Genomic DNA, 54,122 nt, shown 5'->3' with positions numbered 1-54,122 from the left:
AGCTAGCGCCACCACCCTCGACCACGCGAATGATGACGACCTAGAACAACACTCTGCCATCGCCGGCTTCAATCCCAGCGACACAGCAACACAAGAACATGTCCAAACAAACAACAAAGGGGATCAAAGACATCCCCCATTTGCAACACCCATACAAAAGCATACCACGATAACCAACCATCCGACGAGTGCGTTGCTGGCCAGTGCTCCGACGCGTCCGCCTTCTTGCTGGCCTTGGTCGTCACGGCGGCACGAGACCAGGGGAAGGCGGCAACCGTGGCAAGGAGCGCCTCCAAGTCCATCTTCAAGGCCGCGGTGCGCCGGAGCCGACGCCTCGCATGAATAGCACGGCGGCAGAGAGCGGCGGGCACGCGCACCGCGGCGAGGACGACGAGCACGACGACGACACACGGGAAGCAGCACACAACAGCGCACTATTGAAAACGATGCAGGACCACATAATTGATATGTACCGTAAAAGAGCTCTCTCGTCGGGACTGGTCACCTCATTGTCTTCTTCTTCTGCGACCTCTTATATATTATTCTCCAGCGAGCTCATTTTCTTCTTTTCAGTTGACATGGCACACCTGTCTCCATGCTCTCCTTCCTCCCCTCGTCACCATGCTACTTGTCCGCATGTCATTGCCATTCAGCCATTCCAATTTGGACAAGGGTGAATTTAAAAGATATTATAGTAAAGATTGTCTAAGTTGAAAATATTATCAATGTCTCTATGACATAGGATCTTACTCACATGTCATCCTCACCTATGATATTATTTTTTAATATATGCATCTTTGTAATAGTATCTACCTAATTTTTCTTTTGGGCAAATATGGTTAACTTGCAAGTGTGACATCCTAGCCTGGCGGAATTGAGCCCAAGTGAGTATATGTGGGCATTGCATTGGAGTGTGGGATAAAATAAATCTACTCCTGTGAACAAGCTAAGCTTCGAAGAAATTTGACAGATATGTTCGTATGTTTACCAATCCAAAATCTGGATGCGACGTCGTCTCCTCGCTGCCTCGATCTGACAAATGTTACGTCTGAAAAATATCTCGTACACTTCTTGAACACAAACGAAAGTTCCAACATATTGCTGTTGGTCGGCTTAATTTCGAGAGAAACAAGGCGTAATATATTGGTGTTGGTGAGCTTGGTGATAAACTGATGGTTCAGTTGATTTGTACATGTTTGAAGCAAAATCGATAGTGCAGATTAGCAGAACATTGTCCCTGTAAGTTAAACTGAAGTACGAGCTTGCAACCTTGTTCAGAGTTCAGTCTTCGCTATGGAAACAGAGTGTATGCTGTCACTCTCGAGTGTTTAGCACTGTTCATTTATCCGGCAGGATCAGATTTTTTTTAGACCCTGTAATTTTTCACTAGAATTGTGAAGCAAATAAACAGCTCCTAAACTGAAGAATGACCAGCATATGCTCTTCTCTCACTTCTGAATATTTTGGAGTACTAACGCATTTACCGTATAATTAGCAATCTTGATGATACGTTCCGGTAAGTCCACGCTCGTAGTCAGAGATCGTACGAGTGTAAAAGGAAGCGACAGCCGTTGACGCAAAGTTCATGGCCCTGCCAGGATCATCGATGAGCAAGACTGGCCTTCATGTCGAGCAGATCCCAGCACCAGCCTCTCTCCGCCAGTCCATTGCTACGGTCGACTCGCCGCCTCCACGGTTGAGCGTCCTTGTAGAATGCTTGAAATGTGATGCCTCCCAGGCTGCCACTGGCGATTCTTGGCGGCGGGACGTCGACCGCCCCAGGCCTCCGCGAAAAGAAGCAGACGATACTTTCCGGCCGGATCTAATGGACACCGGCGTGTGGAAGAATCGGGAGCTCGCCGGAGGGCGGACGGTGGCTGCCTGATGTTATAACTTTGCGGTGGGGCCGTTCGGCGGTGCGCCGTGCGCCAGGTCGGCCTGCGGGCGGCCAGCGAGCCAACGACCACGTGGTCCCCTCGCACAGAGAGTATGCTCCGAGTAGCGCGCGTCACGCGGGAACATGGAGCGCCGGCGTCGCCGCGGTGGATGGAGAAGTCGAAGTCGAGGGTGGTGACCGTTCGAGGAGCGGGCGGGCGGGACGGTGGCTGCCTGCTGGTGTTGCTTGGGAGGGAGGCAGTGGGCTCGGTCGTCTCTGAGCGCGTAGACGCGGTGAGGAGCTAGGACGTGGTGCAAAGAGCGGCGATGGCTGCCACGGTTGAGAGAGGCGACACCTAGTGGAAGTGTCATGCATGAGGTGAAGTGAGCTGGTTGCCATGGATGTTCAGCAATTGCTAGCAGGATTAAAAAACCAACAGCAAGCAGAGATTCAGTTAAAACATTCCTTGGTTTGTATTGTGCAATACTAAAAAAGCTGCCCAATTAGGCATGGGAGTTCAGATGTGCACAATGTCGTATAAATTGATGATTTGTCGCTGAAAAGATTAACATTCTGATTATAGTGTCACTCATGTAATGAAATGTGATACTATCTGAGTCAATGACTATAAGCTAGAGTGATAAATTAGCAAAACCACTTCTTGACGGTGGCAAAAATCAATTGGCACGTAAGTTAAACTGAAGGTAGCAGAAGGTAAGCTCCTGAGCTTCGCAATAACCTAGCTGGTTCAGAGTTCAGAGAATTGACACGGAGACAGAGTGATGCCAAAGTAGACATAGCGCCTAGTTCACATGTGCAGAACATTGTCTTCCAGAACCTGCAAATTCAGGCCATCAGCCAGCACACAATAGAGACATTGTTCTCATTTGCAGCTGGTTCAGCTTTTTCTACAGACTAATTACTGCCTGATTTAAGGACGTTCCATGAATTAATGCAGCTGAAGAAAACATGAAGTGGCTGGTTTTAGGCCAATAATTGGACTCAAGTGTTACAGAAACAAAACTGAAAATGGACTGCAAAATGTTACTAAACACCAATTGCAACCAAAATAAGCCTTGAGCAATGGAGTTGGTGATTCAAGATTGGTAGGAGACATGGTCTCAACAACACGACCACGCAAAGGCAGATATATGTCCGTCCAATGACAGCAGCAAGATGTTTGACAAGCGACGAGCCAGAGCCAGAGTCATCCCCTGTCGATGACAGTGGCTGCACACCGACCGATCGATGGACCAAGGGATTCTCCATATCGACGGAGCCTTGATCATGGCCGGGGAATAGGATAAAGTAGCCCTGATTCCGAAGGGATATCCATGGTACAAACCCTCGCCCAAAGTCGCAGTGCATCTCAGTATCGATCTCTTGGTCTCATCGTCCCACGGCATATGCCGCCGCTGCCTGAGCTTCGATCCGTGGACGCGAGAGCTAGCAGGCTATAAGAGGAGCACGGATGCCGCAAAGACGAAGGCGATCGAGGAAGTGGTGTTCCGAGCGGAGAGCGAGCAAAGAGGAAGAGAGATCCATGCCGCCGACGATATATAATAGCTGAAGACAGTAGTTGGCAGCTCTCCTCCGGCAGGTGATCATCGCTGGGTGATCGATCGATCGGGTAGGACCGAGCTATATATCCATCCATGCATGCAATATTGATGCCAGGACTTCTCACCTTCGTGGGTTGCCAAAGTATATATGGGTGATTGGGCTACCCGTATGAATGTATCTTGCCTCGACAGATGCGATAATTTTATAGAGAAATGTATTTGTTTATTCATATATACTATTTCAATATAATCTGATGGATGTAAATATACGCTCATAGTCTAGCCTGGTGGATACAGGTTGTTGCATCCACTTATACAAGCGGGCTCACTTGTCAGTGTCATAAAATTAGTTTTATGTGAGTAACTAATTAAAATCTCAGCTCTTGTATTCACTCATACGATCTCAGGTTTAATTAACCAAATAAAAACCTCACTCAACCTATTCAAACAGATACAACTAACCAAATATTTTATTTTTTAATAAATATAACTCTACTCAACCTACATATAAATAACCAATCACGCCTGTAGCTACCAGCACCGTGCATGCAGCATGCAGTTTTTAATTTATCTCCATCTAGTACATGGACACGTATAAATGCGTGGATGTAGTCATGTTGTATACGCTAACGACGAATTGGCTATGTTATCCAAAGCATATTACCACACTACCACTCGATCGATGGTGTTGACATTTCACTACGTCCGGCAATGTCCGTTCACATATTCAATCTTGTTTCATTGTGGCTAACGCCTTTGAGGACAGGATATTTTGCATTTACAGCAGTTAGAATCGGATATTCGAACTGCATGATTTGAATGTGACTGCTGTTGCGTCACTCAGTCTGCCACTTGCCGTTGCCGACAGACAGCCGTACAGATATATACAGTACAGTGATGGCGCTTACTGTTTAAATCATTTACAACTATTTTTCTTTCAATTCGTTCTTTTTTCATTTGCTTTCCGTTGTTATTTTCTTTATTTTCTTTTATTTTTAACCATTTTTTTAAGAGATTTGTGAAGAAAAAGGAGATCTAATTTTATTGAATGAACTTAAAAATCTTTTTGATGAGAATTGTGAAAAAAAAACCCGTTAAAATGCTAAGATGATGAAAATCCTTCTGTAAAAAAAATTGATTCAGAATCCTTGGAGATGGTCTTAAACATTCCTTAGCCTAGATCTAGGCTTGGCTAATGGGCAAATCTAAGCAAGCGATGGCCGGGATTAGCATGGCCCGACCAGCCAGCCTGTGGCCCAAAGGGTATACCACGGGCCTTAGGGAAAAGCAAAAACTCGGCGGTGGATAGCACCTGAGCGTGGTCGATGCAAGATAAATATGGACGCTGCTGTTGCCCAGGCAAGATTCGAGGAGCTGTTGGGGTCAGACGCCAAGTGATCAAGGAGAGTTTGTTGTCGCCAAATATAATTGAGCCTGAAACGTTAGAAGCGCTGGCTTGCTTGGAAGCGCCAGCTCTTGCTGAAGATTGTGGCATCCGAAGAATGAAAGTGGCCTTAGATTGTCTAAGTGTTATAAAAAATATTAAAGAGATGTCTAGGTGTTCTTTTACGATGGTTCTCTAGATATTCATGAGATATCAAAATCTTTTGATATTATGTAGTTTGCACACAAAGATAGAAAATATAATAGAAGGCTCATTATTTTGCTAAGTACGCTTGTACTTTTAGTGTGGCAAAAATCTAAAAATAAACAACATATCCGACCGTATTTACTGAAATAGACAATATATCACCGTATTTACAAATTTAGCATATGTATTCGACACCTTTTTTCGGTACACCGTACTCCAAAAACGCGTCACTCCTACTCTTTTTTTGCACCTTAGGTGCCAAATATCAATTAATAGTGCCATATTCAGCACTGAAATGCTGAATACAGCCTCACCATCCGTCAGCTCTAGTTTGCATAAATAGTACCCATAGTTAAATTTCGCTTTCACTCTTCTTTAAAACAACGGTCTTCTGTTACTCTAAAAATCTTACTCTAAAAATCTTAGAACTTTTTGTACATGAATCCTTTGTATACTTTAAATTAAAATTCTCCAAAAAAATGCTACTTTTATAACTTCTAACAATTGTTAGTGACTCAAATAAATTCTTAAAAATATTGGAACATTCACTAATATTCTTCTTATGTGATGGACTAATTTCTAAAATTATTTTCAGCTCTAAGTTATATGGTGAAAAAAAGTGAGTTCCATTGTAATACTCCATTTATATATATTTTTATCATTTAATGTTATATTCTCTTTTTAATTCAATTTGAATAAAAATAAATTTAAATATGCATAAAACCTACAATCAGGGCTAAGTTCACAAAAAATCATCATAAATTTAAATGTTTTATGCATATTTAAATTTATTTTTATTCAAATTGAATTGAAAAGAGAATATCACATGAAATGATAAAAACACATATAAATGGAGCATTACAAAGGAACTCACTTTTTCACATATAACTTAGGGATGAAAATAATTTTAGAAATTAGTCCATCATATAAGAAGAATATTAGTGAATTTTTCTAGATTTTTGAGAATTTATTTGAGACACTAACAATTGTTACAAGTTATAAAAGTAGTATTTTTTGAGAATTTTAATTTAAAGTATGCAAAGGATTTTTGGATGAATCCAATTAAAATGGGTTGCATATGGATTATTCAACACATACAAAAAGTTTTAAAATTTTTAGAGTAATAGAAGATCTTGTTTTGAAGAAGAGTGGAAGCGAAATTTAAATGTGGGTAATGTTTATGTGAAAGAGAGCTGACGGATATGAGCTGTATTCGGCACCTTAAATATCGAATATGTCTGTTTATTATATTTGGTATAATACCTTATGTATCGAATATTATGAACAGTATTATATTCAGCACCTGTGGTGCTGAAAAAGAGTGGGGCCAGCGTATGTTCGAAGTACGATGTACCGAAAACAAAAATAAGTTGTCGAATACTTATGCTAAATTTATAAATATGATGATATATTATTTATTTCAATAAATACGATTAAATATATTATCTACTCTTAGATTTTTTCTAATTTGTGGCTTGGCCGATATATGTGGCTTGGCTCCTCTGCTGTATTCTTGGATGTAAAGTTCCAAAGGAAATAAAATTCCTAATTTTCTCAATAAAATTCTGGTGAATCGAAGTAACATTTGGTGAAGGCGACAATGTTGGAGAAAAGGTGCGCCCATGATAAGAACAGGACCGGATGAATAAATTGACTGACGTTTTGCAGGTACAATTAATCGCTGTCAGGCTCGAACACGCAATCTCGAAGGCAAAGTAAAAGCAGCAGTACAACGTAACACTGGTAACCAGGGGAGGATATATATCTGGGATATTTGCTACAGCAACAACCAGGACAAGCACAGCGAGAGATTCTCTGTATATAATATATATCTCCCTAGTCACCCACTACGCTCAGAAGCAGCTTCCGAGGAGGTTCGCATGTTCAATTTGCTTTAGCACTGAGCCACACAGTGCTTGTTGCCTAGTTCTAGAATCACTATATGTTTATACCTGGGATCAATGTTTTTCAGACGACGAGCAGCGGAGGAGGAGGAGATCAGAGTTCTGACGAGCACCTCAAAACCTCCGTCTCCGGCCGTCTCGACCGCTCCATTTCCAACGCGACGCACGGAAAAGATGTCGTTCGAACTAACCATCTTTTTTTTCTTCTTTTTGAGATCGTTGGAACTGACCATCTAGCGCCCCGGCGGCCGGCGCATGCTGTCCCCCAGAAAATTAGCTCGGGAGAGCGGGATTTGGCGACGCCGAACGGCCGAAGGGCTCAATTCAACCGCCAGCACGTGGGCCGTCGCGTGGGCGCGTGGTGCCGCGTCTCCAGTCTTATCGTCGGCCGGGATCGCGATCACGCCGCGTGGTGCCGCGTCACCAGTGTCAAGTCTCATAGAAGAGAGGAGAAAACGATCTCGAGGCAGGATATTTGTGTACTGTAGCACGCCGCTGTAGAAGATAGAACCGCGACCTGGACTGGGACGCATCCACGGGTACTGTACGTCTACTAACGTGTAGAGTTTGGATCCGTATGTCAGCAGAAGTTGCAATACATCAGATAATCCCGTCCTCTGGACTGGCCGGCCACTCCGCTGTCCTATCCGATCAGTTACTGACGACCATGCGTGCATGAGATGAGATAACGCCCAAGTTCCAAGTTCCAACGCGTGTGTGTTGCCGCGTCAGGAGCGCGTGTGCGTGCCTATGTGGCTATGTGCTTGGGTGTTGTCAGGAAAGAGAAGGGGGAAAGGATCTCTAGGCGAGATCTTGCAGCTGGGGACCAGGCTCTGCATTGCAAAAGTTTCAGGCACTCAGCGGCAGAGCCACCGGGGGCTCAAGCCTCCTACCGGGGCACTTAGGAGCCCGTTAAGCTTCTTCAATTTTTGGGTTTGGAAGAGGAAAAAGAATAAAAAGAGAGGAGGAAAAGAAAAAAAAAAGAACCGGAACTCTCTATTTTATGGCTTAGATCTGTCACTGCAAGCACTAGTTAGGACTCACGCGATGCCACGGGCGTGACAAAAGTGATGATAGTCATGCGAAAAAACTCATAACACAAAATTAAACGTTCAAAAAACGGAAGTTTTCATGTAATTAAACTACCTGCATATTCTTTTCATGCTAACATTGTCGTTGACATCAATCTTTTTTACCTGACATAAGTTTAACAGCCAAAAGACATTTAGCTTTCTGAAACATTAAACATCCTAAGTTACTATAAAATCATTCTTGATGAACACACGTCTGAGCACATAAAAAGGAAGCATGGTAACATAGAGATAGGGGCGGAGCTTATTTGTGGCTAAAGGTGGCCATGGTCCCCCGCTCTCTGGCTATTCTGTCTAGTGCGGTGCTTGTCAGCTGGCCACATAACCAATATATGCATACTTGACCCCCTCTGCAACCTTCTTGCTTAGCTTTGCCTCTGCAATCCTCGTCAAGCTCTGCCATTGCATGGAGAGATCTGACTCTAATGATCAACAAAATTGAAAGGATAATCACAGCTACTTCTTCGCTTTTAGGCCTCGCTGGGAGGCTCACTCTAGTCAACTCGACACTCTACTCTCTATCAGCGTACTTTATGTGCACCTTCAAATTGACAAAGAAGGCTATGAACATCATTGACACAATCACGAGGAACTGTCTTTGGAGAGAAACTGATGGGTCTGCTAAAGGTAAAGCTCTAGTAGCTTGGTGGAAAATCTGTGCCCCCAAGACAAGGGTGGGTTGGAAGTTCTTAACTTAGCTCTGCAAAACGAAACACTTCTGATCAAACACTTGCACAAGTTCTACAACAAACTAGATATCCCGGTATGGTTGATTTGGAACACACGTTATAGGAATGGTAGAGTACCTTATGAGTCACCAGCTAAAGGATGTTTTGGTGGAAAAATATCATGAGTTTCAAAGACCATTACAGAGGAATTGTGTCTGCAAATCTGGGGATGGTTCTTCGGTTCTTCTATGGCACGATGTTTGGAAGGGCTGCCCCCTCAAAGAATAGTTACCGCATCTATACTCCTTCGCGAAGGACAAAAATACATCAATAGCAAAGTTCTTGGTGTTGCATATGTCAGATAGAAATTCCTACACGCCATTCTCTTCACAGGCTTTTGGAGAACTCCAAAGTCTCCAAGAGCTGCTCCTGGGGTTCAAAGTCAGTCGAACATAAAAGGACACCTAGACGTATTGCTAGGGAAATGGTCGTTATCGGTCCACCAACTTTTACAAGCTCCCATATAAGGCAATCTCGCCACCGACACCAATCCTCAACATCTGAACTAAAAGTATTCAAAGAAAATTAAAGTCTTTATGTGGTTATTATTCAAGGATAGGTTAAACACAGGAAATATCTAAAACGAAAAAAATCAGTGAATTGAAGGCAATGACTACAATTGCGTGCTCTGCAACTTTAGTGCTGAGGAGACGGCTTTTCATCTGTTCTTTAAATGCACTTTCAGCGTGGATTGCTGGTCGGAGATCGGGATTGCTTGAAATCGGTCTTCAGACTTCTTCCCAATGATTAAGCATGCGGCCTATGGTTTCCAACACCCTTTTTTCATGGAGATTTTTGCAATTTCTGGTGGGACATCTTGAAAATGATAAATGCCAAAATCTTCCACAAAGAAGGACCTCTGATTCATAAATGGAAAAAACAACTTATGTGACTGTGCATTTGCAGATACATAGAATTGTTGGAATATGTGTCGAATATGTGTACATGGTAGGTTACGGATAGACTTGAGTTGTAATTGGGTGGGACTAGGATTAGAGTTGTAGTCGAACTCTAATTCCGGGCCTTTAAATAGAAGGCACCACCGTTGTAACCATAGCAAGACGAAACAGTTGGGGAGGAGCGCCCGTAGTCATGCCCCGAGGATGTAGGCAACTTGGCCGAACCTCGTTAAAAAATATCGTGTCTTGTGCGTTGATCTTGTGCTTGGCTTGATGATCCTGGTGATGCTTCCGCTAATATCCTAACAAGTGGTATCAGAGCCATGAAGAAATATCAAGGAAAGGCACGAGGATATGTTCCATACCGCGCAAAGCTTGCACGGGTCTGTAGAAGGACGGCGCAAGGTGGAGCATGGCGGCGATCGACGACTCGATCGGTGGATTCGGACACTTCGAGCGTGTGCGGCTTGAACCGTCCGATAGGCTGCATCAATGGAGATCCGTCCAGACGTGGAGATCATGTTGATAGCGGCTGGGGGCTGCTGTTCGATAGGGGTCGGTCAGACGTGGACGGCCAGGTTCGACGGTGCGGCTGGAAGACGTTGCGATCAAGGTGGCGGCTTTGACTCACGGTCTGATTGACAAGCGCTCAATCCAGATCGGAGCGGCTGTTGTTTGCTCAAGGTGGAGCAGCGACAGCGGTGACGAAAGTCATGGTGGACTTCGGAGGTTGCAAAGGCGTTCGGGATTACGAAGCAGCGTGATCGACAGCGCGTGACGTGCGTGGCAGGATCGGGAGATCGCACGTGACGTGCTGCAAGGCCGGGCGCGTGGTGACGTGCGCGTTTGGGAGACTTGGAGTTGGTGTTCTGACCGGGGCGTGTTGGCTGCGGCAACTTGCGTGGTGGCATGTGACGGCCAGGAGATAGCGCACGCGTGCTGACGGAGCCGAGACGTGTGTTGACGGAGACGGCGCGTGGAGTCGAGTGCAGGCCTAAGCATGCAAGAGGTGGCTCGGTCTGGATTGGCTCGTGGCTTGCAGCTTGTGCGTGAGTTGCTATGGAGGTGCATGCATGCATGAGGCTGAATTAAAAAAAAAAGATGCTTGCAGTCATATGCAGTGGTCAAACATGCATAGGAATACTTGGATTAAAAAATTAAAGTATGTATGTTGCATGTCCATTGACATGACGTGCATGCATGTGATTATGGAATAGAAAAATACAGCTGCATGTTTGCAGATTGGATCGGCTGCGGGTTCGGTCTTGGTCCTGTGCGGCAAGCGGACAGGTCTGCGGAGCTCGGTTTCGGTGCTTTTGGCAGTGAGCGCAGGAGTCCTAGTCGGTCGGACGGCTGGTGGTCGAGCTGCTTTGCCAAATAAAAAAAAAAAGAAAGAGCTACGTTTGTTCAGGAGGCAGCAGCTTTGCCAAATAAAAAAAAAGGGCTGCTTTGATTGTCTGTCCTGTCCTGCATGCACAAGGTGACGGAAGAGTGTAGGAAGAGGCCAATAGTAGAGTGCTGAGGCGGCTGGCCAGGTGCGGGGCACTGGCGGACTCGACTAGGAGACGCGTGGAGGCGAGTGCGCCGGTCAGGAGACTGCGCGGGTTGGCTCGATTTATGAGGCTGTGTACGCGATGGAGTTGGATTCGGATCCAACTACTGTGAATAGGATCCGACTCGGTTTTTCTATGGCGACGGCTTGGGCAATAAATACGAGATCAAACCGAGGGACCGCAAAAAACAGAGCAGAACGCAAGGCAACCAGAGAAGGAAGTCCACGAGATTGCGAAAATTGCAATCAGACTGTTCGTGAACCGTTGCTTGTGGCGGTTGACGGCGAACGGCGGGCGGCGATCGAGCGGGTCGGCTTCGTCGTGTGCAAGCGGCGTGGTTGTCGACGGGGCTTGAGAGCGGCAGATCGTGCACGGGCGGTGTACGAGGCGGGCGTACGCACGGTTCGGCGTGTGCGTGGCGGGCGTCCAAGCGGGGTGCAGGTACGAGTGTGCAGAGACACGTTCAGCACACGTGAGGTACACGTGAGCGGGATTCGGCGGTCTGCGGCAACAGGCAGATGGCGTCGATGGCATCCAAATTCGAGGTGATGAGATTTGACGGGACTGGCAACTTCGGGCTTTGGCAAACAAGAGTGAAGGACTTGCTGGCGCAGCAGGGGATCCTGAAGGCTCTTAGCGACAAGAAGCCAGTCACGGTAGATGATGACAAGTGGGAAGAGATGCAAGCACAAGCAGCGGCGACAATAAGGTTGTGTCTCTCCGATCAGATCATGTACCATGTCATGGATGAAACATCACCTAAGAAGATTTGGGATAAACTAGATGATCAATTCATGTCCAAGACATTGACTCGGAAGCTGTATCTGAAGCAAAAACTGTATGGGCTGAAGATGCAGGAGGGGTCAGATCTTGCTGAGCACGTAAACGTCTTTAATCAAGTTGTCGCTGATCTTATGAAGGTGGAGGTGACAATTGATGATGAAGACAAGGCGATTATTCTTTTGTGTTCCTTGCCAAGGTCTTATGAGCACTTGGTCACAACATTGACATATGGTAAAGAGGCAGTCAAAGTGGATGATATTCTTGCGGCGTTGTTTGCTCATGAACAAAGGAGGAAGAACAATGCTGGTGAGAGTTCATCTGGAGATGCTTTTTTCGTCAAAGGTGATCGAGGCAGGGAGACTAACAAGAAAAAGAAGAAGAAGGGGCCACAGTGCTATAAATGCAAGGATTGGGGACATGTAAGGAAAGATTGTCCAGAACTAAAGAAGGGCGTGGCAAATATTGTGGTTTCTAAAAAAGATGACTCGGACAGCGATGGTGATCTTCTCGTACTATCAAGTGAAAAGTCTTATGGTGAAGCATGGCTGTTAGATTCGGCGAGTTCATATCATGCAACATCAAACAAGGAGTGGTTCTCTTCATACTCTGAAGGTGATTTTGGTCTTGCTCGCTTGGGAGATGACACGGGTTACCGTGTTATGGGAGTCGGCAATATCAAACTGAAGATGTATGATGGACAAGAAGTGCTACTTGAGGGTGTGCGGCATGTGCCGGGACTTACGAAGAATCTAATATCGCTTGGATTACTGCATGGAGAAGGTTGGCTATATCAGGCGATGTCAGATAAGAAGACCTTGAATGTGATGCAGGATGGCAAGACTGTGATGATAGGTGAGAAGATAGGAGGTCATCAATACAAGCTGAAAGGTGAAGTCATGGAGGTGGGAGCTGTAAATTTTGCGGAATACGTTCCTAACGGCGAGGCATCCTCGTCGGACTGTTCAGGATGAGCAGTAGAGATAAACGGCTCAAGTCTAGGTACACAGAGGTTCACACATGGCAGACTCAAGTTGGCGTGCATATTCGTCAAGGTGGAGTTTGTTGGAATATGTGTCGAATATGTGTACATGGTAGGTTACGGATAGACTTGAGTTGTAATTGGGTGAGACTAGGATTAGAGTTGTAGTCGAACTCTAATTCCGGGCCTTTAAATAGAAGGCACCACCGTTGTAACCATGGCAAGACGAAACAGTTGGGGAGGAGCGCCCGTAGTCATGCCCCGAGGATGTAGGCAACTTGGCCGAACCTCGTTAAAAAATATCGTGTCTTGTGCGTTGATCTTGTGCTTGGCTTGATGATCCTGGTGATGCTTCCGCTAATATCCTAACAAGAATGAAGAGCAATTTGCACTCTTCCCTCTCGTTATGGATTAGCTCGTTTGTATAGAGTCGGGCTTCTTTTCTGTGGCTTCCTCTTTGTTGTTCGAGTTTCTTGTGCAGCGCTTTTCTGGCTTGTTCTTTTTTAATAAACGTTCTTCACTGTAGGGCTCTTGCTCTACAGTAGTCGGGAAAAAAGCATAGAGAGAGAGACCCATAAAAGGAAGTATGGTGGCCAAATTGAAAACCTGGGATATGATGAATATTCATACCAATGCTGCAAAGCAATGCGAGTGTGGAATCAAAGCATCTAACGAATGGCGAGATTGTGAATTCGAAGCTGAATCTGATCATAGGAAGACACTACGCTGGAATTCTTGCTCGAAACGGGCTTGTCCCTATTGTTAACGAAAAACAGGCTTGGCCCAGTAGAAATTCATGTCCCAAAGGCCATTCTCTCACGGTGGCTCAGCGAGGGGCACAGGCGTACAGCACAATGGACCTGCATCTTGCATTAGTCGAGCAAGGACGGAGGAGCCAATGGAGCTGCATGCGAAAGTGGACCCGATTGGTAATCTGGATCTCCACCTGATCACTGCCTCGGAAATCCACAATGGTTCGTCCATCAAAATCCTCACCAAATCATTCATGCTTGCATGCATGCAGTTTCAGGAAAATGACTGAATCTGAGTTGCTCAGTGGGCCAAGAACTCAAACCCCAGACGTACACAGATCATTGCACTTGTGCCCCAACAAACAAACAGATCTGGTCATATACAAAAGCAACATTGCAAGTTCGCAACTACACTCTACCTGCACTGGTACACCTAACTGCTTTTTGGTGCCCTTTTAATCACCTTTTCTACCAGAAACAGCTGCACAGCAAGCTTATCTATTACATATATTAAAGGGCCGAGAATTAGAGACCAACCAGGGTCAAGTTCCTGTAGGTACTGTTCATATGAATCCGGCGTATGTATGCATATATATATATATATATATATATATATATATATATAAAAGTATATATATATGTATGTATAAGTATATATATATATATGTATGTATAAGTATATATATATGTATACAAATTTTGTTAGGTTCGTATTAGTGTCGTCTACATATTAAAATTATGTGCATGCATGAAAGTACTACTGTTTTTTTATAATTAAATGAATATGTTAAATATAAATATTGAGATGTCTAAAATTAGTAAACTTAATTTTTTCTGCCTTCTTTTGTCATGTGTGAAAAAAAAGAGCACAGTATAGACGCGCTAATCCGTCTAGTTGCATTCCAATGTCAGTGTGCAATGAGAGCTGTGCTTCCAGCGCCAGGGCAGCCAGTTTTATGTGTGTGTTAGGTCCAACAAACGCAGGTGTCTTGTAGTCAGTCCATAAGCATCCGATTAAATTTGACGCCATTGGCCAAGTACACTTAGGCTAAGACCTCCGGTTCAAAAGGTGGCGGGTTTTGGGTCAGTGGATGCACTGGATGGTAGAGAGTGTTTGGATCCAAACCCGGACTGGATCAGCTTTGTGATGTTGCTTTTGCATCAGATCTGCTGTCCCCCCATGCGGATTGTGGATCTCGTATTCGTTTTGCCTCTCTACACCCCGTTTGTGCAAGTGTTGTTTGGCATTTTTTTTTTTATCTCTGGCTTAGGCCTGCACCGGCAGATTTGGAAGTATGTAGTCTACGGCAAACTAAGCCTTTTGTTTTGTCTCCACCGGTTGCTTTTAAATTGTACGATTTTTGCTACCTGTTTTTCTCTGGTGTAAGCTGAATTAAGCTGTGTTTACTTGAAAATTACACTAACAACACTTTGCTTAAGCATGCCATTTTTGACTTGCCCGAGTTTTAGTTCGATTTTCCTAGCCGCTGAAATGAATTAGCTTTGAGATATGTACACATATGGTTTTGATTTTGTTTCAATAGTTAAAAGATCTGACATTTAAGGAAAAACCAGCCACCTTAGAAAATGACAACCTCTTAATAATGAAATATATGGATATGCATTTTAGTTCGGTATGAATAAAATGTTTTCCCTTTGGAATCTCGTGACTCAGTACCGGTGGACAGCATTGTGATCACTTCTTAAAATGTAACCTGTGATGACATGCAATTCAAATGAGAGTTACATATAGTTGATCAAACAATCTTGACGAGCACATAAAAAACAACATGGAGTAACACCCACTGCAAAATATTTTATGCAATGACTAATAATACAAGCTGGACCATGTTAACGGAAATCATCGTAGAGATTAGTTGCACACAACTAGAAGCCATGGTGGATTGGCACTATGATAACCGAGTGCATATTACTATATATTCCCGCCATATTTGAGCGTTGTAGTTAAGCATCTTACTAATATATTTTGATAGTTAACTCTCAACATTACTTACAATCCCTACATGGTATAATAACGTACCTCCAAGTATTACCAATCTTGAGGGAAACAATATATAAGTCAATGTACATATTATTTACTGTATACAAACAATTATACGGTGGAACGGCGCAGAGAAATACAACGGCACGGGCTATCTTTACTGTCCTACATTCTCACTTAATACTCATCTATTCTATAATTTTTTTCGCATAACCCTATAAAACATATCTCAATACAAATGATCGATCTTGATAAACCATATATCTATATACTATTATAAAAATTTTCCTTTTAAACAATCGATCTTGATAAACCATATATCTATATAATATTATAAAATTTTTCCTTCTAAACGGGACAGCTCACCATAATAGGCTCTCCCATCTCTCCTCATGCATCGTCAGCGGACTCCAACTCACTTAAAAACGGAACGGCTCCTCCAACGTTTCAGAGGAAAGTCACCGGAACACTGTTGTTGCTGCAGTAATCTGTGACTCGATGGGCAGTAATTCACAATGGATTACTATACACCGGAGCGCTGCAGTAAAAAATATTGTTTATGGCCTATTCACATACTGCAGTAGATGATTTGAGATCGAACGATTAATAAGAGAGCTAAAGTCATAGATACTGTTTACTCGTGACTTTCCTCTATTAGTTCTAAAAAAACCTTCCATTTCACGTTTCGGCAGGCACCGTGCGCCCCCAACAGACTTGGCTGGCCACGACTAAACACGACCCATCGCCAACCCACCAGCTCAGGCACCCAATCGGGCGCGCCCAGCTGGCCACCCCACCAGACCCTGACCCGAACCGACCGCCCGCCTTGCGCACGCACCCGCCAAATCAACCAACCCATCGTCCCCGTCCCGTCCCGGCAGGAAGCCGCTGGCGAAACGCAGGCACAGGCACCGTCCCCACCCCCAGCTCCCCTCTCCTCGCGCGCGGCATTTCCAGATCCCCCGCGTGGCGTCGCGGCGTTTGCATTGGCACCCCGTCGAGCGCCCCCCCCCCCCCCCCCGCGCGCAATGCGAGCCTTGTTGTAGCGTGAAAGAGATCGAGGCGAGGCATGCATCCCAAGCCCGAGGGCGGCGACGCGGATGGGGGCGCTGCGGAGGTGGGGTCCCCGCGGTCGGGCTACTTCCGGCAGCGGAGCATGCACGCCGCCGCCGCGGATCCTGAGGCGGCGCGCAGGGCGTTCGACGTCGAGAACCCCCCCGGCTCCGCCGGCGCCGGCGGAGGCGGGGGAGGGCTTCGGTCTAGCGAGTCCGTCACCAAGCTGGAGTCGTTGGAGCGTGCCGTGCTGGCGCCCGCCGTCGTGCTCAAGACCGGGTTCTACATCCTGGTGTGGTACGCGTTCAGCACCTGCCTCACGCTGTGAGTGGCCTGGATCTCTCGGACTTACCCCAACTCCACTCTCACGCCTCTCTCGCTGCGGAAATGGTGGTCTGATTGCTTCGTCGTTGGGTGGCAGATACAACAAGACGCTGCTGGGGGACAAGCTGGGCAAGTTCCCAGCGCCGTTGCTGATGAACACCGTGCACTTCGCGCTGCAGGCCGCGCTCTCCAAGGTCATACTCTTCTTCCAGTCTAAGGGGCCCGAGAATACCGTCGAGATGGGTTGGAAGGATTACTTCATGAGAGGTGTGGATCTTGGCTTTGAATTTATTAGCTTAGAAGCGATTGGCAATATGAATTCTGTGCTTGTTCATGGGGAATCGTGATTCTGACTAGCCGTTCTGCAGTCGTGCCAACTGCTCTGGGGACGGCACTGGACATAAACCTGAGCAACGCGTCTCTAGTGTTCATCTCGGTGACGTTTGCTACTATGGTGTGTTATCCACAGAAGGATTTCATTCATTTATGCCTCTTTAATTAGTTTCCTAGTTACGTTCACTTGGTTCAGTGCTTAACTAGATTTTCAAAAACTGATCTTCTGCAGTGTAAATCGGCCTCCCCAATATTTCTATTGCTATTCGCTTTTGCATTTAGGTGAGTGCTGATCTATAATAAAATTCACTTTTGCTTTTTGCTGCAGTGATTGTTTTTCTCCGACTTAGGAAGTTAGCTATAGAATTGATATAGTAGCAGATCAGAAAACTTATGTTTTCCACTAGTTTTTTTTTCTCTCAATGCGTGTCATTCCATTAAAGAAGAAGGATATGTTTTCCACTAGTTGTGACAAACTCGCTACATAATTGGCTGATAACCTGATACAGTTGTATGTTCATCCAATTTTTGAAGAGGAATATTTGAAGGAACCAATGCTGCAAACTGATGCATTATGGGTATCTAAGCTAGTAATAAGCTACCACCTTCATGCAATCATGCAAAAGCGAAGCTGTATCGACAAAATGTAAAGCAGTAAAAGAAGCCCTTTCTTTCCTTAAACCAGAAGACACTACTGCGGACATTAAATAGCCACATCCCTACTAATAAACCAGGTATCGGGGCATGCCAAGCAGTATAGTGTAATTTTTCTAGAAAAAATAAATTTCAGTAAAGTTAATTTGTATATTAATATAAATTTTCTCTTAAATTTCAAATAAGCATGCTTCTTTAATCAGGATTTTTTCTGGCATTGAAAATTAAATTACGCAAATATGAAGAATAGAAAAAATGTTCTCTGTGAAAAAGGAAGTGGGAGATTGGGAGCAATAATTGTGATTTTTTTTCTTAATAACATGTTACTCTTTTCTTCTTTAGTTGTGACTTGTGCAATATTCTTTTTAAAGTACCAGCAAGCGTTTTGAACACACTTCGGTGTTTCTTTTCTATAGAAAAGGGTTCCGTATGTTTTGCAACCTCATTGGATTACATAGGCCATTTTGATTCATTCACTTAGTTGATCCATAGTATCATTTTATCTTTTTCTTATGCCAGTTGATTACATAGTATTCATTTGTTTTCTCAAAGGTAGGGGGTCATCATCACTTCCTAAATATCATGCATATATTACTGTTTCTTTGAAGTCCGTTGTGTACAATAATGTACGCCTCTAAAGGTTCCATCCATTTTATAAGGTTGGAGAGTCCCAGCATCAAGCTTCTAGGAATCTTAGTTGTCATTTCTATCGGGGTTCTATTGACAGGTATGTAACATATGAGGGCTTAAAATGCATGGAGGAAAACTGTTGTGTTCCATCTGTGCAGTACTAGTTAGCTGACTATTAAGAGTGTTATTTTTTTATGGTTCTCCATCTTTGTCATTATTAGATTGTATATTGTCTGCACTACTTGAAACTTAAATCTGTTTGTATTTATCATCATGTCAAATTCACCAAAGTGCAATACACCGTTATTTTAAAGTAAATTCACCACCAAAAAGGTGCATAGTGTAATACACCGTAATTTGTAGTAAATTTTTGACCTCAGTATTAGAACGTTCTTCTGATCTAAGTCACCCTGATAATTGTAGCCTTCTAATGTGCAGCCCATTTGTCAATGCTACACATACTTCTTGGACTTGTATTTTCTGATTAGAACCATTTTTTTTTCAGTTGCCAAGGAGACTGAGTTTGACTTCTGGGGCTTCATTTTTGTGACACTTGCTGCTGTTATGTCGGGATTCCGCTGGTCCATGACTCAAATTCTGTTGCAAGTAAGTGTGCTAAATAAATGTACTCTTTTTTTGGAGCTGTCAGCAATCTCACGTATTCCCTCTTTTTGTTTCTTTGGTGCATTCTGTTATAATGATTTGTTTTGTTTGTGTGCATGTGGATCTTGATACTTCAAGAAAGATACCTATGGTATGTATTCTTTGCTTTACCCTTTTCTTTTTTTGAGGATTTTTGCTTTACCCTTGAGTATCACTCTAACAAAATAAGAGAGGAGTATTTGTTCATGAATTCTTCTAAATTTCTAATTGTTGGTTTGTTTTATGCATACCAATTAAACCATTTCTTTGATTGAATTAAAGCTTTGCTTGGTCTGGATCTAGCTCCTGTTTCTTAGTTCTTTTTATAATGGAAAAGTTTCCAAAAAAGTTAGATTCTTGCAAGTCTATCGCTACTAAACGAGAAGGTGGAGTTCCAAAGTTGGAACCTTGAAGCATTGGTTGAGAGCTCTATCCTCTCTTTTCCGAAGCCGTTGTTTGGCCATTTTAGAGTGGATCAAGTGATAGAACAGTTGATATAATTTGAACCTAGGGTGTACAGCATCTTATGCTGTTGATCTTTAGCTTCCGAAGTACCAGTAACATCACTCCTGCTTGACACAAATTAGCTCCAGTTTCTGCTGGAGCCATCCAATTTTGCCTAGAGCCTAGATGCTCCAACACCAGCTTTTCAACTGAGTCCTGAACTTGGATAGAAGTGGGGCCAGTGTTTAAATGCTATTTCATAAAATTAGCAATCCTGTTTTGACTACCAAGAGTTCATGAGCTATCTTTCTTTGGCAGGCCTGAAAAATCCAATTACCTTGATGAGCCATGTTACCCCAGTGATGGCCATAGCCACTCTGGTACTATCTCTATTACTGGATCCTTGGAACAATTTTCAGAAGAATGCATACTTTGATAACCCGTGGCATGTCATGCGCAGTTGCTTACTTATGCTAATCGGAGGAGCCCTAGCCTTTTTCATGGTAATGAGTGTTTATTTGATTAGAGAACAAAGCTTTCAGTAATTATCACAGATTTCATGATGTATTAATTCTAACTGCAGGTGTTAACAGAGTATATACTTGTTTCAGCAACCAGTGCCATAACCGTGACGATAGCTGGGGTAGTAAAAGAAGCCGTAACCATTTTGGTAATATTTGGAATATGATCATTTCTAAAATATTTACTGTTATATATTTTCTTGCATTTGTAGTGGAATCTAGATTTCATAAACCCCTGGCAAAGTATTATCTTCCTAGTTTATCTATTATTTATGCAAATACTGTTATCAACAATGTACTACACTTAATCTGAACGAAAATCAGGATGACACAGGTGGTTGAAAATTGATGACTCATGATAACAAAGCTATTAAGTCTGGAACCACAAAAGTGGAAGTGTTCCATTGTTTGTTCATACAAACCATCCAAAGAGAGAAAAAAGTAGTAGCTTCAATTTTTGGCATACACTGGTACAGGGAAGCTATCAAGTATCAACAGAGTTACATGCAGCTAAGCCCAAACACATTGCTTTTCTTCTAGCACTAGCATGAAACCTGATAACCCCAGAGATTGGGAAGTTGTTTATATGTTATTCCTAGACTACATATAATTCAGAACTAACATGCTCTCAGTTATCAATATGTGTTATAAGGATTTTTTTACCTTGATCTTTCAGGTTGCGGTATTTTATTTCCATGATGAATTTACTTGGTTGAAAGGGCTTGGTCTTGTCACCATTATGGTCGGTGTTAGCTTATTCAATTGGTACAAGTAAGTACTCCTTTCCTGGAGCATTTCCATGACCAACTATGGACAACACAAATATGATTGCGAAGTCCTTATTCCAACGGAAACAAGCTTTTGCACGCATTGGGATTATAGGGATGAATATGTGTTTGGTGACTCAAGCTGAAGTGCTAAACAAATAAATGAAACTTTTTCCATAGCATCTGGTCAAGTTATAACCTGAATTTTAGTCCCAGAAAGTAATGGCAGATGTTTTTTTGATCGGAATTAACATTGTAACCATTCAAAATAGCTTAGCACGGATGCACATGTGTTTGGTGACTCGAGCTAAAATGCTAAACAAATAAATTGAAACTCCTTCCATTACCATATGGTCAAGTTATAACCTACATTTTAGTCTCAGTAGGTAATGATAGATGGTTCTTATTATTTTTGTTTGTCAGAAATAATAATGTGTTCAGAGCAGTGTAGCATAGAGCATTGATATCCTAGTAGACAGTGGTTGTGTATGACGAAATAAGTCAGCTATAAAGTTAATTTATTAAGGCTAATTGAATTATATTAGATATCTACTTACCTAATTTGTTTTGTGTTGCTAAACCATTTACATTTGTTACTTAAGAGTTAATTAAGAATCAAGGATGTGGTTGTCTTCTGATTTTAATTATTTATCCATCAAATACTTGCATGTACACTAATTGATAGATATGTTTACATAATACATTTTCCTGTATAGTCCATGCCAAAAAAATGCACATATTCACATTCCATATCAAAAAAATTACTTTCTTGATATTGTTGTACTGATTGTTGTGCATTGAAGGAATTTTGAATGCGTCGTGGACGCGTTAACGTGTTAGTCAATAGTTAAGCACTCACTGTATGCCATACTGGAAGTTAGCTTTTCATCGTGTAACAATATCTGTTTCTAATCATAGGTATGAGAAATTCAAGAGGGGTCACACAAATGAGGATGACGTCAATTCACCTCCGTTTAATGATGATGCCAAATACATTATTCTAGATGACTTGGAATATCAGGATGAATTTGAGGAGGAAGATACATAATATTTTGTAATACGGCGGACAATTTTAACTTCCACTGGTAAGAATTTGCATCTCTTGTAAAGAAAAAGGACCCCCTTTTCATCATTGAGCACAAAACTGTAGATATGAATGTGATCCTGCATTTTATTAGTAAATTATGTCTGTGTGTCCAAGTAAAAGTAATTATTTGAAAATATTGAGTATGGTTCCATAATTTTTTTGGTTGTGCAATGCATGAACCTAAATACTTTCACTTCCTACCCTTCCTGCCTTTCTAGTGTGGAAGAGGTATAGTTGGAAGTGGCAGTGGGGGACAGAAAAGCTTTTTTAGTATCTAAAAGTACCCATATTCTGTAGTATAGCCATACCCTATCTTACTGTATAATATGGGAAATAGACTTACATGTATGACTAAGTAAAACATTTGCTTCATTTCCCCTATTTTATCCTGTCTGAAAGCCCCCGATCCTCTTTCAGTCTTTCTCCATTGTCTTGCTGGATATTTGGACTTGCGTTAAAATCTGAAATCATTTCCATGCCATGTTACGTTCCAGCTAGACCTGCATTGGACTTACTGTATCAACGCTGACATATGATAATGTTTTTCGTTAAGATTATTCAGTTCTCGCTATTCTCTCGGTACTATTCTTACATAACCAATGTAGTGATGAATTTAACTTATCTGATTTTGGCAGGTTTGCTCATGCCGGAAACCACTCATGCGTGCTTGAAATATTAAGTACTTCTGGAAGTTTCCGCTGAAAAACACACACGAACACAGCTAAGGCTAGACTCGCTTATGCTGGGCAAGCCAAAGTTTGAAGTGACCTGCTCTGTCCATCTCGGAATGAATGCTCAATTCTACTATTGATTGAACAGTCAGGCTAACTACACTGTAAGCTAAGAGCTAACTCCATCGAAATTCCCGTTTTGAGAAGATTGGCAGCAATTACGCTTCTAGTGGGAATTGCGTCTCTATATAGGTCAATTTGTAAGAGCGATCACAGATACAGATGTGCTGTTTTCCCTTGAAAGCTAGGGAGCGGCGTTCGATTATTTGTATTTTGTAAAACTCTTAAGCGAAAGAACCATTTTTTTTACCCCCATTGTATCATGGCCTTTCCTGTGTCTGCTGTAATATTACTATAGCTGGAAATGAGATATCCAACATTTGATGCTTTCTTGTAGGGAAAATGTACATGTACTACAAACATTTTCTGTTCTTGAAATTTGAGACGAGGGAGCCAAACATCATATGCCAATGGACGCATAATCACGATCAAACAGATGTATCTGCACCTATAAAATGACTGTTACACAAGTGTTCACATGATACTATGTTTTTTTCGATTACAAGATGACACGTGCGCACGCATGATACTTTGTTGTTGTTACAGTAAAAATCACTTGCGTAAACGTACATAGGGTATTTTAAAACACTCACTCACTCGCACTTATGCCACGCAAATAAAAATTACCTGGAGGGGCACGGGTTAATCCATTTTGCCTTTAGATCCTTGCCCCGACCTCTAGCCCCAAATGTTGTCGTGGGTCACATAGCCTGCTTGCTGCTGGACATACATGTACTAATGTACTTATGTACATCAACTTTTTCTCTCATCATGTAACTGCAGTTCAATGGCAAAACATTCACCAGACATACTAGTGCCATCTGATTGCATAAATGTACCAAAACCAGATCTTTTTTTCATAAGAGGGGTTTAACCCTCGGTTTTTATTATAAAAACCAGTTTTATAAGTCTTAGATAATATTTTGTAGAACTCACTCCCTATCAACCCTTACATGACAGAGGTATGGGCTGCCCCACCCGCCCTCATACCAGCAGCCATTTAATTCAGAAATGAACTCTTGCTCACACCACAAGCAGCTCACTACTTCCTACAGCAGCTACCATCGGGCAATAGGCATACAGAAATACTTGACAAGAACAAAACTGGTCTTCCTTTTAATCCCAAACCACAGAACAAATTCAGCTTCTTTTATCCGGCTTCCTAAAAAAGGCAGACTTCTGTTCATCGGTACCCAAGTCTACTCCAAATTGCAGAAGCTCCTTGGCAGCTTGTCCCTCTCCTTGTTTTTCTGCAATCCAGACCAATATTCCAACCGTTAGCACATCATAAACAAGATTACCGTATGATCATTTGGCAATCAATTCTGAACACAAGCTATATTTCTAGTTTTCCAGATAGTCCAACATAATGCGGCTATCCCTGCAATGAACAGCTTTTCATTTCTTAAACACCTGCCAACCAAACCCCAACTTCTCAAATGATCACTCCAAAGAAAACTATCACTGGAACTTTCCTCATACTGAAAGTTGAAACTATCACTCCAAAGAAAACGAGCTACAGGACATGATAAAAAAAATGAGTCGCCGTCTCTTTACTCCTACAAAAACAGCATTTGTCATTACCTTTTGAGGCCCTACTTCTCAAATTATCTTTAGAGTGATCAACCACAAGAAGACTTTGATTTTCAGGGGAAGCTTAACTTTCGAAATGATTTTTTTGTGGGAAGTTGATCTGTTGAATTTTCATAGCTAGATATGAGTGAACAGTAAATTTGACATTGGCATTTAGTTTCCAAACAGTCCTATCTCAGAACACAGCTCTTGAATCTGATTCCATTGTAGTAAAGTGTCACCCTACAAGGTTAATCTAAATCTCACTCTTTTCCACCCATCAGACAGAACTTTTGCAAGAGTAATGTCTTTATTAAAAGTCAAATTAAAGAGCCTAGGAAAAAGCTGTGCAATGGGAGAGTTACCAATCCAGTGATCTTTCCAAAATACGAAAGCCAGTTCTTTAGCTCAAATCCAATAATTAAACATGTAATGTGCACTAATCATATTAAGATTATTGAGGGAATGCATATACTCCATAGTAGAATACATGTACAGCTGGAGCTTCAACTATCAGGATTTCAATCACACAATGATATATGCACAGGTTTAGCAGAACATCATTACGAGCATTACTCGTGGGTTTTGGCAAAAACAAGTTCTCTGTATATATTATACTGAGCTCAAACTAGTTTTATGGCTGGAGCTTTTAACAGAGCATATATATCCTTCAGTTCCAACTAGTTTATGGCTGGAGAATCAAACATGACATCATAAAATGAACATAAGGCAAGTAAGCTGTTTTTTCTTAAAAAGAGAAAAAGGTAAATAACCAGATGCAGGGATGAGGGATCTGCTTGCAGTTAGGAAGCAACTAACCTGTCCTCCCAGATTTGATATGATTCAAATTAGTAAACAAAATAATGCCACAAGAATTATCAACATGCAAAAACTGAAGTGCAATCTACCATATCAATTCATGTTAAAGAAATACATCTGATTTGGACCTCCACCAAACACTTGGTCTAGCAAGAATACACAAGAAACAAATACGATAGGTCTGTTTAGATCAATAACAGTGGAAAAGTAAAAAATAGTGGCCCTTGCCAAATCTGCCAACTTATCTAATCTAATCACCGTCATAGTAACTGACCAGCACATAATCAAGAATCTAGAAAGAAAAACATAACAGAACTAGTGTCCCGGGAAAACAAGGGCTTCGGTGTGGATGCTCGCGACTGCATATTTCCACCTGCCAAGGGCGAGGCACAGGATGGCAACCTTGCTTGGATTGGATGGATCCAAGAAGGAGTTCCAAGACCAAAGGCAAATCGAGATTCCTATAACATGTTACATTTCTCGTCTTCCAGACTGGCCAAAACAGAGCAGCTACAGAAAGCACAACCAATTTCTGAGATTCCCCTCTGAAATTCCTGAATCATTTGGTTAGTTGGAAATCGAATTAGGAGTAGTCCAAAAGCCAACGACAAACTTAGTAAGCCCAAAGGGTAAGTAAAGAAAAGGTGGTCAATCGACTCATCAGATCCACAAAATTGAATCATTACCTTGCTAACCTCTAATCAGATTGTCTTTGGTTACAAACCTTTACCTAAGTATCAACCAAAGAAAGGCTCTTGATTCAGAATTAATTTAATGTTCCACAGAACTCTATGGCAACATTTCACAGACATGTTTTCCAAGAAACTATGTAAAGATTTTTTGATAAATTGACCTGAAGCAGACAAAGGTTAAAATTATCCTATCTGCATTAGCAGTTAGCACACACCATAGCACTCGGATTTAAGGACATTCCATAAATCCAACTTATTCCCCCACATAGTTCTTCTAAATCTGATGCTATCCAATCCTTTGAATTGCACCCGAGGCAGTTTTGAGAGCCGTAGAGAGTGAGGTTGAGAAAGGGGAAAGACAGGAAGTGGTAGGTGGTTCGCCTGTGAGACCATGACTTTGAGTTATCATGGCTATCGACTGAATAGGAGCTGCCAAAGAGATACAACCCCATCCTCATATAGATGGGATGACTTAACCCTTATGAAACCAATCTCTAAAATTACGGCAAAACAAAAAACTCAATCTAATATTGTCGCCAAAATAATAACCAACCAACCATGTAGCATATTGTAAGCACAGGCCTATCATTAAAATCAGACGAGAAGTACATAATACAAGAAACGATTGATGGAAGTAGATGACTCTTACCACTGAACTGTATCCTCAAGTAGATGAATTTTGTTGTGCTCCAAGTTCATTCAAATATTGTGCAAACCGGTCATCTCTCTTGTGATCAAAGTAAAGAAAATCTGATTCTAGCGCTACGTCAACATCGATAGCATATTGATCCATGTTGTTCAGGATAGGAAATGAATATGCTGAATCCTCGCCGTTGCTCGAGAGATATTTACCAGAAACGGGGTGTATAATCTTGCCAGCCATTCTTTCACAATGGCAACAACGACCTGATAGAGCATTAGAAATTAGTTAATAGATCTTCATACGAGTAGTTGCATGGTTTACTTATATGGACATGCTTTTGTTGATGCAAAGACCATATGACAAACTTAGTTGGCAGAGGAAAATTGAAAGCTCACCAAGATCGCATGACATGGACACTGGGCAACAAAAGAATGGCCTTAGCTTGTCACAGATATAATTTATTGTATTCTCGTCATTAAGAGTGCAAGATCCAAAGAACTCTGAGAAGAACAACATGCATCCACAGTCTGTTCTTGCCAAGAAATTGGCATGAAAGCATACCAAACCGGAGCATGAGCTACTTGCAGCCACACCACATACAGCATGCAATCTATATGTTGGATCCTGCAAAATATAATTAGCAATGACAGTAAACTCATCAGTTATTTAAGGCTTTTTCAGCAACTCAGAGAAGAAAAATCAAAAGATATAATGTTAGACCAAATAATAGAATAAAGTATACATAGAAGAAAGAACTGAAGAAATGAGGTCAAAGAGAAAAAATGATACGGCGGCATGCGATGAGTTGTACTCGCGCAACATTAGATCTATCATATTCCTGACGAAAGACTGCTCTACCCAAAAGTTGTTCTTCTTTTGGGCAAGGACCTTCCATGCATCTGATGACAAAGTCCTGACTGGCCATCTAGAAACTATTTTAGGTGTGAAGGTTTTGATCAAACCATAAAGTTGATGAAATTCATGATCAGAAATGCTACTTTGCTCAGATCTCAACAAGTGTTTACAATCACCAACAACTATGGGGTACAAAGACCCATGAAACTCTCCCAGGTGAGCGCACTGGGGATGCTTAGCAGCACCAGCAGCATAACCGAAGTTCCGTGTGCAGGTCTCTCGACTGGAAATCTTTGCTGCTTGATATAATTCATCAGACAAGTCACAATTTTTGCTGCAAAGGCACTCCAAAGCCTTTTGCTCAAAAGCATCAGATTCACTGCTGGAACAAACAAAGCTGGAATACAATATGATCAGGCCTTCCAAAGATCGACGCTCCATGCGGAGAAAGCATCGGTTGTCAAGAACATCTGTTTCTTCTTTTTCTTCACCATACTCGAGCGGGAAGGCCAGGTCATACCACATGGCATTAAGGATGATGTTAGACACAGGGTCCAATGGACCAAAACAGTATCCACCCATTAAGATGCCGCGAAGATGCTTGCGTAGGAACTCAGAGGGCAACCGGGCAAGAGCTTTCAAATAGAAAGCATGGATCGAGTCAAGCAACTCAAACTTAAGGCAACGGTGGTAATCACAAGAGGAGTGGTGACTGCTGAGGCTCCTTTTGGATTGACTTGTTCTTACTCTCAATCGCTTGCTGGGTGCTGACTCTAAGCAGTATGTCATCGCAGTTGCTATGTCTTCGGGGTGCCGCAAGACAGTGAGGTGTGCGAGATTGAAATCTTCCCCGTTGGGCACATTATTGGATCTCCATCGCATCAATTTGAGCATCTGGTCGATGTCAGAGCGGCTAAGCTTCTGTTTCTTCAACAACCTTGAGGTGGCCTTCTTGAGCAGATCGTGCGGGTAACATGAGGTGGCTAGCAGGATAAAGTCTTCACCCGGAGCCCAGAGCCTGGCCTCGTGCGCAGCCTACTTGAGAGCTGCCTTCATCTTGCAACTGCTTGGGTCAGGGACAAATAAAGGATCTGCAGCGAAGCGATCGTAATAGACCATCTTGATAGCTACCATGAGATCAAATCCTGCTAACTCAATGTACTGCACCGCCTGCTCCTTAGTGAGATAACGGAAGTAATGCTCAAGGAATACAGTAAGGCCCTTCTTAGACCTCCCGGCGGCGAACTTCAGTCCAATTCTTTCAACAAATTCATCGTCGACGTGGTCCATAATCCGGTTGTGGGATGCTTCACATTGTTGCTGCTGGATGCTCAGGTCATTGCGGCGGGCCAGCTCCTGTGGGGGAGGGCGTTCGAGGCGATCAAGGCAGGACACGGCGCCAAGGATGATGTTGGAGATCGGGTCGAGGAGACCAAAGCAGGCGCCGCCGCCGATGACGCATTTGAGGAGCTCAGGCATATCTTGGATCGGCAGCAGCGCGATTGCCTGGTCGAAGAGACGCGCCACCGCTTTGTTCTGCATCTCCTGCTCCGGCTCGACCCCATCCCAGTGGGAGCAGCCGACCTGCGGCCGAAGGGGCGTCGGATTGAGCTCGAGCACGGTATTCAGATTCCCAGTGGTGAATCTGTTGTACCAGACATTGAAATTGCATGTTCACAGAGGTGTTTTTGCCTGAGGCATGTGCCTGATCCTAACACAGAATATGTAGATCTGTAGGCACCGTTCCTTCTTCCAGGGAAAGGCTCACACTTCAAGCACTGCTGCAATGAAGATATTTAGAGTTTCTACTTTAGATCATATATGTTTACAACAAGCGCCACTGATAACCAGAACACAATTGCGAATGACATATTAACAAGCATGAAGCACCACTATTGCTTCACATATCATCTGAACTTGCATTACTTAATCCTTTCAACACAGTGGCGGTATCAAGATTCAAGACTCCAAGCAAAAATTCAAGAGAAAAATAGCACATCGTACATGAGCAATCTAAGTCTCAACTTCCAACTAAATGATGCAATGAACATTCTCACTTTCTAACTATCGTACATGCATACGCTCCACAGGTTTTTTTAGTGGTACGCTCCACAGTTTGAGAAGCAACCATCAATCTGCTTCTGTCCAGTAACCTCTTGTGAAATACAGTACCGTGGATGCTCCTCCCATCAGTTTGCCTTCCATATCGGTACACGGGAGTCGAAATCAGATTACATAGCAGCTGCAGCAAGCACAACACAGACCAGGGATCACATAGGCACGAATGTAAATGAAACCTCAAAGAAACATCTATATCGGTGGGTCAAGATAATAGTCACGTGAAGTTCCTCAGAAACATCAATAGAACACAAAGGTTACATAACATTGTGAGACAAACATGTCCAAGTTCATAATAAGGCGCTTCTACAATTCATGGTCTCTGGATACATGCGCCTCCACTCGGGTTTTCTTAACAGCGGGTTTAAGCAGTAGGCGCGTCGGCCATTTCTTGTTCAACGGGAGTTTTCTGAACTGGGTAGTAGTGGTAGTGCAGCTCCCCGACATCATCTCCAGAAAGCTTCGTCCAACCATCAGGGCCAACATGATAAACTGCAATTCAAACAAGTAATGTCAGACACAGTCCACCCAGCTAACAAAAAAGATGATCACAATGAATCTCATTTGACAAAAATCAACGAGCAATTAACATGCCAACAACACAGTCCCAGCAACATAGCAAGGAAATGCCAGAAAAGGGTAGTGAGAACAAAAAGTGCAGCATAACCTCACCAGGGAAACTTCAGGTTACCTAAGAACTACATATGATCATTTGTACAAGGACTGCACTTTCCATCCCAACAAGCCACAAACATATAAGGAGCTCAACACAATAGAAATTCCAAGGGAAACAAAGCTTCTAGTTCTGAGAAGCTAACAAGTTTTTCTACCCTAGAACCATAGCAAGAGAAGATGGAAATTGGTTCAAATCATAACCAGCATAACAATGTGGTAGATGCAACATAAACAGATTCGGGATTAATTCTAGATATGTTAAATGCAACATACCACATCACATGAGCTAATATCACAAGGACATCTTGGCTTAAAACTTTTACAATAACAATATGTTCGTATTCTACTCAAGAATGTTGTTTCTGTTACTGATAAAATAGCAAAAAGATATGGGTCCAATCAGTGGATAAATTAAGTAGTTAGTTACGTGATAACATAATAAATAATACCAGAAAATAAACACCCTGAAGTAGACTAAAACATACCACTGACACAACCACCGCTTGCTCCATCACGGAATGTTGCATGATAAATGGCCCGTCGTGCCAACTCACCAGCTTCCTCGACTGACATATTGAAACGGTAACTGAAAGGTGGAGGAGGTACACACATTATTTAACTCAGGTTAATAAGAGCACAAAACAAAGCAGCACATCAGATATTAAAAGGAGCCTACCCTTCGTCCAAGATACCATAGGCATAGAGGGAACCAGAGCCAACAGAGAACCTGTTTCCCACAAGCCTTGCGCCCTCACTATCAACATAGTACAAGCCAGGACCCTAGATCAAGAGAAGAACCAATAAGCATAGATCATACAACTTAAAGAACTGATGACATGACGAAAACCAACAATTCACCTTCTCGTCCCATCCAGCAATCATTGTACCAATTGACAGTCCCATCCCACGATATGAATAAAGGATATTGGCCAACAGCTTTGAAGCACCAGCAACAGAGATCCTTCGCTTATTTGCAAGCTCATGGAGACGGCACTGAAGAGAACCTATATTAGCCCCACTCTGCAAAGGTGTAGTGCAAGCAGTAACTAAAAGCAAGAGGAAATCTGACCTTGTTTCCTAGGTTCCTATGCCAAAATTGGCAATCAGCAGCGCCTCCAGCCATTGTCCCCAGCATGTAGGGATTTATTTCAATAATTTTCCTCACAGTTTGTGAAGCTGAGCAAAACAGAACCATGTAAAACACAATTACAATCTGCCATCACAGAACAAACATCAAAACGAAAACTTTCTGAACAAAAAGAACCCAACTCTATTGTCCTTCTCCAAACCACAACGAACACTAACCAGTATAAAATTGGAGCTTCAACAATGCATTCAGTACATCACAAATTGGTAAATCTAAGCAAAAGTAACATTTTCCCACCCAAATCCTAGTTTCTTTCTACATTATCTTGATTCAACCACTGTTATCATAAAACATCCTCACCGCTCCGTGTATACTATTCCGTTGAGAATACTTCCTACAACTAATTAGCGGCAGCAGTTCATCAGTATCTCTGCATATCAATAACCTCAAACCTCATCAATATGACCATTTTTTATAGTCGAACACGGCCATGAGCGACAGGGGTTGAGAGGTTCCGAGAAGAAGGCTAGGCGCTTACATATGTAGCCGCCCATACTGGCCCTGGAGTCGGCAGCGACGATGACGCCCTTGTCGAAGATGAAGGCGAGCGTGGTCGTCCCCCGCTTGTTCTTCACCATATCCTTGGTCGCCGCCTGGAACCCGTCGAACTGCTCGGGAGGAGGACAAGTGACAGCGCACCAAAAGGCTCAGAACAAACGAATCTGGCAGATCGAAAGAGAAAATCCTGTGGGCGGAGGGGGTCTAGTGGGGAGGGGAGTCGGTTGCTCACGTCGGCGCAGGTGGGGAGCACCATGGATGGCACGTCCGCGGTTCCGGCGGAGAAGCAGAGGCCGTCGCCGCCGTCGCCGGCGGGAAGGCCGAAGTGGGTCTCGAGGGCAGACATGTCCAGCTTCGGCATGGCCATGGCGTTGCGCGCTACGGTGAGGCGGAGGCGATGGATCGAGTGAGGCGGAGGCGATGGATCGAGCGAGGCTTTGTCTCTGTTGGTCCTCTCCCTTTCTTTCTTGCGATAGAAGAAGAAGAAGCCGAGCGAGCCGGGCCCGGGCGTCTGCGCCAGGATTTGCAGAGAGGGATGGGTTCGGCGGAAGGGCCTCTGGGCCTGTGCCCGTGTTGGATCCGAGCTCGAACTGCGTGTATCGGTCCGATTCGGATAGCAGGAATCGGCCTGGTTCGTTTTGGGCATAGATGTCAGTTAGACAATCCCTTATCTTTTTCTTGTTTCGTTTCCCTGTTTTCGGCATGGATCGAGGAACCTGCATCATTTATTTTATCAGAATTAGTGAACTATGTGATACTTATTTGATATCAATAAAGGTTCCATGATGGTTTTCCCTATAAAAAAGTTTGCTTATCTTTTTCTTCTGTTTTTCGTTTCCCCGGGACAACAAGTACGATAATTCCATGAAAGGCTATTTTTGCAATTTTTTATAAAAATAAATTAATTTTGTCCTAGTACATGAAATAAACTCGAAGATGTAAAATTCAAAGCCTAAGATCGAATGGTGTCACGGAAAAATAATCGAGAAGTCACATTTGGAACCGTGTCCTCGACGAAGCACATGGAGAAAGGAACTACACGCCTCCCGCTCAGACTTCAGAGCAAGAGGAAATGGCAGTTTGCAAGTCATGCCCGTGTCCCGTTTTTACTGGAGCCGAGGAAGTAGTCACGGCTCTATGTTCCGAAGCAGGCGTCTCGTTTTCGTTTTTATTTTGTTCCTCCTTTTTTACATGATAAGAACTGTCCGCAAATTCTTTTTTCAACACCAAGAACTACGATTCTGGTATATCTTAAGGTCGAAGAAATATTCAATTCATGCTTCTTGGACAGAACGCACATATGCTTCAGGATTGAAACGCCGTACAGACGACAAAAGAAAGTCTATCACTCTAATACACAGTCTAAAAATGTAAATCATAAGTTGACCCTTTGCATTTATTCTTCTTTCCTTTGTTTCTTTCTTTAGGAAAATGCTGCTTCTTTTCTCACAGAGGTGATTGGTGTGCGCATCTCTTCCACCTCCCAAGTTTCTCGCAGCCCTAGAACGGGGGGTTTAAGATCAAATAAACGAATAATGTCCTAAGATTACAAGTAAAGAGGCCGATTGAATGGCTGTTCATGCATTAAGATTTAAGAATGTGATGCTTTGGCCAAGCCATGACGACAAAAACTGTAGGCAACATGAAGTGTCTTTTTATAAGACAAATTAATGAGAAAACAATGTGTACCTTCCGTGGTTTGATAGCTAGCTCATTGTCTTCCATAAGGACAGCCTTGAAACCCAACGGTTCCAGTACCTTCTGATAGCTGAAGTTTCAGGGACGGCAGTTATCATCACAACAGTGAAGGATGTTATGATTTTTGTACAACAACAGAAAAGAAAGTTATGATTTTGTCCAAAGTAAAACAGTCATGTACTCATGTTACCGAGAAAAATAGAAGGTTTTCAACTGTAAATTAATTCTTTCATGATTGCAAGGGGATACGTATTCTTACTCAGCAACTGTATTGTTGTACGGTGGTCCTACTTCTTGATCACTGATCTGTAATACGGAGCAGTATAAGAAATTCTCATCATGGTGACAAAATAATGGAATGACATTCAAAGAAGCGAATTGATATCAAGCATGCATGCAGATTAATTTTTTGGTGTCCAGTGCTATAATATTTGCATAAGCTTTCCATGTTTCCATTTTGCCCTGAGGACACATGTTGGAATAAGCACCTCAAGTTTACCTTTGTTTCTATTAGAGCACTGACACCAAATTGACAAAATATATTGAAACAAGAGGTCTTATGACTTTTATCATGTCTTTGTCCAATGCCAATATCAAGCACTGCAGTGCACCAATATCTTGAGCTGATGCTCACAAATTACATGTTCATTCATTACTTTCAGGGGCATCTCCGCATTAAAAGTCCTGAAATATGTGGGTGCATGAGGATGAAAATATCATAGGTAGCTGGCTGGTTTTGGAATAGTGTCGACTGTCAAGCACTAAGGTCTGCCTAAGTAGAGGCAAAATCCTGCTGATTTACACCAAGGTATCGACAATGCACCCACTCTAGTCACTTTCACCACTGCCCTTCAATACAGATTCTATAGCGTTCCCCAAATTCTATTTGTTGCCTTCAATATGTCTCCTACCATCAGTGACTTCCTGTAGAGTACATGACTAACCATGATCCTTGAAAGAAGGAAAGAGCTAACAACACAACCTTCTTACATATAACATCAAAGTAGCTACTTAAGAGTCAATCAGATGGTTGAAACTTTAAAGTTCAGTTTGAAGAATAGAGTATCATAGGATTAGTACAATGGGAACTTCAAGCAAAAGAAATCAATCGTAACCGAGAGATTGTATCCTCACCAGATATATCAAGGTAATAAGTTCTCCATCTGGTTTTAGAAGGCGATTAACTGTCTCTGCCCAAGCCACCCTCAAACTCGGGTCAAGTGCACAAAAGAACCTGTATACATCAATACACATGACCTAAGCTGCCACCAAACCAATAAACAGACAAGATAAACTAACACATACGTATAATCGAAAATAAGGTCGAATTGTTCACTTGGTGTCCACTTGAATAAATCTTCTGTCAGAAATGTAAAATAATCTGCATTTGGCAAAGAGGATGACCACTGGTATACCAATGGAGAAAATAATTAGGCACATCTGTCGACATCAGTATAATAAAGGGTCTTACCTACAATCAGAAGACAGTTTTTAAGGAAAAGGTATAGTAGAAAAGCTGTATTCCGGTTACGATGGTTAGAATAATTACAAGTTTTATTTGCAAATGAACTCATCACCAATTTAATCCAAAAGGCGGGTTCAATTGCCGAGCCCATTATGATTAATAACGAGTAAGAATTTATGACTTCATAAGTTCAAAATGGGAAAAATACAGATAGTTCCCTAAGCCCCATTACAACAAAACCATATGGTTGTCATTTTTGCATATCGATGGTTCTCCTTTTGTACATTCTGGGAAATTGGTTGGTGCCAAGGGTTCTGGCATCCCCATTAGCTAAAATATGAATAACTCAATTATAATGCTTCAAAAATTCGTCAAAAAATCATGTACGTAGCACATATAAAGTTAAGTGGTATTATTAGCACATGATGAACTCCTTGCTGCCTGGACAATTTGGGTGATGCGTAACAACATCGTGTTCAATAATAGCCGTTCTTCTACCGCATCGATGTCGGCTTCCATCTGGAGTGCGGCGGAGCAATGGTGCGCAGCCGGAGCGGTTCACCTAGCTACGCTTATGGCTCACTTGCGTAACTCCCGGTCAATCATATAAGCTGTGCAGTGCGCTGTAGCTGGTTACTGCCTGTTGCTTTTCTCCCTGTATTTGTTCCCTCTTTCTTCCTTCTTTCTTTCTTCGTCTGTAGACCTAAGGGTCTATTGTACCTAACCTCTAAATTTGGCTACCGGATCTCTCTTCCGGGTCTTCCTTAATGCAAAGATACGCACGTCTCCTGCGTATTCTAGAAAAAAAATTATTAGCACATGATGAACTATGCTGGATTGACTGCTTGTCTATTATGTTTCTTGACATCTAAGATGAATTTGACATTGAATTTTTGCAGGTTTACTTAACTTTATGTGCACTACTACATACATGATTTTTTATGGATTTTTTAAACATTGCAACATGCTGAGTTCGCTAATGGGAACGCTGGAACCCTTGGATACATTATTTTGGAAAAGTTACCCTATGACATATATGAAGCGTAACCACTTGGAACATAAGAAGAAACTAGATAAGATATCAAACAGGGTAATTCTCAAGATAGCTTCCCTTCTGATAACCAAGCTCTTGCTCAGCTACTGCTCATCAGCATACCTGCTTAGCCTTGTTAACAGCCATATCAGAAATGTCCAAGCCAACAACAAATCGTTCAGGGCTTGCCAGAGCGACCACATCATACCCCTGTTATACATAAGCAACTCAATCAGGGGGTGGAAAATCGATGGCATGGTATTACAATGAAAATCTGAGTTCCGGTTTGTAAATTGTTATTATTATGGGCAACAAAGTGGATTCCTGCTTATATTATGATCTTGCATTTTAAGGTGTCTAAAATGGTCCATAGTACAGTACAATCTCATAGAACACAATCTTCAATGAAAAGGTTGGGATTGCTAATGTCTTATATAGTTATATCATGCCAAGTTGGGAGACTGTTCTCAAATAAGCAAGTTCTACGGCAGGTGTCCTAGGGAGAAAGTCATAGTCTGATTTTAGCTGCGAGCTCAGTCATTGGGGAGAAACTGGGAGGGAAGCAATAATATCTGGGGAAACATCAACAGAAGAATGATATAATTTACCATTCCGCATCCAGGAACCAAAGCTCTTCCTTTTGGAAGTGTTCCTGATGTAACAAGATGTTCAATGACAGGTGTTGGTTTCCCCAAATCCCATGGGATCACACCAAACTCCCAGGACTTCTTCCACCCATCTGATCAACAACAATGAAGAAAGAAAGGGTGATTCATAATCAGGGAGCTCGCATGATAAACTATAAGACACAAAGTAGAATTGGAAATTCAACAAAGAAAGTAAACACCATGATGTGCCCGGCTGGCAATTTTGTCTGTTGATAACCTGATTTGTGACTTGTAACTATGTAATCTACTCATCACAATGTCATCTTTGCTCTATGGGGAAATCTTGTTCTCTGCTGGGTCGGCATGGTCTCGGTTTTTCAGAATACAACTTTTGCCTCATAAACACAAACAGCGTCTTCATGTCCCCAGCTCCTGATTCGTCTTCTTCCCTCAACAATTGCTGTGCTTCAACTCTGAAATAACTCGGGTTTCAGTTCCCTCCACTTCACTCTCATCACAGGTTGTTCCAGTGATGCCTCTGAGAACAACCGGAGAATCTCCAACAGCGCAACCACACCCGAACCCACCGTCTGTTCGTTGCCATTGTTAGGTCATTGCTGCCAAGTTCCCAACTAACGAAAGGAGAAATTCCCCAACTACTCGCCACAAACTCACTCCACCGATCAAACACGCACGCACGCACATGTACCAGCGCCACCCACCCCGCGCGCAGGCGAACCAAACGGAACCAAACACCAGCAACCACGCCCTCAAAATTCACCTCCCCAACTCGCAACAACCAGCACGAGAAAGCGAGACAGAGAAGGAGACGATTCATCACCACCCTCACCTGCCGCGTCGCCGGCGAAGAGCTCCCGCAGCCTCCCCACCGACGGGTTCTCGCTTGGGTCCCTTCTCCCGGTCGGCGCCCTCGCCGACGACGACCCCATCCCCCGCCGCGGCAGCGCGCGCGAGGCCAAGCAGCGCACGGGGTCACCCACGCGAGACAGACCGCGCATACTCCTCGACCGCGATGCAGAGAAAGAGAGAGAAAATGATTTGTTTTCTAAAGGGAAAAATATTCGAACGGATTGAAAAATACCATCCAAAATCATTCAAGTTGAAAAATAATATTGCAAAGATGACCTAAGATAGAAAATATATTATTTTTTTCTAATGCGTACTTCTTTCCTAGTTGAGTGGATCTGCGTTACAATATATGATCTTAGATCCATATGTTACTTTTACGATCGATGATATTTTTTAATATATACATTGCAATGATATATATGTAATTTTATCAAAATATTTTAATATGAATAGGATAAGATAATACTAGTATTACGGAAAAAGAGAGCTATCGTGTAGTAGTATATCACTTCGCTGGGCAGCTTCTCGTCTCTCTCGTCCCCATTCGGCCCCTTCACCCACATCCCTCCTTCCCCCAACTGCCCCGCGCCCGCAAGGGAAAGGAAGGAGACGACGACTTTGCCGGACGCGGTGGCGCATCTCATCGCGCCGCGTCGCATCCGCATGGCGGAGGCGGCGGCCGCGGCGGGGTCGCCCATCCTGGACCTGCCGGAGCCGCTGCTGCTCCACATCCTGGGCTTCCTCACCGACGCGCGGTCGCGGCACCGCGCCGCGCTGGCGTGCCACCGGCTCCTCGCGGCGGAGCGGACGACGCGGCCCGCGCTGTCGCTGCGCGGGAACCCGCGGTCCGCGGACTTCCTGTTGCTCCCGCCGGCGTTCTGCTTCCCCGCGCTCGAGCACCTCGACCTCTCGCTCGTCTCGCCGTGGGGGCACCCGTTCCTCTCCGCGGCGCCGGCCGATGCTGCGGCGGCCGCGCCGTCGCACAACCCCGAGGAGGTCGCCGAGCAGAACGCCTTCATCGCCGCGCGCCTCGCACACTGCTTCCCGGCCGTGTCCTCGCTGGCCGTCTACTGCCGCGACCCATCCACGCTCGAAAGCCTCACCCAGCACTGGCAGGGCAGCCTCCGCAGCGTCAAGCTCGTGCGCTGGCACCAGCGGCCCCCTGGCCTCGCCAGCGGCGCGGATCTCGAGCAACTGCTCGCGACCTGCCCCGCGCTCAGGGCGCTGGACCTCTCGGAGTTCTACTGCTGGACGGAGGACATCGAACCGGCACTCGCGGCGCACCCTACCGCTGCCGCGGCGCTCACCGAGCTCGACCTCGGCCTCGCAGGCGCCACGGACGGGTTTCACTCCTCCGAGCTTGGGGCCATCGCGGGGCGCTGCCCCAACCTCCGGAAGCTCGTGGCTCCCTGTGTGTTCAACCCCCGGTACGTTGACTTTGTCGGCGACGACGCGCTGCTCTCCCTCGCCGCTAGCTGCCCCAAGCTGACGGTATTGCGGCTCCGCGAGCCGTTCGAGGCGGCGTCCACCAGCCAACGAGAGGATGCGGCCATTACCGTCGCGGGGCTGGTTGCCTTCTTCGCTGCACTTCCGGGGCTGGAGGATTTCACGCTTGACCTGCGGCATAATGTGCTGGAGGCAGCGCCAGCGATGGAGGCGCTGGCCCACAGGTGCCCACGGATCAAGTTCTTGACGCTGGGGTGTTTTCAAAGCTTGTGCAAGGCATCTTGGCTGCATCTTGATGGCGTTGCAGTGTGCGGTGCGCTGGAGTCACTTTGCATGAAGAATTGTCAGGATCTCACCGACGCCAGTCTTGCGGCAATCGGTCGAGGGTGTGGGAAGCTTTCTAAGTTTGCCATCCATGGCTGCGATCTCGTGACGTCAGTTGGGATCAGGAGGCTAGTAACGGCGCTTCGGCCTACAATCAAGGAAATCAGTATCTTGCACTGCCGGCTTCTGGACACAGCAGCATGCCTCACTGCTCTAAGTCCAATCCGTGATCGCATTGAGAGTCTTGAGATCAACTGTGTCTGGAAGGAAGTTGAACAACCTGACAGTGTAGCCAACGGCACAACCGGATGTGATCCTGACGATGATGAGCTAGGTGAAGTGTCATATGAGTCTGCATCCAAGAAATGTAGGTACATGGAGTTGGATGATCTAGTCAGCTGGGAGATGCTCCGTTCACTCTCCCTCTGGTTCCCTGCTGGTGAGCTGCTCTCTCCACTCATTTCTGCTGGGCTTGATAGCTGCCCTGCGCTAGAGGAGATTTCAATTAAGGTGGAGGGTGATTGCCGGACATGTCCACGGCCTGCTCCACGAAGTTTTTTCGGCCTGAGTGACCTTGCAGGCTTCCCAGTACTGTCTAAGATGAAATTGGATCTGAGCGAGGCAGTGGGCTATGCCCTTACCGCACCGGCGGGACAGATGGATCTCTCTCTGTGGGAGCGATTTTATTTGCAAGGTATCGATTCACTGCATACTTTGTATGAGCTAGACTACTGGCCACCCCAAGACAAGGAAGTGAACCAGCGTAGCCTTACATTGCCTGCTGTTGGATTGCTCCAGCGCTGCATTGGACTCAGGAAGCTCTTTGTCCACGGCACCACACATGAGCATTTTCTGACTTTCTTCTTGACGATGCCAAATTTGAGGGACATGCAGTTACGAGAGGACTACTATCCGGCACCAGAGCACGATATGATGATCACAGAGATGCGGGCTGAATCTTGGCTCCGGTTTGAGATGCAGCTGAACATCCGGACAATTGATGATTGATAGTGGATTTGGTGAACAGTGAGAGGATCATATGAATACAGAGGTGCCGCTTTGAGGTGGCACTGAACCGGGTGGAGTCGATTTGGCATGGTGCCGAGCCATGAATGAGTTGCTTACGGAAGTAGCAGGAATAGCTGGTGTGCTGCTGTTGAGGAGAGTAGAAGAGAATGCTTTGACCATGTGGCAATTGTCGGTGATCTTCTCAAGTTTTTTTTTTCTCTTTTTCTACTGTAATAAGAGAGTTGGTGCAGAATTCAGATTCGCAGGAGGTGAGATGATAAACTAGGCTTTGGGGAAATTTTGCGAGGGATAATTTTGTTTCTGAGCTGAGCTGAGTTGAACACCATCAAGATGAATTGGCACTGTTCTTGTGAGCTGTAACCTTTGGGCTCTGTAAAAAAGAATAAAAAAAATATCATTCACATGTCTTTCTTATGCTCTAGTTTCACAAATGCTGCATTTATCATGGTGATGATTATCTCATCCAAAATTGGTCAGCTATTTTTATGCAAGAAACATGGCAACTTGAGTGATGATTATCTCATCCAAAATTGGTCAGCTATTTTTATGCAAGAAACATGGCAACTTGATCCATAAGTATATAACAGAACTAGAAGGCTGAAACTTTGGAGTAGGAGTGGTCTTTTGTTAACTACTCTTTCCCTTCTGCACAGGTTTGGCAACAAAATTGCCAATCGGCATGGCAAGTTGGCAACCTGGGTCTCCAAGCCAAGCAACCAGGTTTTGCAAGATACTACTGGCATGATCAAGCATGATGAGTGCTACCAGGATCAAGCATACTAAGTTCTTCTGACACCTGATATGAATGACCAAAAAAAACCTTATTTCATTTGACAGAATCATTTTTCTTTTGCGCAGGCATCGAGAAGATTTCCAATGCCCAAGCAATTGATCAGAACACAGTCTCCCTGCCATTTGCTGATTTGTTCTCTCCCTGCAGCGATCCTCCAAGGAGCCGTCGCTTTGGCTCTCCTCATCCGCAAATGTAGGAAGACGTCCCGAACAAGATCGGCATCGCAACATGTCATAAGATCTCGCACTACAACAAGCCGGTTTATCCAGTGCTCTGCATGTCAAGATACCGCGAGAATCGCAGGTTTTGTCAAAGCAAATCCTGGCGATTCTTGGTGCCCCTGGAAATTAAAGAGCCCTTGACAGACTGAGAGCCCTCCTCTTGTCCTAATCGACCTGCAAGGTCAGGGCGTTTGTGCCTTTTGGCTGGGCAGCAGCTGGAGGCCTCACAAAATAATGCTACAGAATGTAAAGCTGGCCTCTAGAAGGAGAGCAGATTTGGTAGAGCAGAAGCTTCCTCTCTCCCCTCTCCTCTGGTGCCACGTTGAGGCTCGTAGTTCACATAATTGGCGGGTGACTGGGACGCACGCATGCATCCACCAGTTCTTTCTTTGCTCGAAATTTCCAAATATTTTCTCTCAGTGTTAAGTAACTTCTATACACAATGGTAGAAATGAGGTAGAATTCAGAGTTGCTATTCTTCCGCGCGTACCGTTTTTATTTTCGCTGTTACATTTTTTTCTACTCACCGAATTAGCGGCTAACCGCTGCATCGCCGCATGTGTGAATTTCATGTGCTGATTGCTTCTTACCTGTTTGATTCAGGATGCGGTGGAAGCTAAGCTGGTGGCACTGGCACTGGCAGGAGAAATGTCACGAGCATGGGTGGCGGTTGCAGACTTGAAGCCCTGCTTGCTGCGCTTCCCTTTCCGGCGGCGGTTGATGGACGTCTTCATGAGAAAGCCGCACGTGGCGCGCCGTAGATTTCCATTCGTCTGTTTGGTCAGTTTAAACTAACATTATGCTATTGACTGGTGAAAAGTTGTTCTTTCTTAGGTCAGATGCTTTGTGGGATAAGTGGGTTTCAGACGGTGCAAGTTTTGAGAAAGATTAACCGGGATAGATTAGTACTCCCTTCAGTTATAAATACATACCATTTTAGATAAGACACGGTATTTAATATATAATTTGATAATTATTTTCTATTAGAATATATTTATAAAATCTATTGAATTTGTAATATTATGAAAACATTTTTTAAAACTCGGGTAGATTACTACTCCCTCCGGTTATAAATACATGTTGTTTTGGATAAGATAGGATATTTAATGTATAATTATTTTTTATTAGAATATATTTATAAAATCTATTAAATTTGTGATATTATAAAAATATTTTTTAAGAAAAATCTACATGTATGATTTTAAGGTTCTTAAACTATATATTTTGAAAGTTATTGTTAGTTAGAGTTTTAAAATTGTGACCTAACCTTTTCCAAAACAATATGTTTTTATAATTAGAGGAAGTAGTTTACTACCGCCTTATCGCGTATGAAATAGATGAGCTGAGTAAAGAGAGTCAACATATGCAACTATTTATAAACGCATCAGTATACTCCATCTAGCTAGCATCACACGCCGCTTTTGGATATTTTTTTTAAGACTACAAGGAAGACACAATTACACTCGCCCCCCACACGAGTGGAGTATTTGGGTGTGATAAGGCGAGACTGGAGACCACAATTGGTTCGAAGGCGATTTCTGAGTTGGGTTGGTCACTCCTGGATTTTGACGGAGCACACCGTGTAGCTGACGGGTCCATACCTTCAGGAAATCAACGTCCGGTGTGCTAGTGGGAGATGGGGAAATGCTACTCTAGGTTCACTTGTGGATGCACCATTATCTTGTTCATCTATATCTTTTATCTAACTTTTATTTATCCATTGATTCTTTTATTTATCTATAATTTTTTTCACTACATGTGTAGATGGCATTCTTCACCTCGCAAGCCCCAAGCTTTCCCTCGCAGTCCCGGTAAGTGCTGCATTACTAGCAAAATGTCGTGCGTAAACTAGTGGTTAGTGGCAATTAACAGGGGCATATTTGACACATGACCACGTGTGAGTACGTCCAGGAGATGATTCCCTTTTGCAACTTGGCCAAGTGCACGTTTTGTTTATTGCTAAAGGCGTCGTCACCCGTAATGTCATCTTGCTAGCCGCAAAGTCGTGGCCAGAATAAAAAATCCGATCGAAGTTCATACACCGGTATCTTATCGGCACAGCACTCTAAGCTCACGTTGTTTAATATGTTCTCCTTGATCGCATGATTCTTTACCTTTTTACCGAGCAAGCTTCGCTTTTAGAATCTCAAACCTACATGTTTCTTCCTCTATTTTCTTCTCTTTTTTGTAGAATTTCGGCGCTCCAACTCTCTCGTTACGCCTATAAAAAAAGCTCTCCTGTTATGATCCTGCTTACAGTATCTGTTTAAAGTCGAGGTTATGCTCTTGGTGACCACCGAGCATACTTGGTACGCACATGATCTAAAACAGTGAGAGATGGCCACCGATAAAATCCGGAACTACTATGTCATCTGCAGAGCTATTGCACATCGCAGTCGCTTGTCCCACGATTGACAAGACCAACCAGAACAAGCAGTCCTGGCGCACCCAGCATTTTAATAATGAGTGTATATAGATAAAAAAAATTGCTCCATGATCCAAGTATGTTGCACATTTGGATCACGGAAAGCTAGAGATGAAAGTGGAACAAATAGTTTTTGAAACGGGTACGGATATAGATGCGGTTATGGTAAGTTTTTTTAGAAATCAATATACGATACAAATATATATAGTTTTATACAGATATGAATACAGGTATGGTATTGTAAAAATTCAGCAGATACGGATTATTCGATTTTTAGATCGGATTATCCATATTCTACTGGGTCCATTGCCTCTCGCCCTAACCAATACTATACATGGAATAGAGTATAGATTATATCTATTTATGTAATATAATATTTTGAATTATGCTACTAGCTATTGCCTGCTATATTTATGCTCATTTGATGAAATTTATAGTATTTTTATGTTCTAGTGTGTATGCTTCTTGTGGGCGTGGAAAAACAGAAATAGCTCTTGATTTATTTTCAACCATCTAATATGCATATATTATTTTATATCTACTTGTCTATATGCTAAACCTGTTTAGACTCTTTTAGTCTTTCATCGCTTCTTGAAAAAATAATTATGACCGGTGACAGTAATCTGAGTAAGATTTTGACTATACATATGAATTTACATAATCACAAAAGTTTATCCCAACGAAGATAATTGATGGATTCGGAATGGAGATGAAACCCAAGCAATCTTAACGCTAACATGAATGATTATTATCATGCTACATGTTGCTTGCACGGTCGTGTGCATAAGTAATATCCGACTATTTTAGTCTATTTTTGGTCCAACTTCAACTCTGAAACGATTCGTATTTGAATTCGTACCTGCAAAAAAAGATGCGGATATAGTAAAAACATTATTCATCCAAATTTGATCTGTTTTCATTTTACCGGGAGTTAATTAGGTTTTGAGACGGTGACCTGCGATAGTGAAAAAAAAAGGCTCAGGCACGAATGGTCTGTTAAGTCAAAATACAACGCATAATTATTAAATTTTAACAACTATAATATCAACAACTATTACATATAATATATAGCCAACTTTTTAAAAAAAAATTAGGTATACATTTGTAGACCCATATCCGAAGTGTGCTGCCCATGGTGCGGACCCACCAAACGCCAACGGATATCTCCTACATACGCTGCAAAAGAACGAGAGAGAAAGAGAGAGAGAGACCACGAACGGCTGGAGGTGCGCAGCCGTTGGCCCGGTCGGCCGGACGGTCGGCGTCAGCGACCTCTGGGGTTCTGGGCCACGAGCTCGGCGGAGGTGGTGGGCCTAGGCAAGGGAGAGAGAAAGCGAGAGAACGAACGGCTGGAGGTGCGCAGCCGTTGGTCCGGCCGGCCGACGGTCGGCGTCAGCGCGCGACCTCTGGGGTTCTGGACCACGAGCTCGGCGGAGGTGGTTGGCCTAGGCATGCATTCGCCCTCGGCCTGTCCAGTGGCCGGGTGGTCACCGAAGCTGACAGCGACGGGGAACTGCACTGCACGGGGACTGGCTCACGGCTGATGAGCTGGCCTTGTCCCTTCCTCTGCGCTTGATCGCTCTCCATCACATGCATCTGCTGCATGCATGGATCTGACCCAACGCGATGCATGGCTTCCCCTTGCATCCGGGTAGCATAACCAGATGGAGATTGCGACGAACCTGACTCGATACAGAGATGGCAGTGCAAAACCTGATGGCATCACTTCAGCTGCTGCAGCAGCAGCAGCACCTTGCTGTATTGTGCGTGTTACCGCAATCCATGACGTCATCGTGCTGATCGATATACATGCATGTCTGTGATCACAGATGAACATACATACACACAGCCACTCAGTACCACACAACGGCGGACCCAGCTTAAAAATTAAATAGGGGTATACCGGAAAAAAAAATCCAAGTCCATTGAAATCCACTAACAAACAAAAATTTAAGCAAGGACTTTGCCGTGGAAGTCCTAGATCGTAGATCAACGAGGTTACGCTCGTAAATCAGAAGGTTTCTATGGTTCGTTAAAGGATTTGAGCTGTTTCATAGTACGAAATTCTCCTGTACGTGTTGCTACTGGCTGGAGCTGGACGTACTCCTGCTATTCTTTTACTGCTGCACTGATTGTTTAAACAACTGTACGCGCCGGTCATGGTCCTCGGCGACGTCGCAGATCATATCGATCTCCTTCACGCCATCCATACGCGCGCCCACCCGGTAAGACGCCAAAACTCAAAGCACTGCCCTCTGTCTCTCTCCATCACTTTCATAACACCGGAGATGTGCATCCACGTTGCCCTGTTTTCCCGTGGCGCTACGTACGCCACCCACGGCGACTAATCGATCCATCCCGCCCGGCTCGACCACGCTGCCCTCGAACGGTCGCCGTCGCCGTCGCGCCGAGGACAAGATAGGGTGAGGCGAAGGCGACGGCGCCCCCTAGCTATACCCGTCCGTCCCCGGCCTACTCTCCAGTCTCCAATCACAGCCGCTTTGTTATCCACACGGAGAGGAAAAGGGACGAGTACTATGCCAAGAAACCATGCATCCAGTGGCTGCTGGTGAGTGAGAGCGACGGGCCGGACAAGTGTCCCGTCCCGTAGCCGTCACACGCGTATTCGAGTAGGAGCTTAGCCTACCTTTGCCTTGCATGCATGCATGCATCCACCTTTGCTTTTGCCAAAGGGCTAGCTGGGGTATATAGTACGAGAGGTGAATAACGGCGCCGGTATGTAGTACGAGGGGTACCTATCCTTTGTGATACCATTTCGGAATCAATCCTCGACGTTTGAAAGTGAGCTCCATTTTAAACGATGAATAATGATGGCCGTTGGTGGGGTTAGGATTAAGAGTTTTAGGGTTTGAGAAGTCTTTCATAACTATCGAACTTAGAAGAGGCTGTGGGGAGGCGGATAGGTCGGACATAGGAGGTAGGCGTGGGGGCGGAGCGGTGAGGCGACGAACCGTCGCTGGGCTAGCGCCAGATCAAAAAGAGCTCTAAAATGAAGAGGTTAGCGTTGCGGGAGCGAAGGATGTGGATCTGGCAGCATTCCTACCACCGGAGACGGTGGAGGCAGGCGGTAGGCGAGGGTGAGAAGAGAGCGGCGAGGGCGGAGGAAGAAGACGACGTCCGGACGCTTGGATCTCAATCGGATAGCTGAAATCTGTTGTTCGAAGCAAAAGCCATTTTTAGACGCTTGAAAAATAACATGACCCACGTATTAGAATATCTTTCTTTAGCTATACTGACATATACCTAGAAAAGACACGAGTTGCATCAGCTACTGGTTCATTTCGTGAATGACCATAAAACACCAAACTACGGCCCCATAAACTCGGTAAAGGAATTGCATCATCCAAAACTCCACCATTTTCAAACATGACATAAACGTTCTTTGATTTTGTTCAGATTTCTATTGTATTCTAAAAAGAGGTTTACAAAAAATAGATTTTGTGTTTCATGAAAGTCAAGATCTTGCGTAGATGGTGGCATCACTTCCTCTTTTCCTTTTCTTTATTCAGTATAGTACCGTTGCAGATAACACAGTGGATTATCTGCTCACCTTATCCGGATCGTGGGCCGGACCCCTACAGACAGGGATGTTCATGTGATCCATCCAGCGACAGCATGCAGAAAAGCTCAATAAATCCGAGAGCGCCGGGCCCCGGAGGCTTCGGCATGCGTCGTCGATCGAACGGATGGGTCCGCCGACGTCGCGTGTGGCGTGCGCGCACACGAAAAGTCCCCGGCCGGCGCTGTTCTGGATAGCGCGGGGGTCGCGTCCGCCCGTCCGTTCGTCGACATGACCATGCGCGCGCGCAGCGGGTGGTGGGTGTCCGCCGCCAGCCGTACGGCCACGGCCGGCGGCGTCAGGTCCCGGCGTCGCGCGGTTTCCCGCCGGTTCTCGCGTGCGTTCGTGCGGGCCGGACGCACGAGTCAGAGTATGGGAAGTAAATTTTACGAGATGATAAAGATTCTTATAAGACTTTGATTTACATGTGTAACTGAAAAAAAAAGAAAGAGAACATGTGGTATAAAAAAAAGAAACCTTTCTGTGAAACTAAGTCTCGTACAATTTTCTTCTAGAAACAAGAGTGCTCCACTGATGACTGATGTGCCTGCTTCAACAAACGGGCGGGCGGGGTTGGTTGGCACGTACCCTGCCTTTGCCGGCCTGCCGAGCGGTTGTTAACTTGTGATGATGACAACTTGCTGTTATTCACCGTGTGGAGCTGTTGGTCTTTGTACTGAGGTCACCTGGGCTACGCTGGACAAATCTGTTTCAGCACCGTGTTTTAAGTATAAAATGCCACCATTTTGTTAATCAAACTACACACCACCTTCGTACCGTACCATTCCTGCTGCTGAAAACTGACTAATTCATTTCCAACCAGATAATGATACCATCATCCTAGACTATATTTGAAAAGATCCGGTCCATTTCTTTATGAATATTGATGGGGATCCAAGCGGATACCCTCAAGCTTTCACGGTCCACTTACCGAGGAAAAGATGCGGATTGCACACCGCACAGCAAGAGAGCGGCAGTGCGTTGGTCTGCTCGTAGGTGGACGAACTACCGGTCTAGCACCGGGGCTTGCCTTCGAAAATAATTTCGCTTCAGCCTCTCACGTGTAGAGTTATAATAGGATAATGTGTACCCTTCGTCTACAGAGTCTTGGTTGATTTTGTTGATCTCTTTAGAGACGTAATTATCTCTGTATGTGGTCTATATATCTAGATATGTACATAGAGTGTGAGTGTGAGTACGTGTGTAAAAAATAAATGTGTATTTCCGTATATATTCACATGCTACAGCCTACAGCTGTATCTAGGTGGTGTTAAAAAAACAAGAGAGCAGTAGCGAGCAGGGCGTTGGTCCCTGCCTCCTTCAATTTCGAAGGCGCGCTGCACGGCTGAGGGAAGAAGGGCTTGGGAGGGCACTATCGGCCACGGCTTGCTCCTTAGGCGCCAGCCGCGGGGGGCACGGGAAGGTGGCTTTGGGCGAGTGGATCCCAGCGAGGACGTATTGGCACCGAGCTCCATCCGCTCTGGCAACCTTGGAACCCAACCGGCGGAGGAGCTGCTGCAATACACCCACCACATTATTCGTGGGCTGCATCATTTGACCGGGAGGCGCGAGGTAAGGAGGTGCGCGTGCTTGCTGCAGAGGCCGACGATGGTGGTGCCGGCAAGGCTGATGAGGGAGACGAGCTGCTTGTTTACCTTGCCGACGAGGACCATCTCCATGGCCTCCATGGTAACCGAGTTCGGTAACACGGAGGTCGTTGCGGTACTGCGGATCATGCCCTTGAACCGCTGGATGAACGGCCGTGCGCGGGGACGCCAACGGAGGCTGCGCTGCAGCCATGGATGTGGTGGAGATGCGGAGGCCGCGGCGGCAGCCGGAGGTAGACTATGCGAGGGGCGCGATGCAGTTGGCGTTTAGCCCCTTATCACTTGTCGCTGAACTCCACTGCTGGCCATGACTAAGTGCAAAACTGACGGAAGAAAGGGAGATGGCTAGGGGTAATTTGGCCATTTTTTTTTCATAAATTTAACAAGGAAATTGGGGCTAACGGCGACTCTGAGTAAAGGTGGGATGAGAATCCGGATCTCCTGACTTCACTAGGTGATTTTAAATTATTGTACTATTGCTATAGTGATCACACTACAGTGTTTTAACGTTATGGTACTGTTTATCCTCTCATATTTTACTGTTCTTCGTGACTTCACACATCTGAAGTTAGTGGATCCGATTCCGATGGGATAGAAGAGAAACTCATTTTTTTATGGCCCGGAAGGGAAAAAGTTTAATGGCATAAATTTCCTCTCTTTTTTTGAGCGAATGACGGCACTTTATTGATTAAGGAGCATCAGTACAGAGTATTTCCCGAATACAATCCGGGATTACAGCACGATAGACCTGACTAACAGAGTGCTCACAGCTACGAGCCAAAGGAACAGAATACAAAACCAGCTGCCAGAACCTTGATACCATTCACCACCGATCCAACCAAAGAACGGTCCTGAACAGCAGATCGAATACGTTGATTCATTGGCAAACAGTCAGAAGCCAGAGCGACCTTGGTGAAGCCATTGTCCCGGGCGAATTGCCAGTGCTTTAGCTAATTCTGGCGCAGCAATCCCATCATTCAGTTCATTGTGGTCCCGGATCACTACGCCGACTCCCATCCGGCGAGAGGTCTGAAAAAGTGCAGCATCTACATTGATACATACTGATCCAGCCGGCGATAGTCCAACGAGGAACTGACGACGAAGACTCACACCTAGAAGCTTTCACAGGCTTGAAACAGTGCTGCACATTCATATCCACATACGCTTTTATTTTCTCGGCCACTCTCCTTGGAAGCATAACGCCATTGTTGTTGCGTGCATCATTCCTGGCTTCCCAGATAATGCCAAACCGTGACAGCAAGAACAATGGCATTCAGAGCTGACTCCCGAGCAAGGAAATCAAATACCCATTGCCGAGCATTGATCAAATCTTTACGGCATAACTGGATTGCAAAATGAACTTTGACAGCTTTCCACACTGACCTTGCAAACGGGCACTGCAGGAAAAGTGCTCCACTCGTTCTACTCTGCTGCAGAAGATACACCCGTCAGAAGCTGTAATGTGACGACGTTGAAGCTGGAAACCAGTGGGCGGGCAATCGTGCGCAACTCTCCACAGAACAATCTTCATCTTACTGGGAGTTTTAATAGCCCAAAGCGACTTCCAATGTTTATCTTCAGCGCCAACATCTGAGGGAAGACCACGACCATCTTCACTCCGAGCAGCAAAGAAATTCTCAGATCTTGTCAAGTTATAGGCAGATTTAACTGTGTATATACCCAGCTTGGTATGCGGCCATGACACGAAGTCGTCACCCCCATGATGACTGATTGGGATTTGCAAGATAACATTAGCAATCTCCTCATTAAAAGAACTCCGAACTACCTCCTCGTCCCAGGCTGTGTGATTGTCGTGCATCAGGAACTGCACCGTAACATCGTCTGGCAAAGGAAGCAGCGGTCTGAACATCCCCGCGTTAAACCCAGGGATCCAATTGTCGACAAGGATCTTAATCTGGTTGCCATTTCCAATTCCCCACCTGACGCCTTTCTTCAGCAAATCACGTCCAAAAAGAATACTACGCCATGTAAAGGAGGAGGGTCTCGGTTTTGTAGCAGTCCAGAATTCAGAGTCAGGGAAGTACCGTCCCTTAAGAACCCTTGCGCATAAAGAGCTTGGCTCTGTCAGTAATCTCCAGCATTGCCTGTTGAAGACAACAAAGTCTCTGAAGCCCATGCCACCTAGTGATTTTGGGGTTGACAACCATTCCCAAGAGCGCCAATGCATCTTTTTTCTGCCATCCTCAAAGCCCCACCAGTGGTTAGCAATACTTGTCTTCATCTTTTCACAGATAGACACTGGGATTTGGAAACAGCTCATGACATAGTTTGGGATGGCCTGAGCCACAGATTCAAGCATGATTTCTTTGGCAGCACGGGACAGTGCCCGGTCAGTCCATCCGTTTTATTCTTTTTCCAAACCCGATCCGGCAAGAATTTGAAAGAATTTGTAGCTGCCCGACTGATTTCAGTCGTCATACCCAAGTAAGTATCCTGTAGAATCTTATTGTCCACACCAAGGTGTCCTTTCACTTCGTGCTTGACATTGTCAGGGCATTGTTTGCCAAAGAAAATGATGACTTCTATAAGTTCACCTTTTGACCTGATGCATCACAATATAACTTCAGGGTTTCCTTCAGAGCAACTACACTTCTTGAATCACTCCATGCAAAGAAGATGCTGTCGTCTGCAAAAAGTAAATGGGAAATAGGGGGGCCTTGCCGTCCATTGCGAATTCCATGTAGCTCATCAAGACCCACCCTCTTTTGCAGCAAACAAGACAAACCTTCAGTGCACAATAGGAACAAGTAGGGACTAATAGGATCCCCCTGTCTAATGCCTCTTGACGGCACAACCGGATAGGTCAGTTCTCCATTAACTCTCACTGCATATCTAGCTGAAGTTACACACCTCATCACCGAGCCAATACATGCAGGGGCAAACCCCAACTTAGCGAGGCAGCCATGAAGATAATTCCATTCAATTCGATCATACGCTTTCATCATGTCAATCTTTGGGTCGTGCATGATTTCCTCATTAGAGTACGGTTTACATAACTTTGTATTAAGGTAATCGTCCACTTTAGTAGGGATCGAGTCCAAAACCACATCCAAGGAATCACAAGGTTCAGATGAAAAAAGGTTCTTATAGAACTGATGAACCGTACCTTTGATACCTGTCTGATCCTCACATCTTGTGCCATCCTCCCTGACAAGTGCTTGAATTCTGTTAGTACATCTTCTAGCCGAAGCATGAGCCTGGAAAAGGGCAGTATTACGGTCCCCTTCCCGGAGCCACTCAATCCGGGATCTCTGTTGTGCCATGATTTCTTCCCACTCAAACAGTTCACACAGCTGTCGTTCAATACCACGTTCTTCATCAATCACAGCATCGTTCACCGGGGACATACGCAGGGCCTTCAACTTCTTCTCCAAAGACTGAATTTCTTTGCGTACAGAACCAAAAGAAACTCTGTTCCAGTCGCGTAAGGAACCCGCGAGCCGGTTCAGATTTGTCCAAGTTGTTTGCAGCGATGTGGTGCCCTCACTGCCAGCACTCCAAGCCATCTCAACCACATCTTTATAGTCAGCAGCACGTAGCCACATTGCCTCGAATTTGAATCCCTTTTGCATCGAAAGGAGATGCTGGTGCAAACTGTGAGACTCCAGAGTGATTGAGAGGGCATAGTGATCAGATGAAGTTGTAATGACATTCTCCACCTGACAACCATCAAACATAGCAGTAAAATCCCCATTAGCCACAGCTCGGTCGAGACGCACTTTAACATTGCTTTGGGCATCTTGCTTGTTCGTCCATGGAAATTTAGGGCCGGAAAAACCAAGATCGACAAGACCACAATCTTCCATGCAGCTCCTAAACAGCTCCATCTGAGCATCAGACCGATTCCGAGTACCAAAGTGCTCACCATGACTCAGTGCTTCATTGAAATCACCACAGCATAGCCATGGACCAGTCCGTTGATGGTGCAACCGACGAAGTCCCATACATGAAGGTCACCTGCCATGGCACTGCGTTCTCGGCAGATACAATCACATCAATGCAATGAGAGTTGTAGCCACGGAGTGACACCATATATGGCAGTAACCAAAAAAGAGCCAAGCCCCCACTGAGGCCCTCACAGCTCACCGCAAAAGAAGTTGAATAGCCTAGCGACCACATGAAGCTCTCTGCTTTGTTATCCCACATCTTCGTCTCGGACAGGAAGAGGAGGGAGGGTCGATAAGTCTTCACCAACCAGCGAAGCTCGCCCACTATAGCCGCGACAGTTCCAGCATAGTAGACTCATTGCGTCTGGCGGGACTGCTCTGCAGTCTCCGGCGGATCTGCCGATCGAGTAGGGGTTGTTCTCTGTTTCTTGTGAGTCGTTGCTCTGAACATTATCAGTGTCAGCAGCTGGGACACTACTCTTGCTCGAGATCACCAAGTTAGTGCACCTTGTTCAGAAGGGACTTCCTCAACTGCAGAATCTTTGGGCATGTAATCTTTAGTCGATTTCCTTTTCTGCCCCGATGCAACCTTCTTTTCACCGGTGACGTCTCTTCCGCATCCTCACCCGGTCTAGACTTGTGGGCAGATCCTCTTCCACGTCCACCAGAGCCGCCCGGGCGAGATGAACCACCCGACGAGCCCCAGGAATCGCAACCAAACTGCTCAAGGCCAATAGAACTGGAAACATCACCAGATTTTGTGCTACTTGATTTCTTAGCCTGCTCATTCATAGCACACAGACGCCTCGCAACATACGGTAGGTCTCCACTTTCATCACGAACCGTCGGTGTGAGGCACAAAATGGATGAATGCCCCAAGAAACCACACGAAAAGCAGTAGAAAGGGAGGCACTCGTACTGCACATCATACCTCTCCGTGCACTGGAGCCGCGATGAGTAAAAAGTGACCAAGCCCCCCAGCATCGGCCTCGCGTATCAGTTTCTACCCTCACGACATGCCCAATGGGTTTAGCGATCTCCATACCTCTCTTTGAATTCATCAATCTGCACGGGAGATCAACAATTCTGGCCCAGATAGCCATGCCGACATAAGTGACCTTCTGCGGCTG

The 54,122-nt window shown here is 44.4% G+C and overlaps 4 protein-coding genes across 8 annotated transcripts; 2 read left to right on the top strand and 2 right to left on the bottom strand.

Annotated features, from left to right (window-relative positions):
* Positions 1-16,546: 16,546 nt before the first annotated feature.
* LOC133930844 (probable sugar phosphate/phosphate translocator At1g06470) lies at positions 16,547-23,309 on the top strand. Of its 2 annotated transcripts, XM_062377608.1 has the most exons (13): positions 16,547-17,097; positions 17,195-17,364; positions 17,466-17,551; positions 17,663-17,712; positions 18,744-18,811; positions 19,220-19,320; positions 19,456-19,468; positions 20,119-20,180; positions 20,261-20,303; positions 20,412-20,470; positions 20,998-21,092; positions 22,007-22,173; positions 22,811-23,309. In XM_062377608.1, exons 1-12 carry the CDS (start codon positions 16,790-16,792, stop codon positions 22,134-22,136), a joined length of 1,185 nt encoding a protein of 394 aa, XP_062233592.1. In that variant the 5' UTR covers positions 16,547-16,789; the 3' UTR covers positions 22,137-22,173; positions 22,811-23,309. The 2 variants fall into 2 exon arrangements, with proteins under 2 accessions (XP_062233592.1, XP_062233591.1); XM_062377607.1 differs by having other exon boundaries at positions 16,565-17,097; positions 20,119-20,303; positions 20,384-20,470.
* Positions 23,310-29,862: 6,553 nt separating this feature from the next.
* Positions 29,863-32,487, bottom strand: LOC133930842 (proteasome subunit beta type-5-A-like). Its single transcript, XM_062377605.1, has 7 exons — positions 32,218-32,487; positions 31,966-32,095; positions 31,410-31,516; positions 31,199-31,333; positions 31,017-31,120; positions 30,826-30,926; positions 29,863-30,157 (listed from the first exon to the last, which is right to left on the bottom strand). The coding sequence occupies exons 1-7, from the start codon at positions 32,350-32,352 to the stop codon at positions 30,030-30,032; spliced, it is 840 nt and encodes a 279-aa protein (XP_062233589.1). The 5' UTR covers positions 32,353-32,487; the 3' UTR covers positions 29,863-30,029.
* Positions 32,488-33,197: 710 nt separating this feature from the next.
* LOC133930843 (probable thiol methyltransferase 2) lies at positions 33,198-37,853 on the bottom strand. Its single transcript, XM_062377606.1, has 8 exons — positions 37,640-37,853; positions 36,790-36,920; positions 36,305-36,391; positions 34,989-35,089; positions 34,818-34,917; positions 33,943-33,989; positions 33,675-33,753; positions 33,198-33,485 (listed from the first exon to the last, which is right to left on the bottom strand). The coding sequence occupies exons 1-8, from the start codon at positions 37,806-37,808 to the stop codon at positions 33,432-33,434; spliced, it is 768 nt and encodes a 255-aa protein (XP_062233590.1). The 5' UTR covers positions 37,809-37,853; the 3' UTR covers positions 33,198-33,431.
* A 326-nt stretch (positions 37,854-38,179) lies between these two features.
* LOC133930841 (F-box/LRR-repeat MAX2 homolog) lies at positions 38,180-44,440 on the top strand. 4 transcript variants are annotated; one of them, XM_062377603.1, is made up of 5 exons: positions 38,180-40,706; positions 41,112-41,178; positions 41,317-42,252; positions 43,237-43,283; positions 43,664-44,440. In XM_062377603.1, the coding sequence occupies exon 1, from the start codon at positions 38,323-38,325 to the stop codon at positions 40,435-40,437; it is 2,115 nt and encodes a 704-aa protein (XP_062233587.1). In that variant the 5' UTR covers positions 38,180-38,322; the 3' UTR covers positions 40,438-40,706; positions 41,112-41,178; positions 41,317-42,252; positions 43,237-43,283; positions 43,664-44,440. The 4 variants fall into 4 exon arrangements, with proteins under 4 accessions (XP_062233587.1, XP_062233588.1, XP_062233586.1 ...); XM_062377604.1 differs by having other exon boundaries at positions 41,112-41,751; positions 42,076-42,252; XM_062377602.1 differs by having other exon boundaries at positions 41,112-41,928; positions 42,076-42,252.
* The last annotated feature ends 9,682 nt before the right edge of the window (positions 44,441-54,122 follow it).

Source organism: Phragmites australis, chromosome 10 (genome assembly GCF_958298935.1).
Source record: "Phragmites australis chromosome 10, lpPhrAust1.1, whole genome shotgun sequence".
Taxonomy (NCBI): Eukaryota; Viridiplantae; Streptophyta; class Magnoliopsida; order Poales; family Poaceae; genus Phragmites; species Phragmites australis.
The sequence above is the reverse complement of the archived record's forward strand: the minus strand, read 5'-3'. Positions and strand labels throughout refer to the sequence as shown.

Coding starts and splice junctions, on each gene's coding strand:
- LOC133930844 (XM_062377607.1), top strand. CDS start 16,790: ATGCATCCCAAGCCCGAGGGCGGCGACGCGGATGGGGGCGCTGCGGAG. Junction 17,713..18,743: donor CTATTCGCTTTTGCATTTAG/GTGAGTGCTGAT, acceptor CCATTTTATAAG/GTTGGAGAGTCCCAGCATCA. Junction 21,093..22,006: donor AGCTTATTCAATTGGTACAA/GTAAGTACTCCT, acceptor TTCTAATCATAG/GTATGAGAAATTCAAGAGGG.
- LOC133930842 (XM_062377605.1), bottom strand. CDS start 32,352: ATGGCCATGCCGAAGCTGGACATGTCTGCCCTCGAGACCCACTTCGGC. Junction 31,517..31,965: donor CAGTATGGGCGGCTACATAT/GTAAGCGCCTAG, acceptor TGTTTTGCTCAG/CTTCACAAACTGTGAGGAAA. Junction 31,121..31,198: donor TTGCTGGATGGGACGAGAAG/GTGAATTGTTGG, acceptor CTCTTGATCTAG/GGTCCTGGCTTGTACTATGT.
- LOC133930843 (XM_062377606.1), bottom strand. CDS start 37,808: ATGCGCGGTCTGTCTCGCGTGGGTGACCCCGTGCGCTGCTTGGCCTCG. Junction 34,918..34,988: donor GACCTTATTTTCGATTATAC/GTATGTGTTAGT, acceptor TGATGTATACAG/GTTCTTTTGTGCACTTGACC. Junction 33,754..33,942: donor TACAACAATACAGTTGCTGA/GTAAGAATACGT, acceptor CTGAAACTTCAG/CTATCAGAAGGTACTGGAAC.
- LOC133930841 (XM_062377603.1), top strand. CDS start 38,323: ATGGCGGAGGCGGCGGCCGCGGCGGGGTCGCCCATCCTGGACCTGCCG.